A 60,948-nucleotide genomic window follows, 5' to 3' on the forward strand; every position below is an offset into this window, starting at 1 on the left:
TGGCTGGTCTCAGAGGTGGTTTGCAAGGTGGTGAGCAGATAAAACATGGAGGCCGGAAGAAGGGGTATCCCTGGTTCTGTTCAGTCCAAACACTGTTGAAGCAAGAGGCAGTTCTGACCAGTGAGGACCCTCAAGTCAGAGTATTTCTAATAGGTAAAAGGAAATAAAGAAAATGAATAGAGGAACAACAGGAAATAAAATCATACAAGAAGGAGAAAAAGCAAGGAGATAAATGAAAGTTTTGGAGAAAGAATCAGATTGGTGTTTTAATTTCTTGTAATTTGGGACACTATAACCCTATTCCCAGTAGGTGGTGCTGGAGTATATGTATTTTAATCCAAAAAAGGCTGACTGGGTTCCTTTTCTCCACATACAAGAAAAACAACCAGAACAAAACAAAAATAACCCACAGCCAATCAAATACTGTGTTGAGCATTAAATTAAATTATATCTTTAGCCATATTATTAAAAAAGAGACTGTTTGGAAAATGGTGCTGTTGTGAGGAAATGCTGGAATGCCAACATGCATTACGATCCTCTCAGTACTTTCCCCTGAGGTGTAGGTCCCTATTTGTAAGAGATGCTCTCCGTGGCCACTTCATAAGTGCAAAAACATTCTCAGTTTCACATAATAAATGCGACATGAAAGGAGCTGTATGGAGGCTCACTTCCCCAATCTATTTCTCAGACTGACATACAAAAATGAGAACAATAACATTTCAATGTAATATGCTTTTAGTTGAAAACACACAGACAGGCCCTGGCCCATGGTGGAGCATTGGCCTGTGCCTGGAGAGGTTTCAGGTTCCATTCTAGGTCAGGGCATATGCCTGGGTTGCCGGCTCGATCCCCAGTAGGGGGCGACATTTCTCTTCTCAATGACCTTTCTCTCCGGCTCCCTCTCTCTCTCTAAAATCAATAAAAACATATTAAAAAAATAAAAACAAAACGCCAACAGTTTAAAAACAAACTTCTACATATCTCAACTAATTAGTACAATTATACTTCCCCAAGAAACTAAAGTCCTGATAGAACTAACAGCCATTCCATTTCTGCCAGATTTAGTTTCCAAGAAACACTGACTCATTAAAGTGTCATCTGTGTGTAATCCATGATGCTACACAATAAACTTTCTATTATGTTGAGACATGATTGTAATTTTTCAGTACAATAACTTTAATTATAAATGAATATTTGACTGGCATTTATAAAAGGTAAACACAACTCTCCATTGGTTTCTTAGCGGAAGCAACATTCATCTCCCTATATTGTTCCTGTCAAGGTCTTTCCATTTGAGTCTCATCTGCCTATGGAAGTCAAGAGATGATTTCATTTCTTGAATGTCCTGAAGGCCACAACTGGGTAAAGGGTTTAGAAAGATTGTCAGGGAACATAAGCATCTGCATGTGTAGCAAAGCATAATTTTTAAATAAATGTGTGGGGACATTTGTAATTTGAATTTCCTTTCTTCTTCCGGTTTCAGATTTCAGGAATAAAACACTGTGGTTGTACACTAATAAGATTATGAAGGTTAGGCCACTGATGGGAGGATTAGGGCACTCCTCAGTCACCCACAGATTGCCTGGTATGTTAGTGCTGGGCCTTTTCCTCCTTTATCAGGTATTTCTTGTTAAGAGGGAAGGGTACTCCCGTAAAAGCTGTGAGACAGCATAATGGGTTGAGATATTAATTTGCCTTTTGTCCTCAGTGCACTTTTTCCCACTTACCTGTTGCACACTCATACCTCCTAGGAGGCTTTTGCTGTAGGACAGGAGAGATAATTGTTTTCCTGGTAATACTGGAGGGAATTATGCCTGGAAGGAGAAAAGGAGATAAGCACTTTGTGGAGAAGAGGAGGTGGGAGGGAAGGCATCCTCCAGGAAATTGGGAATGGGAAGGAAGATCTGGAAATTTCCCAGCAGAAACTCAAGGCTCTCAGATTTCAGTAACCCTTAGAAGCCAAGACAGGGTGTCTCAGAGGTAACCGAGGAGTGAAAGATCGAAAGGCTTCCCCAGAATGCCTTGTTTTTCATAAGACAGATGTGAGTGAGAGAGGACCCACGTCGATTCAGAATAAATTATCATGGAGTCGGACCTCAGAGAAACATTTACATTTCTTTTTAAAATAAATATTCTTTCTGAGATAATGGAGTAAGATTTTTAGTTCAAGTTTGGTTTCCCATTTTGAGATTTATTATTAATGTAACTAACTATCCCTCTCAACAAAGGAAAATAATCTTTCAAAGAAAATAAAAAATGTGAGGAGAGGAAATAAAAACAACTATTTTTCTTTTTTTAATGTTCTTGCCTGGGGAAACATACTGACTAGTGGATCGAATGAGAAAATAAAAATTTAGGTATCATCATTATGTAACAAACCAATTCTTGTGAGATGGGAATTGGAGAGGAGTAGAATCTGTGGATTTTCTTATTCTTGTTACCTGAATGTATGCACTGCAACAATGAGTCAGGTTTGGGCTCTTATAATGTGAATCAAGAAACACCCTCATAGCTGAGCGATGCCATGAAATAGAGAAGTTAGCATTTGCAACTTTCTGTGTCAGGGTAACAAGGAGGTGACAAATAAGAACAGAGACAAGAACCTACTCCTTTAGCTCATTAAATTCTCCCCAAACCTGCCTTATTTCAGTTCCTTAAACAAAGAAAGTGTGTGTAGCTTGTGGTCAAAATCCTCAGTGGTTAACTTTTGCTTCTTTCATTCTGCCTCAACTGGAGCTAAGGCCTAACGGGCAAGTACTTCCACCATCTCCTTTTTAAAGGAAAGGCAGGTGTTTTCCCTTGAGGTTTGCCCTTTGAAGAACCCTAGCATTATTCTATGGGGTCCTCCCTCCCACCCCGTTCTGGTCTCAGACTTTGTTTCATGTCCCAAGAGTGGGTGCAGCACTCACCTCTCTGGATTGCTTTCTCATCGTGTCAAGCCTCTCCTCGCCTCTCATGCTTGAAAAAGATGATTGTTAAATTGTATTGACATTTTTCAATGTGCTTCACCAAAAAAGATTTTTCTGAATACCAAATCGGCTATCTTGATCCTGCTTCCCATTAAATACACTTGAGTCAGCCTTTTGCCCACATCCCTACACCAAAACTAACATTAAAAGATAATGTTCAGAAAAAAGTAAAATCTTGACTCTTATATAATATGAAATGAATACGTGGTAAAGAATGCATTTTATTCATATGAGATGTTAGACAACAAGGCAATGTTTCAACCAAGGCAATTTAAAGATCTAATTTACAGTACTAAGGGATTCATGAATCAGGCAGCTTCAATCCAGCAACCAAAAGGGTGTTCCCGAGGGGTTAGTCCTTAAGGGCCATATGTAAGCTTTCTGCCACATGAGAACAAAAGACCAGGAAAACTTGCTAGATACCAGGAATCAGACCATATAAGGAATGGAAACTGTCCTGAAGACACCTGGTCGCACACCTGCATTCCATCCTCATCCATCCTCACTCCATCCATATTCCAAGCCCATGGACTCAGCCCCCAGACCCACTGAGGACAACAGCTTCCCACTAATGACTGCAAATAAGGATGAAATTCCAGCTCCTTCATCGACCCAATGTCCCCTTGCCTTGAGATTCTGTGCAAAGGATATCCCATCCCCCACCCCCTTTCCTTAAATAAATTTAATGTTTTATCCACTGTCTGAGATGGCTATTCAGCCTTCCCATGTACCACCATGTCAACCTTTCACAAGAGTTGTCCAAAATGTAAGGTTTTTATAGGAAGAAGGATGGGACAAAATAAAATATTATTTTCAGACCAAGACATATTTTGGGAAAAAGGGAACGTCAAGACCTTTTATCATGCAAATTGCATCTTCTTTCTATGGTGAGGTACCAGAATAGTTGATTAAAATTATATTTTGGGGATAGAAATAGCAATTAGCCTCAGGTATTAAATCTAGCTTTAGTATCATGGGCTTTAGCACCAGTGACACCATTTGGGCCTGTGGTTTTCTCTTAAACAGAGAGAACCAAAGATATATTATAACCGGTTCAGAGAAAAGCCAAAACACACATTTCTAAGGAATAATGGAATGTTGCAATAGAGAATTCTAATATCATAATTTTGTGACCAAACACATGGATCCTTCTTCCATCTGGTCTCTGACCCTGCTCTAGTGATTAAACCATTTTGCAGTTTAAACTCTTACCCTGTCTACCTGAAGAACTGCATTGTTTGCATTGTCCATTTCCCTACAAAACTTGTTTTACTAGTTTATTTTGCAGACTCCAAGGGAAACTGAGGTATTGGCCCCTGCCTGCCATCCCCCTTCCCTCCTAACCATGTCTTATGACTTCAACTGTTGGCCACATTCAGTTGATGCCAAAATTTCTGTTCAGGTCTGAGTTCCAACCTCTCAAAAAAAAAAAAAATGAGTTTGTGGACAAATATGGTTGGCAGATGTAAAGTTTAGTGAGAGAAGCCAGTCCTGGAAAAGGTGCAGCTGGGGTTTCAAAAGCAGGCCAGTGTCCAGAGCTCCCATTCCATATTGCAGTTGGATGTAGTTCAGCATCCAAGCTAATTAAAGTCCATTTGTCCATGTGTGCAGTCCCACATGGCCATAAGCCACGTGGGCACAGGGGAGCACATCCCCCACCACAGAAACCAGGAACCCAGTGCACCAGAGAGAGGGAGAAAGAGAAAACAGCCTGCTTTTTTTTGTCTAGGGGTAGATACATGCCTTGCTAGCTCCTGATTGGTCCTTTCAAAGAATTCTGCCTTAGTAACTTCCTTGGGATTGATTATATACCTCACTGCCTTGTGATTAGTTCTCTCTGCAAGCTGCCTGTCTTAGTAACATCCATACATTTTATTTTATTTTATTTTTTAAAATTTTTATTGTTGAAAGTATTACATATGTTCTCTTTTCCGCCCATTGACCCTCCTCCAGCCCACCTCCGCCCCAGGCCTTCATTTTAAAGCTCAAGGCTCCAGCACGTGCCCTTTCCCCGCCCAGCTGGGTCTAGTTCTAGGTCATTTTGTCTGTCTCTGTGGTTTTTCTCGGAACAGGGCACGGTCAGCAAGTTGTATTCTGCCTGCATCTGAATGCTCCAGTTCCCAGCCCCCATAATCCTGTCCCTCTCTACCTAGCTCTCTTCTATATCCTCACCGTGACTCTACCTGCTGACCAGGCATCAAACAAAACTACCCATTGTTCTCATCTCACTACCCCAGTTCCTGACCACTGAGTCAGCAGAACCCTCAAAATCCAGTTACTCCCATCAATGAATAATGAATAATGCAAGTTTATGGTCTTGTTTTCCCAGCAACTCCACCTCACAACTCTTGCCTTTAAACCCTTTCCATATCCTTCCTACCCTAGAGTGAGTCTTTGGTTCATGCCAAAAAGGCTTCTCATTCTCCAATTTGCAAATCATATTACAATAAAACTCTCTTTTATTCCTCAGAAGAGTCCTGTGGAACTTTCATTTACAAAATGAATTGCAATGAAGACAAAACTGTGGTTTTTTTCCATAATCCATTGTCACTACCAAACTATACAGAAAATGTCAATTAAATGCTGCCAGACAAGTCAGAATTTACTTATTAGGTACCTACATTTACGAAGAGTTGCAACATAGCTTAAACACAATGAACTGGACTAAAATCTGATAACCCAGAAGGTCAGGAAATGCAGTTGTCTACTGAAACACATTTTTTTTCTACACTAATATTTCAAGGTTATTTAATGACTTCTACACTGAAAAATTTAATGTTATTTCTCAGTAATCATCTTGCTACCACTATTAAAAGTTTTGACATAACTAATGACTCCTTTTAAAAAAATTTTTCGCTGTCTCCTTTGCTGATTCCTTTTTATTATTTGAATAAATTCTTCTCTATCTATGCTCATTGCCTAGGTAATTTCATCTAGTTCCAAGGGTATAAATAGCAACTACCTCCTTAAAATTCCTAATATTACATCTTCAGTCCATTTTCTCCTGTGTACTCCTGACATACATATTAAAAATTCACATCTACTGTCAATTTTCAATTTTATAACTTTGTTGTTGAAAACTGAATTTTGATTTCTTTCAATCTATCCCTTTTTACACAGACACACACACACACACACACACACACATCTTCTTGCAGTTCTATTTATTCAACCCAAGTCTGTAGAGCAGTGATTTTCAACCTTTTCATCTCATGGCACACACAAACTAATTACTAAAATTCTGCAGGACACCAAAGAATATTATATATATATATATATATATATATATATATATATATATACACACACACACACACATATGTATTTGCTGATCTGACAAAAAATATAGGTATAATTTTGATTCATTCACACTGGATGGCTATTGTTGTGTTGGCTGTTGTCACTTTTTTATTTGACAATCTAAAGGAAAAGAGGTCAGTGCCCCTGACTAAATAGTCAGGTATTGCATGTTTCACAAATTCTTTCCACACACCAGTTCAAAATCGCTGCTATAGAGTCATCCTGAATATCTCCCATTGTCCCCTAGGCCCATTCCTCACCCTTCTATACTTTGATTAATGACAATGAAAGCTGACCTGTGCCATAAGATGAAAACTAAATCAAGGTTCTCCCTGTCCTTTGTCTTGCACTTGGTTCCAGTTAATGGGGAGCCTTTGCTGAAGATTGGAGGGAGGGAGGAGAGTGAAGTCAAAGTATTGATCCCCTTGTCTATGTCCTTATGGGGTAGCTTTGAGCTGGATGCTTTCCTTAAGGCTGGTCTTAATTCCACTGAACACGGGTTTTTGTTTTGATATACTAAACTTTCAGCTTCTAAATTTGAATACCTACATTTTCTCTTCATTCTTCGGGGCATTGTACTATTCTGTGGGGTTCCTTATACCTTGCCCACATCTTTCTAAATAATTCTTTTATTAAAAACTAGAGGCCTGGTGCACAAAAATTTGTGCACTTAGGGGGGTCCCTCAGCCCGGCTGTGCCCTCTCGCAGTCTGGGACCCCTCGGGGGATGTCCACCTGCTGGTGTAGGCCCGCTCCCTGGGGGGATTGGGCCTAAGCTGGCAGTCAGACATCCTTCTGGCAGCCCGGGAGCCCTTGGGGGATGTCCACTTGCCAGCGGGGAGCAGGCCTAAGCTGAAGTCGGACATCCTTAGCACTGCTGAGGAGGCGGGAGAGGCTCCCACCACCACTGCTGTACTGGCAGCCATCAGCCTGGCTTGTGGCTGAGCAGAGCTCCCCCTGTGGGAGTGCACTGACCACCAGGTGGCAGCTCTTGCATTGAACATCTGCCCCCTGGTGGTCAGTGTGTGTCATAGTGACCAGTCATTCCCAGTTGTTCTGCTGTTAGGGTCAATTTGCATATTACCCTTTTATTATATAGGAATGCCTGGCCAGCCTGGGTGAGGGCCTGATGGCTGTTTGCAGGCTGGCCACAGCCCCTTCAGTGTAGGGGTCCCCACTGGGGTGCCTGGCCAGCCTGGGTGAGAGGCTGAGGGCCATTTTCAGGCTGGCTAAGCCCCCCAGCGAGGACCCTCACCCCATGAGGGTGTGGCCAGCCTGGGTGAGGGGCTGATGGCTGTCTGCAGGCTGACCAAGGCCCCCAGCCACCCAAGCTCCCAGTGGAGGCTGGCTGGAAGCAGGTATCTGCAATTTATTTGTTTTCTATAATTGAAACTTTGTTGCCATGAGTGGAGGCCACAGCCGGCTCAGGGCAGGTGGGAAGCTTGGCTTCCTCCGTCACCCAGGCAACCAAGTCACCTGCTTGCTCCAGCTCCGTGGCTGCTGGTTGCCATCTTGGTTGGGTTAATTTGCATATAGTCACTCTGATTGGCTGGTGGGCATGGCTTGGGTATAGCGAATGTATGGTCAATTAGCATCTTTGTCTTTTATTAGTGTAGATACCTCTAATTATCTTAATTTAATGTGCCATATCTTTTCTGATGGGACAATGACTGATACAAGCCATCTGTTTCACATCCAGCAAATTCTTTTCTTCTATTTTCAAAATATATCCAGAGTTTAACCACTTCTCACTGGAAGTTCCCTGGTCTACCACCATTATCTCTCTTCTGGTTTTGCCCTAGAATTTGAAAAATTAAAAAAGTGTGCAAGGGAAAATGTATAATTGTCTGTTGAAACACAATAGTTATTTTTTCCTACACTGATTTTGTCAAAGATTTTGGCTATTTTTTCTAATATGCTTCTGCTGTGTCTGAAAAAGTGCCTGGACCATAGTCACAATTAAACATTTATGAAGTGAAATGAAAGAACAAATAAGGGAATTAATCAATGATACAGAAATTATGTTTTGAAACCCAGAGTGATAAAAAGTCCTAATTCTATTTGAGTCTCAACCATTTTTCAACAGAAAGCAAAGGTATCCCCTAAATATAATTTCAAATATAGTGAATTATTTGTAAGCTGTGGATTGGCCTCAATGCCATTTTAAAAGTGAAACACAAACAAAATATGAGTTGTGCAATGATTTGCCAGGAAGCCAATAATGAAAAAAAAAAATAAGTCAGCTGAATAAACAAGATGGATAGAAAAAGAAACCTCAGAAACACCATAGTGGGTTCAGGCAATGTTTTCTTTAAGTGTAAGAGCATAATTATGCTATTGATATTATAATTAGTGTTGGTTTTTAATTAACAACATTTTCTTGAATAAAATTGTGATTGTCAAATGAATTTCTAAATTCTACAAATTTATATTGTACAGGCAATAAAACATAGGTATGCCTCATCATCATTTCACAAAACTGGATCACTTTATATTTATAATTTTGTACTTAGACTCCCCCTATTTTTTATTGTATTAGTATCTCTTAAAACTCAACTCTTAAATGAAGCAATCTCAGCTTCAGCCTACACATCTTTGATAACATTTAAGCACTCTTTTAGGTTCAATTCTACATTAATTTTTTTCTCATGATAGTAGCAGAGTGTAACCTGGCATTTTTCTGGAGATTCCCAGCAAGAGTATCAGCTGAGAGAATCAAATTCAAATTTCCATATCCACCTTATTTAATAAAAAAAAGAAAAATAAGATCTACCTAAACCAAATGGAAATAGGAGAAATGGTGAGTATCCCTTCCCAGTAGCTCCTGAAAAATCCTAAGATTAACTTTGACTGGACACCTTCTGAAAATCAATAGCTTTTCCTCTACCCTAATAGTAATAAATTTGAAACTAAAGTGTAAAGGACCTATCTGTCTATAATAGAGATAAAACAATACAATTCTGAGAACAAAATATAGTAAGATTAGTACAAGACATAAAAGCTAAGTTATGAAACCCAAATGAAGTGTATAAAGTGATTCTGGAATGTTATGAATCTCTAAGAATAGCCAAAAATTTATGAACATTGAATAAGAACAATGAAGAAGGCTGAGTAGGAGTCTTCCAAATAGATAACAAAAAAGTCACTGTAGTCAAAAGTTTATGATATTGGCACAGAACTAGATAAATAATTAGTCACATATGGTTGAGCACCCACAAAAAGATCATTACATGGGGGGGAGGGATAATCTAACTTAGTGAAAAAAAGTGGTTAGTTTAATAAAGTGTTGATATGATTGATTATCCATCCAGAAGAAACAGAATTGGATCTCTATCATTTTTTATAAGAAAAACTAGAGGCCCAGTGCATGAATTCATGCATTGGTTGGTCCAGCTGGCTGGCCCTGATCAGGGCTGATTAGGCCAGGCCAGCTGGGGGGAGGGGCCTAAGGTGGTTGGCCGGCCAGCTAGCCCTGCCCCTGGTCATACTCCAGGTCGAACTCTCAGTCAAACTAACTCCCAGTAGAGGGGACAATTTGCATATTACCCTTTTATTAGATAGGATATTGGAAGAAAATGTAAGGGGCTATTAATAGAAATCCAGGGTGGGACTTTCCTAAGTATGACAGGAATTTCAAAAACCATAAAGGAAAAAACTATATTTTGCAGCTTAAAAATTACATATATTTGCATGGCAAAAGATACTATAAACAAAATGAAGTTATAAATTCAACTGTGTCTATAAATTAAGTGTAGAAAAGGTTCTATTATTCTTAGAGACTACTTATTGAAGGATCATTGTATATAAAATCCACTTTTGGAGTTCATAACAGCTGAAAGAGGAATTTCAAACTTTCTCAATCAAAAATTGGAAGAATTTTACTATTAAAACTTAAGATTTTTTATTGCCAGTAATAACTTGCTAATATTACTCCAATTCTTTATTTTAAAATAAATAAATAAATAAATAAATAAATAATGTACAGAATGGTATTAGTTGAAAAATACATAGAGTGAAATAGAGCAAATTAAACACAAAAGCAATGGAAAATAATAAATAAGATTTCAAAGTGTTCTCCCCAGGATTTTCTTTTCTCCTCAGAAAGACAAAAGTTTGGAAGGGTCAAGAGACTTACACTTTTGACCAAGAAGGAATTCTAGAAATGTGATAATAGAGAGAACATCCTGTTTTTTAATCTCAGCTGTTGTAATGAAAAATTGAATTCTGAAAATAAAATAAAAAATAACAGACACACACCACACAAGACAGATATAAATAACCACTTCTAGATCACCCCTGAACTATGAACAAAACATAGACATTGTAATAACTGGGATATATTTTGAAGGCAAAAATTGTTTTTATTAATTCTACAGCATATCTTCCCAAGGAAATTAGAAAAAGATTGTCTTGGCAAAAACTGCTTTCTCAGGAGGCCATGGTAACTGTGAGGTAAGATCATTTGTAGTATTTGAGGGGCGGGAGCAGAGGGTTGGGAGATCATCCACTTTTGAAGGACTTCGGTGGACGAATACACTCGGTCTTGTCCTAGATTCATTTCATTAAGAGAGAATGAGCTAAGTAACATTGCCAAAACCAAGTTCACATAAGGTAATAGGCCAGGGATGTTTCTGACCATCTGTCTCTTTAATGAGGGCATGTTTGCCATCACAGCGGCTAAAACAAAAATGCAGAAAATAACACAGAAAATACCAGCTGTTGAAAAGGATGTGGAAAAAACAAGAGAACCCTTTTACCTTGCTTGTGAAACCACCAATTGGTACAGCCATGCTGAAAAACCAGTTGGAAGTTCTAAAGTTAAACCTTTGAATGTTTCATGACCCAGCAAATCCAGTCTGACATTTACATGGCGAACAGAAAGATGGACATACATTCACCAAAAAATGGGCACTGGAATGTTCATAGCAGTGCAATGAGAATGAGTGAAATATAATTATGCACAATGTGGATCGAGCTTGCAAATAGAATGTGGATAAATCTTACAAGCACAACGTGTTACAAAAGAAGTCAAGCACAAAAGTGCACATACTGTTTCATTCCCTTATTTAAAATTCAAAACAGATAGACCAAACTATGGCATCGGAGGTCAGGAAAACAGCCATCCCTGGTGCACAGAGATTGGAGACTGAAAGTGGTCATGAAAAGATGGGCGGAGGGTGGGTTATGGGATGTTGATGGTGTTCAGTTTGTAAAAATCCGTCATTTTAAACTTCTGTTTTGTGCACTTTTCTGTGTGTATATTTTAATAAAATTTCCCTGACAAACTTTTATTTGTAGGATAGAGCAGAAAGCAGTGGGAAGGAGAAGTGAGCAAGTTAACTTTCTTTAAATGGAGGGAAGATTTATACAATTTTTTAACTAAAAAACGAACAGCAGCTTTTCATATCTAAAATAATTGGGTTCATATTTATCTTGCCCAATAGCCTGGGAAAAACACCACCTTTGATTCTTATTTCAAAACCAAAAGCCATTATTGCTCTTGTTCCAAAGAGGAGTTTTCATGTACTTGACTGCCTTTCCCAATTTGCTGCAATAAGTAGAGTAAAAATATTAACTAAAAAGAGATCATCTTGTAAAACCACTTCACCGCCCAAAGCACCTTAAACTTTGGAAAAGCCTTTATACACAATACTGTTCCGTTGCCCACAGAAGCCCGATGAAGTGGATTGCCAATAAATATTTTCAGTGGGAATGAGTCATCTGAGTACATGTTGAATGACTTCACATTCCAGACACTGAAGAAGCTAAGCAGGCACTGCTGAAACCTTCTATCCTCCGAGGGTGTCAAACTCTCTTCCCAAGGTGCTGAATTTCTAAACTGCTCTGCTCTCACCTCCTCTGAGATGGCAAAACCCCTTGGGAATTCTAGACCACTGAAAGTCAAAAGGTCAGGCATAACAGTAAGAGACCTGAAACCCAGTGAAGCCCACTGAGTATGAAATGCTAGAAAATAGTACAAAACAGGCCAAGCTGGCTCAGAAGAGTCAAAGAATAAAAACTCCTTAGCAGAGGGACCAGCTGTGCAAAGAGGTATTGGCAGAACTACACAAATATATACTTGCTCCAAAAAAAGCACTCAACCTGTTAAAGACGTTTCACAAACAGAGAAAATTGCATATTGTGTGTACACACACACACACACACACACACACACACACACATCATTATTTGCCTCTACCTTTAAAGAGCTTCTAAAGTTAGAAGTCATATTTTAGTCATTTTTTTATGTTTGGCATCTAAAGTCCTGGCTTATAGTAGGCACCTAAAAACATTCATTAAAAATGAAATAAAGTGTTATGTAGGTATGTAGAGCTTCTTAACCAATCAATGAATAATCCCAGACTTTTAACATTTTATACAGTTTTTTTTCTCTTTCCTTGTTCTCAGTTGTCAGCTTTTGTTTTAATTTAAATAACTCAGAACTCGCATACCTCATGTTTTAATTCAGTTTGTCTAGTTGAAGATTCACTTCTCTCTAGACCAAACCCCTGAATTTTATGATTCTTGCCATCCTTAAACTTTTCTTCATCTTTTATATGAGTTCACAGAAATAGAAGGAATTTATAAGCTCAAATGAATGCAATACTATAATTTTTGGTCAGCATTCTATTTACATGTAATATACTTTTCATGTCAGCATATATGTAAATTCTTTATTGTTTAAAGTATTACATATAGTATTACATATGTCTCCTTTTTCCCCCATTGACCTCTCCCCAGCCACCCCCACCCGCCAGCACATGCCCTCACCCCGCTAGTGTCTGTGTCCATTGGTTATGCTTATATGCATGCATACAAGTCCTTTGGTTGATCTCTTACCCTTCCCTCCCTCCCACCCCCGCCTTCCCTGTGAAGTTTGATGGTCTGTTCCATTCTTCTCTGTCTCTGGATCTATTTTTGTTCATCAGTTTATGTTGTTCATTACATTCCACAAATGAGTGAGATCATGTGATATTTATCTTTCTCTGACTGGCTTATTTCACTTAGCATAATGCTCTCCAAGTCCATCCATGCTGTTTTGAATCATAAGAGTTCTTTCTTTTTACATTAGCGTAGTATTCCATCGTGTAGATGTACCACAGTTTTTTAATCCACTCATCTGCTGATGGGCACTTAGGCTGTTTCCAAATCTTAGCTATTGTAAATTGTACTGCTATGAACATAGGGGTGCATATATCCTTTCTGATTGGTGTTTCTATTTTCTTGGGATATATTCCTAGAAGTGGGATTATCGGGTCAAATGGGAGCTCAAAAATTTTTTAATTTTTTGAGGACACTCCATACTGTTTCCCACAGTGGCTGCACCAGTCTGCTTTCCCACCAGCAGTGCACAAGGGTTCCTTTTTCTCCACATCCTCGGCAGCACTTGTTTGTTGATTTGTTGATGATAGTCATTCTGACAAATGTGAGATGGCATCTCATAGTCATTTTGATTTGCATTTCTCGGATGATTAGTGACTTTTAGCATGTTTTCATATGTCTCTTGGCTTTCTGTATGTCTACTTTTGAAAAGTATCTATTTGAACAAAATCAATGAAAGCATACATGCATAATTCACAGAATAGCGAATTTTGTGTTTGTTATTCCCATGTATGTGTTTATGCTGTGACTATATATATATATATATGTATGTATATACATATATACTGGTATGTATATATATATATATATATATATCCACAGCAGTACTTTTCATTTATTAAAAATATTTATATAAATAATGTCTTCAGCACTCCTATGAGGTACTCTTATTTTGCTAAACATGATTTGGAGTTTTAGCCATGTAAATTCATGTTACACAAATATATTTGTTTTCACTAGTGTAGCACATTCCATTATATGACTACAACATAATTACATTTATCTAGTATGTTGTTTATGAACATTCAGTTGTCTCCAATTTTTTAGTATTCCAAAAATAACACCACAAAAGCTATAGTGGACAATGTGTGCTTTCTTATGAATGTGCACCTTCAAGTTTAATAAAAATTTCCAAATGTGTGAAATGGTATTTTAGTTTGATTTAATACGTACTTTATTACTAAGGTGGGTAACATTTCATGTTTGTTGGCTCTTCATGTTTCTGCCTGTTCATAAACTTTGCCTGTCTTGAAGAGAGGAACTGCTGATTATCTTTTTCATATTGATTTGAATAAATTCTTTTTAATTCTGGATACTACTTTGTTTTCTGTTACAGGTTTTGCCAATATTCTTTCCTACTCTATGACTTGTTTTTACTTTTGTTTATTGAGCCTTTTATTGAGCAGAAATTTTAAATTTCAATGCAGTAAAATGGATTAAGATTTTTCTTGTGAATTGTTATGTTCTGTATTTTGCTTAAAAATCTTTTCTTACTGTTCTAAACATTTTCTTCTAAACATTTCAACATTTAGTTTTTCTCATTTAGGTATTTAATATATCTGAAATTAATTTCCTGAAGGGAACATATTTCAATTACTTCTTATAAAGGCAGCTGATTTCATAGATCCATCCTGCTGATTGATATATATCGCCTTTAGATTTCTGGGGGTGGGGGGGGCAGACAAAGAGGCAAACTTCTAAACTCTTCATCCTTACTTCAACTAGGAGAACAATTTTACATGTTCAGATGCCATACAAATTTCCTTTGAATTAAGGAATATACTCTGAAGCCACTGCCATCATGAAAACTATACAAGCTCTGAATTGAGTTAGATAGAGATTTTCATCCTAGATTAAATTCTTTTCAGCGAAGTGATCTTGGCTATCTTATTTATCTTTCTGAGCCTCCTTTTCTGTAAAAAGATATTCATCCCTAGTCCATGGTTTGTGTCAAAATTAATCATTTCAAAATGCCTACTACATTGCCTGACACACAGAAGATATTCCAAGACTTTATGGCTTTTGTCTTTGGCAGTGAAACAGCAGTACCTTGAGAGAACTGCAACAAATCAAGATGACTGCTTGTTTCTCTTATTTTAGCATAACACAGGGAAGATAAAGAAGGATAAATAGCCCAGATTTTGGAAAACAACAATGAATATCTGATATATTATAAGATCAGGCTTTCCCCCCATTAGGTCCTAAGATTAGCCCTGAATGAAGTTAAAGGTTTTACTTTTGTCATCCTTGGTAAAGTTGAATCCTACTGTAGGAAGTGAAGATCCAGAGTTATATCTGGGGTAAGGGTCAGAAGCTAAACCACATCTCTCTGGGACTGTGAGAAGGTTTCTTTGTTTGACTAGCCTCAGAGTTTGCAAAAGCTGAAGTGAACAGTTCTAATGGGGACTGGAACAGTGCTGTGGGTACAGGATGGAGGAACCACACCTGTTCACAGAGAGTGGATGAGGTCCTGGGACAGTGTGGGCCAGGCAGGAAATGACAGGACATGATTTTCTGGGGTGTGTGTGTGTGTGTGTGTGGTCCTTTCCAATATGCCTAAACCTTCAAGCAAGCCTTCTTCAAAATTACTACTCTCAGTTACACAATTGAAAAATAGGTAAATCCCTGAAACCCATCCTTGGGTGTAAACATTACAGGGTGAAATCAGGGATCCCTTCTCTCCATCAGAGTGGCCAGAAGTGACAGCTGCCATTGGACAACAAATGTTCCTGGTGAGTCAATGACAAGGTCAGCTGCTGTGTGTGTTGGCAAGATGAAGAGGTCAAACTGGGCGAAGCAGTGACTTTTTGGGACACAATTGAGATGTTGCCCTTGGAAAGTTTACTAAGTGCCTAGGGCACACTTGAGCAGTGGTCCTGGGGAGAGAGTTAGGGGGCCAATTTCCAGCTGGAATCTGGTGCCATAAAAATGTTAGTTAAGGGAAAAAAAAAGAATGAAGGGCTGATTGGAGACCTGGAGTTACAGTTTAAAGAAGTATGAGAAGATGGGACAGATTTTCAGCCTGAGATGTAGGTAACAAGGTAAAAGTCAAAATATAAGCAGAGATGCCACACGTACTATCCATACTAGAAAATCTCAGTCACTTGCTTTTGCAAATATTTTCCTGCCCTCCCACTAGATCCATTCGTTTAATCATTAATTCATTTCCACATTTACTGGACAAACATTTACGGATTTTCTATGTGCCTGACACAGTACTGGGCACTGGAGATACTGGGGAAGCCGAACAGACTTGGCCCTGCATGTGTGGGGCTCGCAGGGAGTAGGGACGTTCACATTAACATAATGAGTGAGACCAGGCACTGGGGCAGGGATGGAGGGTGTGGTCAAGAGTCCATCAAGGAGGACAGCCCCGGTAGTACATTTAGAAATAAATGTCACAATAAAGCCTGAGAAAGATAAAATATGTTTAGCAAAGGCATTTGGAAACATCAGCAGCTCAGAAATACTTTTATTAAGATCCATTAATATGAGCGTGTTGGAACTCGATCATCTCACTTAGCTGGAAAATTCATTCATGTAACATGTTTCTGTCCATAAGGGTAGCAGATAAAGGCAACAGTGTTGTGTACATGTGTGGAGTTTACTGTTGGTGGGGCCTGATTGTCATACTGAATTCAAGTAAATGGTAAACTGTCCGTTGTAAACAACTTGATAAAGGGTGGAAGGAGACCTATCAACTTTTATGATTTTTACTTATTTAGGTTTTCTCAGTGTTAAAAATGTGTCATAGAGAATCAGTTGCCTGCATCCTGCATTTCATTCATATCTAAAGAGAAAGCCAATGTTGCATTCCTCGCAGGGAATTTGTTTCTATAGCTTGTTAAGCCATAAAACAGCGCTCGTTCAGCTATTCCTAATTCACAGAATACACAGGTTTTTTTTTTTATTTGTTTAAACTATGAATCTTAGATTTTCTGGGAAAGTGCATGTGAATCCAAAAAATCATATTGTGCATCCACCCCTGTGAAAGCCTGGAATATCTGTAGATTTTATAGTCTAATTAATAATTATGTAGATACTAAAATCCCCAAAGACCTCTCCTGCCTCTCAAAAATGGTTATGATTTCTTATTCTCTCATGTGGATTGATATCACACCTGCATCATAGGTTTAGCAGGAAAGCAGTTAGAGACTTGCAATGTGGGAATATATAAATGCCTTTATAAATTTTGGTGCAAGTTTTCTTTTTTGAAGAGCCCCTCATTTGCATCATTCATCCGGTAATGTCTCTAAGCTGGTCTCGTCTGTAGGATGTAACCAAGAGCCCCAGGGAACTGTAGCTACAAGGAGGACACTGAGCAATAAGTAGCCATATATACTTGTGTGTAGCAAGCTATCTAATTCCTATAACTCTGTTCAGTTTTTGGACTTCATATACAATGACTTTAAGGACTTAATTCATCTTGCTTTATCACTGATGCACATATCCACATATTATCAACAGCTCTATAGTCACAATGCATTTTTGTGTCATTTCCAGCTGATAATTTAAAGTGTTTATGTTAATAGAAATTTTTTTTAAAAATATATTTCTTTATTGATTTTAGAGAGGAAGAAAGAGGGAGAGAGAGACAGAAACATCAATGATGAGAGAGAATCATCGATCGGCTTCCTCCTGCACGGCCCCCACTGGGGATCTAGCCCGCAACCCAGGCACGTGCCCCCAGCTGGAATCGAACCCAGGACCACTCAGTCCGCAGGCCGACGCTCTATCCACTGAGCCAAACTGGCCAGGGCAATAGAAATTATTTTGATATAATATTTTGGTACACTGCATTACTCCTGATTATATTTCATAAATTATCACTTCAGGATAAGCAAATACATATAATTAAAAATAATTTATCTTTATATATTAAATGACAAAAAAAAGTCATTCCTACTTTGCTTTTACACTTTTCCTATTTTATTCTTGTCCATGTTTCTAAAAAGACATATAAAGCAAACTTATGAATTGTACAAAAAGCCCAATAGTACACCATTTAATTATGCCTCAGCAGCATAGTAAAGGTGAAAATTAGCATTTTACAATACAGTGTGTTAAAATAAAAGTACTCGATAATATATGCTTGCTGTTAAAAAAAGAAGAAGTTAGAAAAATACAATTCTTTAAAGAAAATAACCAGATAAACAGAAGATTCTTGTAGTGTTCTGGTCATCCCATTATTGTTGAGTAAACAGAAGATTTGACCGTTTCTTTCAGAAAAAAAGGCAAAATAGTTTCTATTTGACAAACTGTCATGAGGACAATATAAATAATTTCAAAAGCTTTCACAAAAAAAGAGACAAACAGCCCAATTTGTTTATTCCCAAGGATAATGCTGAGTTTATTTATATTTGAAAAGAAAGACGAAGTCCCGACTGTAATCCTCGATGGCTCTGAATTGTTTGACTTTGCTTCTATTGCAGCGATCGGGTCAGCAGGGTCATTATCTAGAGGCGATCCCGCCCTAACGGCCTCCCATTTAAATCAGACCCCAGACATGCTTTTCTCCACCAGCTGGATTTCTAAGGCCTTTAGCATGCAAATCCCCTTACAGCTTTGCTCTGGTTTTCACTGTTTCTGCTCCTTATATGCCTTAGCTCGTTAACATTTTCAATTAAAGAAGCACACACATAAGCTGGGTACTACACTGAAAGGTATTTGTAAATAATTGCTATCTTTTCTTTCATGTTATTGTGGGTTGCATTGTGCCCCTCTCCCCACCCAGAATTCATATGTTGAAATACCAACCCTCAGAATGAAATTGTATTTGAATGTAAGGTCTTTAAAGAGATAAGTTCAAATGAGGCCGTAGGAAGAGGCTCTAATATAGTATGACTGGTGTCCGTATAAGATAAAGGACAGACACAAGGGGTGTTTGCACACAGAGAAAGGCCATGTGAGGACATATGAGAAGGTGGCCATCTACAAAAGAAGAGAGGCCTTGAGAGAAAGCAACCCTGCCGACACCTCTAGGACTGTGAGAAAATAAGTTTCTGTGTTGAAGCCACTCACACTGTGGTATTTTGTTATAGCAGCTCTAGCACACTAATACACACATATATTTAGTAGGTAGCAAAAAAAACCCCCAAAATGGATAGCATTATAAAAACATCAGTTTTCTCTGATGTTAAATTCTTAATACAGAAAACATAAGAGCTGATATAAAAATGGATTTTGAATAAATGACTTCTTATGACCTTTTCTCCACCTCTCTAAAGCTAGCTCAGCTCGCCTAGCCAGCATGGCTCAGTGGTTGAGTATCAACCTGTGAACCAGGAGGTCATGGTTCCCAGTCAGGGCACATGCCTGGGTTGTGGGCTCAATCCCAAGTGTGGGGCATGCAGGAGGCAGCCAATCAATGATTCTCTCTCATCATTGATATTTCTCTCTCTCTCTCTCTCTCTCTCTCTCTCTCTCTCTCTCTCTGCCTCTCCCTCTCCCTTCCTTTCTGAAATCAATAAAAATATATTTAAAAAAATAAAATTAGCTCAGCTCATCTATCCCCACCACAAAATGTTCTCTGCCCTTCTAGGCCACTCTAGCTCCCTTCTCTGGACCCCTTCGGCACCTTTTCCCTAGACCACTGGGAAAATACATATGTAACATCAGAACCTTGTTCTTATTGTGAACCTTATATTTAAAACTAATGAAAACATACCCGTCTATTTGAAGCTGGTGTAAAGGAAGGAAGACAGGTCCTCCTAACCTCCTTGTCCAATCCACCACTCATTTTTTCCTTCCTTTCTTGTTCACAGTGGCCCCTGGGTCACCAACACATGAGACATGGGTTTAAAATTCCTGAATGACATCACACTTTACTATTATCTTAAAATAACCTTAGGAGACTTGATCTCTCATATTAGAACTGAGGCTACACCACACTTTGAAAAAGACTTCCTATATTATGATGATAGAAAAAAGAGCTGAACTAATAGCATAGCATAGGGTGCAACCTTTAAATCGCTTATTAAATGAATATGAATCACATAATATTTCTGACTTACATCAGAAAGCCGCCACCATCTGAGAATCTAAGATGCACTATCAGCGGAGCGGGGCTCTGCTTGGAGCTGGTATGGTTTGGGCTTCATGGCCAAGCCATACGTGGGCGTCAAGTCCAGCTCGGCCCTGGGGCATTTGTTCAGCTTGAGCTGTTGCAGAACCATGGTGATGAAAAGGAATACCTCATTCCGCGCAACGTCTTCCCCCAGACACTTCCGGATTCCCATTCCAAATATCAGGACCTTGTCCACAAGACTCTTATTCAGTTCCCTGTTTTCGTTTAGAAATCTCTCAGGACTGAATACATTGGGATTATCCCAGATAGTTCTGTATAAAATAGACAAAAGTTACATTTTATAAAGGAATCGTTTTATCATTTTGCCATTCTTGCCAACTTCCCCACAATAACTTTGTTTTGCATAAAATATTTTATTTGTGTTTGGAACAGTGTAAATATTCATATATATGTACATATAGGTACATATATATAATTATAGAGGTATATCATTATTATGAATTTATGTATATATACTCTTTAAATTTATTGACAAGTTTACTTACCTTAAAGAATTAATACAATTTTTCCTAGTTTATATTAGAATGACTTCTGCTTCATTAAACAGTGAATAAAATACTTGGAAATTTATTTCAATTTTTTAATGAAGAATTCTACAAAATTCTCATACGAATATTCCAAAATTTGAGTATAAATAACAAGGAATAAATATTCAATCTCCTTTGTTTTAAGTGGTACCTCTCACTCTGGTACCAATAGGTTTAGGAAAAGGCCTTTGCCCATCATCACAGAGCAGCCAGGTCACCTGCCAGCAGCTCTGACTGAGGGTTGCCCACAGTCCCCAACTGCTGTGCATCTGGTGCTCTCTTCTCCCCCACCTCTTGTCTCAGGCACCATATCTGCCTTGTCTATGACAACTCCTGCCAGTACGTTTTCTAACACACCCTCAGCCATACATCGGGGACCCACTTGACTTTACCAAGAACCGGGCCTTTTTGTGTATTGATGTCATTCTCTTTCTAGCAGAACATTTGTTTTCTTTCTGCACCAAAGGTCATAGCCCTGAAGACCTACAAGTCGTACTCAGTCCTCCAATAAATTTCGTTTGCTCTCATAATCTTTCAAAAATAATTCATTGCTGCGGACATTTAAACATCAGAAGACTCCACGTGAAAATTTCCATTTCCAAGTTCTGTCTTATCGAACGAGCTGACAATGCTGGGACCAGGTCCTGCTTGTCTTCCGTTTACTGAGCAGAATGAGGGATAGCAGGTGACTGCTCCTCACGGCTCCAACAAGGGCGATTCTCTCATTGGTGTTTTCCACTGCTCAGTAGGTGCCTAAGTTTGTGAGCTTTGTTTAAGCTAAATAGGAATAATTTCCCCATGATATCAGTCTTGAACCACATACTCATTTAGTTCAATAAGTGTCTCAATACAAACAGTATTTCTTTATAAGCACCTGTGTTAACACAGCTTGTTTGAACATTACTCAATATTCAATATAATCACAGGTTCCTAGGCTACTAGAACACTTCAGGCACTTGGGATAGTGCTAACTGAGAACAAATGCCATTAAATTTACATTGACTATATTTTTCTTGTAGTGGGTTTTTAAATGCTTAATTTTTATTTAGCATGATCACTGGATGTGAAGAGTAGAGGTGTCAACCTTTCTGACAATAAATTTTGCAGTGGGACAGCCTGTGCAATGAATGTGCTATTAGGTCTACATGATAATCACCTCTCTCCCAAATAGCCTGGAGCATGAGACATCAGTCAGAGGAAATCTTGGGTGAAGACAAAGAAGTTGTACCGAGTGCTCTATATACCACCCACTTAGTGCATGAGAATGCAATCTCTACCAGTTTACTGGAGACAGTAAGCCCCAACCACATGGAGCATCCAATTTCCATTCATCAGGATATACACACTGAATGTGGGCCCTGCTTCTGCTACTTGCTGCACATGTGACTTTAGGCAATTCACTTCACTGGATTGAGTTTCTTCAGTTGTCAAATTGGGATCATGGTAGCACCATGCAGAGGGTTATTGTTGAGGTTCAGAGGAGGTACTTAAAGGTTTTGTGCCCAACACACAGTAGGGTCTATAGATATTAGATGCCATCATCATCATTCCCATCACTGCTAACACCACTACCATCATCTTCTTTTAAAACAGGTGAGGTATCTTCATCCCTGTTCTCCCTTTTAAGGCTAATATGGATGAGACTCTAGCTATATTTTACTTGCAAATATTTATTGAGTGGCTACTATGTGCCAGGCATTGGTCTAGGTGCTGAGGTAGAGGAAAACCAAACAAAAGAAGGAAACATCCCTGCTTGGTCTTTCTAATTCTGTTGGGGGATTTCACGCTGCATTTCAAATATCAGCTAGACATAACCTTGCAGAGGGTGAGCCCTTGAAGTCCTTGGCCCACACCTCCCCAGGAAGCCCACTGTTGAAATTGAATTTGCCCTGAATGAATTTGTATTAAGATATCATCCTTCCTGCCCAGCTGGCGTGGCTCAGTGGTTGAGTGTCAACCTATGAACCAGGAGGTCATGGTTCAATTCCTAGTCAGTGCACATGCCTGGGTTGCAGGCTCGATCCCCAGTGGGTGGCATGCAGAAGGCAGCCGATCAATGATTCTCTCTCATCATTGATGTATATATCTCTCTCTCCTTCTTCCTTCCTCTGAAATCAATAAAAATCAATAAAAATATATTTTAAAAAACACATATCACCCTTCCTATATCAGTGAGAATAGAAAACTAAATTTCCTTGTAATTTATTTCAAGAGAAATAGAAGTAATGAACTTTGGCTAAGAATGTGTATCTTTTTCTGATTAATAAATAGCAAACAAACACCCAAACAAATTTAACACCCCCCCCAAAAAAAAATAATTTTGGTGACTTACTCATCATGATTTACTTGATACATGTTAATAAAGGTGCACGTATTCTTGGGAATGAAATAGCCATTCAAAGTAGTGTCTGCTGTGGTGCTGGGAAAGCAAAATACATCCTTATCATTACAGCACATCCTGTAGTTCAAATGACCCACCCCTAAACTGCTACCCACAATTAACAGACTATATTTATTATCTTTTTTAAAAACTATAATGATATGAAATCTTTATAAATCTTCATTCTTTCATCTTCCATCTTCCACCTATTGTCAAGTTAGTAATTTATTCTTTTTCTTGTATTTGTGAAACATATTGAGCATTTAACATATTTAAGGCATTGCTATGAGCTAAAATCTCAATGGAAAATTATCTCAGTATTTCTATGACAAAGTTGTTCATATGTAGACACATCAAATTATATCAGGAGCCCTGGTTAGTGTGGCTTAGTTGGTTGGGCATTGTCCTGTGCACCAGAAGGTTGCTGGTTCAATTCTCAGTCGGGGCACATGCCTGTATTGTGGGCTTAATCCCCCAGTATGGGACCTGTAGGAGGCAGCTGATGAATGATACACTCTTGCATGGATGTTTCTCTCTCTCCTTCTACCTTCCTCTCTCTCTAAAAAAATCAATTAAAAATTATAGCAGGGAATTGAAAGGAAATTACAAAACATTTTCTGCGTGTCCAATGTGATTTGACTTTTATTTATTTATTTTTTTAAAAATATATTTTATTGATTTTTTTTACAGAGAGGAAGGGAGAGAGATAGCGAGTTAGAAACATCGATGAGAGAGAAACATCGATCAGCTGCCTCCTGCACACCCCCCACTGGGGACGTGCCCGCAACCCAGGCACATGCCCTTGACCGGAATCGAACCCGGGACCCTTCAGTCTGCAGGCTGACGCTCCATCCACTGAGCCAAACCGGTTTCGGCGTGATTTGACTTTTATTAATAAATAAAGAAAAAATCCAAGGAGCAATGGAATTGGAACTAGGAAATCTGAACTCTAAACACTGCTTACAGGGAACTACTGGGCAAATCTCATATCGACTCTATGATTTCATTTCCTAGCTGTGAAATGGTATTATTTGTGTTAGATGATCTCTGAGTTGTCTCTAGACGAATAATCTATTTTCTAGTCCCATACTCAGTTATGCAAACTGTATCCTTTTGTCCTTTATACTTCTGTAATTACGCATGGATCATGGTATATTTCCATATGGCATTAAATCATGGTATGGTTCCATATGGCACTCACTAAGTGCCTAGATGGCCCCAACACTCACTTCTGCCCCAGAGGAGCAGCAGTGACATTTCAATTTGACGAGTTTGAGAGGAGATACTAAACACATTTGGCTTAGCTCTTCTGGGCTCTCTCTTCTGATGAACCAACCTGTAGAAATGTACATAACATCTATAATCAGTGATGGCCTGAGCTTGGAGAAGCAGACATGCAGTCTCCCCTGCAGTTGTCCACCCTTGCCAGAGACTGAGTGGCAAAGTATGTCTAATTCAGGTGAGAAGTATGAGCAAGCCTATTTGGTCCAGCTCTAGGCTGAAGGCACTACCTACTGCTGTGCCAAGAACCATAACTACATCAGCTTCCTGAGGTGAGAGACATCCCCACTCCCTCACTATTTAAGGATGGGAAAAGAAAAAACATTAAGAATTACATTTTTCTTTTTAATTGTGTAGAATGGTAATAGTTCAAACTACCAGAACTTTGGTTGTCCACATTCCTATTTAATAAAGCTTATCTACTTAATTTATACTGGCATGCATTTGTGCGCTAGAGAGTGAGGTATGAGATTTCAATAAACTTCCAAATATCTGTAAACGGAAACTCTGTTTAATTTATCTGTGGCAACACTGGCCTCCTGAGTCAATTGGCCAGCAAAATTCTAAGCTACTAAAAATGAAGCCACGTCAGCAGGTGGCTAAGACGGCTCAGAGAAGAAGTTAAGTGAGTGTGTATGACACTTCATGTCCAAACATATATTATGTTTGTATTATCCATTGTTTGGAACTTCCATAGCCTTTTCCCCCCTTAAATAGTACATATAAGATGAAAAATAGCGACATCATAGTTTGGTTATGAAAACATTTGCAACATATGCTGTTTATCTATGTAAAAATTTCATTAGAGAATTTAAAAATAAAAAGAATTAAGATTTAAAATAATAGCAAAATAGTATTGACATAATATGTATTTTAAAGGACCTAATATATTCCAATGCCTTAGATTCCTCATTCCCTCAACCTGCCATTGGTTGCTGCTTCAAAGGAGAATTGTTTGCTTACCAATGTGGAATAGTAAAAGGAATAAAGGAGGCATGTCTGAACACTTCATTTATGAAAGCTTCTGTGTAGGGTAACATTTTCCTGTCCTCAAATCTGGGTGGTTTTAGACCAATGTTTCCATCTGAAAAAAAGAGATGTTTGTTTGTTTTTAAAACGTAATAATAAAAATGACAATTGTAAGAATTATACTTTTCATCTGAAAATATGTTACCAATTTCTTCTTGAATTCTGGCTTGAATTTCTGGGTAGTGTATCAAATAAAGAAAGCTCCAGTACAGGCATGTTGATACAGTTTCAAACCCTGAAAAAGGAATGAGACAAAATGCCATGAAGAAAATCATTAGCAACATTTGTATCTTCAATTTGCTTCATATTTGAATATTATGAATCTAGGGAAAAGAGTCTAAATATAACTGAAAATCAATAAACTCACAATAAAGTAATTATTATGCATTAAAAGTTTTTTCGGAATATAGGCTTAACCTCTCATCGATTAGTATAGTCACTATCAGAACAGAAAACATTAAGTGCTGGTGAGAATGTAGAAAATTGGAATTCTTATGCACTGCTGGTTGGAAGGTGAAATGGTGTAGTCACTATGGAAAATAGTATGGAGGTTACTCAAAAAAATTAAAAGAAATTATCATATGATCCAGGGACCCCACTTCTAGGTATACAGAGTGAGATAACTATACAAAATGGCCTACATCAAAAGGAGGAAATACTCTAAACTGTAAGCAGTAGAACACACACAAGAATTGCAATTAGACCTTATTCGCCTTACATACTGACAAATACTTTCACATACCAGCTCCAAAGATGTCATTCACAGTGCTTATGATTTCATCGTCATTTAAGGTGGCTGTTTTGGTAGTGGCATATTTTTTATGGCATGTATTAATCAGAGCATCAGTAATGTCTCGCATATGGTCCTGAGGAGACAATTCTTGGTATGATTATTGATCCCTACCTACATTTCATATCACAGATAAATCTCATGTACCATGTCATGTAAAATGAACTCAATTCACTTAGGAATATAAAGACTATAGTAGACCATTTCAAAACTTGCAATTTTGCTTGTCAATGGTAATGCTCAATTTTAAAAGTATGTAGAATTTTAAAAAAAGTTATTAAACTCAATTTTCTTCTTAAAATTTCTTTCAATAAATAAAAAAGTCCTTATGCTAGAAGCACAGTTACAAAAATTAAAGATTAACTTACTATAGGGAAATTGCTAGGCAATGAATACAAGAAGAGGTTTCCAAGCCCATTCTAAGAATTTTACTGTAATCACCATGCAGGAAGAGATGAGGCTGAAGTAGGTTAGGGAATAGGAAGAAAATGTATGACTTTATAAATTCTTTTACTTACTGTATTTTTTTCTAAAATTCTGATGGGTACCTTGAAACAGATTGTTTACTGCCTTTTCTTTTTCATTGGAAGTGCCTTAATTCCTTACATCTCTTCATTTGTTCAACTATCCACCTTTTCTTTTTAATTTTTTTTCATGATGCCATCATCTCAGCAAATTGGCCTCCAAGAGCTAGGATTCTTTCTAGTACACACCTATTTCATGAGAGAAATTTACTCTTCTCTGGACCATCAAATTTAGCCAAAAAGATTGAGTGGCCTCACAAAGGTCCACTTCTGTCACCTCAAGAAATTGTCTATCTACATGTATTTGATCTCAAAGTTCATTTCCATATAGTAAAAGGACTCAAATAGGAAAAGAGGATAACTTGGAAGCTTCCAATACAATATTCTTTGTAATTATTCAAAACACTCTCTGAAAAAAAATATGCTGATACTTTTAAGACCTCATAATTTCAGATGTAAAATGAAAGAGACAAAATCATTAGTTCATTTCTTCAAGGAACTCACCTCCATGCTCATCATTCATCAGCCAACTATAGATTCATAATTCAAGTATGTACCTTATCCACACACTAGGGAAATTTCCAAGGTCTCAAAGAATTAAAAACTCTTCTTAAGGTCTCTACATGAGAACTAAATAATGCTGGCCTCTAATCTCACTGACTGGAACTCACATTTCCTAATAGTTTTGGTAAGGGTCATTATGGCAAAATTACAGTGAGAGAGCCAGGGAAGAATACATATAACTTTCTGGGTACTCAGCACATCTCATCATTATCTTTTGCTTCTCAACAAATCCCTCGTTCTGCCATGGATTTAAATTCTTACCTTATCATACGTAGTAAGATGATCTTGTACGTGTAGTGTAATAAACTCATTCAGGGCCCGATAAAACTCTCGAGGAGCATTTATAATCCGCAGTGGAAGGTAGCGAAAACATGGTATGAAATCGGCGGGATTAGCTACACTGGAGGCCTTGAGTAAGTCATCATTAGTTTTAACTATCCTAATAAACTCCTCATCACTATGGTCATACCTCTTGCCAAAGCAAAGGGCACAGACAACATTAGCCACTGCACATGTGATGGCATTTCTGGGATCAAAGCTACCCTTCTTCGAAGTCAACTCTGCAAAGACTTTCACCAGTTCAGAAACTTCCTCGATGACCTGTTCCTCAAGCAAGCAAGAGCAGGTGGAGGATTTTGCTTCTGCTTTAGAAAAAGTTCGTAAAGCACTGGACGCTATTTTCTTATGAAGCTTCCAACTCTCTCCATAATTGACTGAAAATGAAAAACTCTTCCCTTCTGCCAGAAAAGAAAACGTATGCATGTTAGGTCTGCCTGCAAAATGCTCTCCGTCCTTCAGGAGTACGTGCTTCACCATTTCCATCCCATTCACCACCACGACGGGCACCACGCCAAGTTTGATGAGAAAGACATCACCATATTTCTTCCTCATCTCTGTGAATGTCAGGAAAGGATGGTCTCCAAGCTGAAGAAGATTTCCTATGAGGGGGAAGGACCACGGGCCAGGAAGAGATACCTGCCTTCTCCCCTTACTCATGAGGGCTCTCACAAAAACAAAAACTATCACCAAAATGATGAGAGAAGTGGCTACCTCTTCAGGAGTGATTGCCTTGTCCAATATCATTTTCAAAAATAAATACCCTAAAATAGAAAAATATAAACCTTATTTTTGCCATGTGAAGCATAGACTAAGAGTTTTTCCCCCTTTGAACATTTAAATGAAAAATAAAGACTCTGTAGTTATTTGGAAACTATTCTTAAACAATGTACTAAGAGGGCAACATCAAATTCTTATAAAATGCATTGTACCTTTATTCCAGTTCTATTATTTTTACAATTCTAAACACCAGACCAAATCTTTTCCTGTCAGTCATTGACATGATAAACAGAAGAAGAGGACAATTTGATGTAGAAAGCACCCTAGTTTTGGGGAAAGGGATTGAGGCTATAGAAGTTGATCTCATGCTCATTATTAGCTGATGATCTTCCTCCTATCACTTAATCGAAGTTTGTCCCAGGCTTCTTATCAAAGTATCCTACCCATGCATTCTTTCAACCTACATTTATTGACCCTACTGCACGCCCCCCTCCTCCAATGTCAGGCACTAAAAATACAAAATTTCACCGACTAATGAGGAAACCAGGTAAACAAAGATAAAATTACAAAGTAGAAAATGCTATAGAGTTGAGTACAGAGTTGTCATTGTTTGAGGATCAAATTAAATAATTATTAAAAATAAGTGCTTAGTGAGTTGCAGCCATTTAGTAGATATCTACTTGGTTGTCTGCCGAGCCTGTCCTTGGACTTCCTAGCCCACTTGTAAGCATGGCCTGTTGGTGCTATCCTGCTCCAGAACTTGCCCATGTAGCCACTGGTGGTTGATCCAAGAATGGGCCACTGATCCAAAATGAACCTTCTTTGGGAAAATGGAATTGAAACTGTGAAAAATCATCCTCTTTTTGGCAGCTATATCTACAAAATCTAAGTCTGAAGATATGATTTGGGGACCTTTAACCCACTAGGACAGGGTTCAGCAAACTCATTAGTCAACAGAGCCAAATATCAACAGTACAACGGTTGAAATTTCTTTTGAGAGCCAAATTTTTTAAACTTAAACTATATAGGTAGGTACATTGTTATTAACTTAATTAGGGTACTCCTAAGGCTTAGGAAGAGCCACACTCAAGGGGCCAAAGAGCCGCCATGTGGCTCGCGAGCCGCAGTTTGCCGACCACTACACTAGGAGGACATGAGGAACTTTGGAAGCAGATCTTAAAAATAAATGGAGTAGAAAAGAAAAGAAATAATAGACTGAGGGAGTTCTCATGACCTTGCATGCATGACTTCTTGCACCTTCATGAGATCTTGTTCTTGGACTGAATTCTTTCCTGTTTAAACTAGCTACCATTTGTTTCTATTACTTCATCAAAGAGGGTCCTAACAAAAGAAAAAGTTTCATACACATGAGAATATATTTGTTAACCATTTTATAGTAACTATAGAATGAATAAAAAACTTTCCCTTAAAAGCATACATAACTGAACTGTTCACCTTTCTCAAATTATTTATGGGACAAATAGGCAATATACTCGTTGGACAATGTAAATGCCCAGTTCTCACTTGATTTTCTAGACAATTTAAATGAACATGCAAGCAAACTGTTTTTATCTGTCTTACCTGATTGCTTCACTTTTCCAAGTTCACAGATAAAATGTGGTTCCTTTTTTAGTAATCAGTGCCACTCAACTACATCACCTTGATTGGCCCTGATTACTAAAAAATGAACTTTGGAGTTAAAAGTGAGAGATCAACTTCTTTTATGGAAAAAAGAACCTGAATACACATTTAAACTAAAAATAAAAAGGCAACAGAAACAACCCTGAATCTATAATCAATGCAACAGCCACAGTTTGAAAAATTTCATTTTCTCTGTTCAGAAAAGAAAGAGTGGGGGCTTCATTGTGTTTCTGCTTTGCAGTGTGCTGATTTTGCAAAGCCTCTTCCATTAAAAATAACCGTGACCATGTGTCACACACTTACCATGTGCCAGACCCAGAACTCAGCATTAAATCTACATTGTCTTTCAAAACTCATATTTCTGTGAGAGTTATAAAGAAGCTTAGAGAGATAAAGTCATTTCCCCCATTTATTTCCCTTGTTTTTTGAGCTGTATAATGAATCATCAATTACCTCTAGCACTTGCTTTTTTACAAAATTTAATTTCTCTTGGGCATTCATCAAACTGCCAGTTTGCACATTGAGAACTATCAATAGCATTTCCAAAGCAGACTACTAAATAGGTGAGAAGTGGGTGTGTCTGGAAGAATTCTGGATCCTCATAAAGATGACTAGATTTTTTGCTTCAGTCCTCCCCTGTTTAGCTGTGGGACTTCTGTTAAATTACATCTTCCTTTTCCTCATTTTCCTCATCTATAAAATGACTACTTTAGACTGGAAGACTTTGAAGGCAAACTGTAGGGAACATGGGGCAGAAGCACTAGTGTGAGTACAGGGTTAATTGCGCACCAATATTATGTTGCCAGAGTTTCCAGGCAGTTTACCATTCATCAACAAATGTAAACAACTGTGATCACCCTGGGTTCTTTTTCAGCCTGGGCTCTTCTAGCTTCTTTCATTAAACTCTCTTTGGCAGCTTACCAGGCCCAGAAGCATCGCCAACTTTCCCAGCAACTTTCTTGGAAAACTCTGAAGGCACATTCTGTTCCTGTTGTTTTGGGAGTGAATTAGGGCTGAGGACGGAGAGTAAAGGGTTCCCGAAGGGTGGGCTGCTACATCATCAAAGATTCAAGGGGAACTCTAGAATGACCCAGGTAAGAAAAGCATACATAGGTTGGGGGAGTTCGTACTGATTCTCAAACTTGGACACACACATTAGACTTCCTCCCTTTCCCTCCCGCCACCGCAACCTGACCCCAAAAGCTATTAAACTATTGCAGTGGCCATATCCAACCAATTAAATTCAATCTCTAGAGGTAGATGCATTTTTAAAAAGCTCCTTAATATGACTAAGGGGCATTCTAAGCAGAGGACTTTTTTTTTTTTTTTTTGGAGGAAAAACAACCTGCTATGACATCAACAAATCCATTTAGCCAAATTATAATGATGCCGGAAGGCTCACCTGTGCCCAGAGATCTTGCAGGTCAGTGTGAGGAATCTAGTGGAAGGATCTAATGACGGAGAAAGTTTTGGGAAAAGCTGATGGTATCCTGAGATACAGAACAGTCTGGTTGCAGCAGCAGCAGCAGCAGCAACAGGCCTCGGGAAAGGCTGAGAGAGAACAGGAGGAGAGGACCTTGGACCCATGTGGGGAGGAGTTTGGAACTGGATTAGGGCATTTGAGAGCTAGAGGGAGGGATGGAGCAGCCTCTGTAGCCAGAACTGGATCCAGGAAGCTGTAGGATTCTAGTCTGAGTGGGAGAGGAACACAATGGAGCAAGGGGTTCTGAAAAAGAGGATGGGGTAGAAATTCATCTTGGAAAAAAGCAAGATCAATTGGAAAAGGGAGAATGGAAAAGCTGTCATTTTTCTTTTTTTCTTTTCTTTTTTTTTTTTTGCTTTATTTTTTTTCTTTTTTTTTAAATCTTTATTGTTCAGATTACATTTGTTCCTCTTTTTTTCCCCCCATAACTCCCCTCCTCCCAGTTCCCGCCCCACCCTCCGCCCTCATTCCCCACCCACTGTCCTCATCCATAGGTGCACACTTTTTGTCCAGTCTCTTCCCGCATCTCCCATTCCCCTTTCCCCCCCAAGAATAGTCTGTCCATTCCCTTTCTATGTCCCAGATTCATTATAATCACCAGTTCATTCTGTACATCAGATTATTTATTCACTTGATTCTTAGATTCACTTGTTGATAGATGCATGTTTGTTGTTCACAATTTGTATCTTTACCTTTTTCTTCTTCCTCTTATTAAAGGATACCTTTCAGCATTTCGTATAATACTGGTTTAGTGATGATGAACTCCTTTAGCTTTTCCTTATCTGTGAAGCTCTTTATCTGACCTTCAATTCTGAATGATAGCTTTGCTGGATAAAGTAATCTTGGTTGTAGGTTCTTGCTATTCATCACTTTGAATATTTCTTGCCACTCCCTTCTGGCCTGCAAAGTTTCTGTTGAGAAATCAGCTGACAGTCGTATGGGTATTCCCTTGTAGGTAACTGAGTTTCTTTCTCTTGCTGCTTTTAAGATTCTCTCTTTGTCTTTTGCTCTTGGCATTTTAATGATGATGTGTCTTGGTGTGGTCCTCTTTGGATTCCTTTTGTTTGGGGTTCTCTGCGCTTCCTGGACCTGTAAGTCTATTTCTTTCACGGGGGGGGGGGGGGGGGGGGGGGCGGGGGGAGTTTTCTGTCATTATTTCTTCAAATAGGTTTTCAATATCTTGCTCTCTCTCATCTTCTGGTACCCCTATAATTCTGATGTTGGTACGTTTGAAGCTGTCCCAGAGGCTCCTTACACTATCTTTGTATTTTTGGGTTCTTTTTTCATTTTGCTTATCTGGTTGGGTGGTTTTTGCTTCTTCGCATTTCAAATCTTTGACCTGATTCTTGTCCTCCTCTGGTCTGCTGTTGGGAGTCTGTATAATATTCTTTATTTCAGTCAGTGTATGCTTACTTTCTAGATGGTCCTTTATCACACCATCGAGGGTCTCATTAGATTTCCTGTACATCTCATCAAGTTTATCGACAGACTCTAGAAGCCTCTTGAGAGACCTCAAATGTGTGGTTCTGAACTCAATATCCTCCCTTGATAGTTTTGTTCTGTTTCTTTGTCTCCACATTTTTTATGCTTTCTTGGTACACCCCCTAGTGGTCTTTGTGCGCAGTCTTGTTGTAGTTAAGCCCTGATTGTTGTAGTTAATACTAGAGGGATTTGACCACCAGGCTGACCGGCTGTGAGAATCAGCTGTGCGGAAAACTTCTGTCCTCTGGGGAGGTGCTAATCTAGCCTTTGCCTGAGGCGATCCAGCAAATGGCTCTGCGCAGGGCTTGGGCGGGGCGGGATCAACAGGGCAGGTGGAGGGAGCAGTTATGGCTGTTCTCAGTCCCGGTCCTAGAGGCTCTGCTTCTCAGAACCCCGGCCGCCACTGCAAACCTCGGAGAGAAGGCTGCCCTCAGCTTCCAACTGATGCCAGACAATCCCGCTTCTCCCGTCTGAGTCTGAGTCTGAGTCCCTAGAGACTCGCCCAGATCTGGAGCCCAGAGTCTGAGACTCCCTCCTGATTGAAAACGACAACCGCGCCCTCAGCCACCAGCCCGCTTTGCGCGCGCACCTCGGTACCTTTATATTTTCCACACTGCGCCTCTTCTGAGCTTCGGTATGCTGTTCTCTTTCCTTCTCGTTGAAGAGTCTCTCCTCAGCCAGCTTTCCTGTGGTTCTGGGTGATGTCTGTTCCGTCTTTTAGTTGTATTTTTGAAGTGGTTGTTTGCGGCAGCAGTCTCCGGTGTTTACCTATGCCGCCATCTTGGTTATTCTTCAGCTGTCATTTTTAAATTGCTGGTGAGCAGCAGAGGTAAGGGCAAAAGATAGGCAGTAAGGAAGCAATGGGCAGGAAAGAAAGACAGTGGTACAGAGGCATTGCTTCGCTGTGAGTTTCAGGAAACCAGGAAAATGCACTGCACTCTAGGCAAGGAATGGGAGGAGGAGAGAGCTGAACTTAAAAATCTAGGAAACTTAGGTTCCCCTTCTCAGGTGGATTTGGTAGATTTATCAGGAGTCTTCACCACCCGGATTTGTATTTACACAACTAGAACGGTCAACTTCTGAGTTTGATATTCATAGCTTTGATTTAAGAATATAGTCTTACCTACCTCACGGCACTTTTTTCATCTAAAGGCTAGTTTTTCTACCTGTTACTAGGAAAATGATGTGTGTCCTCTCAAGATGTCTGTTATATAACAAACATTTTTTTAAGCTTTGGAATCTTTGGTACATAAATATTTGAGGTTTCAAGGTCATCTTTTTTTTAAAATATATATTTTATTGATTTTTTACAGAGAGGAAGGGAGAGAGACAGAGAGTTAGAAACATCACATCGATGAGAGAGAAACATCCATCAGCTGCCTCCTGCACTCTCCCTATTGGGGATGTGCCTGCAACCAAGATACATGCCTTGACTGGAATCAAACCTGGGACCCTTCAGTCCGCAGGTTGACGCTCTATCCACTGAGCCAAACCGGTTAGGGCAAAGGTCATCTTTTAATGGGAATATCCAAGAATGATCGTTGTTAGTCAGAATGTGCTCACATAGGGAAGAAAGCAAGCCCCAAAGTGCAAGCTAAACCTAATGTATTTCCTCAAGGATAAACCTTCAGGCCCTGAGCTATAGTGTCATATGCTTAAAATACCCTCATTTCTAGATATTTAAACTCTAAAAATTCAATGAGACTTGGGTTGCCCTAAAGCAGTGGTTCTCAACCTATGAGTCGCGACCCCTTTGACGGTCGAAAAACCCTTTCACAGGGGTCGCCTAAGACCATCCTGCATATCAGATATTTACATTATGATTCATAACAGTAGCAACATTACAGTTATGAAGTAGCAACGAAAATAATTTTATGGTTGGGTCACAACATGAGGAACTGTATTTAAAGGGCCAGAAGGTTGAGAACCACTGCTCTAAAGAGTCTTGAAACAATCAATGTATACCACATTAACAGAATGAAGAGATCAAAACCACACGATTATCTCAACTGACATAAGAAAGATTTGACAAAATCCAACACTTAAGATAAAAACACTCAAAAAACTAGGAATAGACAAGAACTACATCAACATAATGAAATCCATATGTGAAAAAACCATAACTAATATCACACTCAGTGATGGAAGACAAAACTTTTCCTCTAAGATCAGGAACAGGACAGTGATGCCCATTTGCATTCAACACAGCACTTTAAGTTTTAGCCAGAGCAACTAGACAAGAAAAAGAAATAAAAGGCACCCAAGTTAGAAAGGAAGAAAGTCATAGACGATATAATCTTATATTTAGAAAACTTAAACAATTATATCAAAAAAATTAGATCTAATCAATATATTCAGCAAAGGTGCAGAATACAAAATCAGTACACAAAAATTAGTTGGTTTCTATACATTAAAAATGAACAATCTGTAAAAGAAATTAAGAAAACAATTTAATCAAAACAACATCATCAAAAAGAATAAAATATTAAGGAATAAAATTAACCAAGAAAGTAAAAGGCTTATACACTGAAAACTAGAAAAAATTGCTAAAAGAAATTAAATAAAACACAAGTAAATGGAAAGACATTTATATTTTGATTCACGTTTATGAAACAAAATTCCAATGGCTCTTTTTGCAGAAAAAGAAAAAAAATCATCTAAAAATTCATATGGAATTTCAAGGGGCTCTAAATAATCAGAACAATCTTGAAGAAAAACAAAGCTGTAGGGATCACACTTTCTGATTTCAAAACTTACTACAAAACTATAGGAATCAAAAGTAAGACACATAGACCAATAGAATAGAATAGATGGTCAAATGATCAAACGTTATTGGCGGTAAAAAATCATTTGACCATATATGTGACCATCAAAATTAAAATCTTTTGTACAACAAAGGTCACTGTCAACAGATAGTGATAAGGCAACCACAAAATGGGAGAAAATATTTACACATCGTGTATCTGACAAGGGATTAATGTCCAGAAGAGATAAAAAAAATTTCTATAACTGACCAGCAATAACCTAAGAAAAAAACACAGGCAAAGAACTTGAATAGGTATTTTAAAAACTATACAAGTAGCCAAAAAACACATGAAAAATGCTTAATATCACTAATATGTACATGCAGTGACATATCATTTAATTTTAAAAAGGAAAGAAGTTATGACATATACAGCAACATGAATAAATTTTGAGGACATTATGCTAAGTGAAATAAGCCAGTCACAGAAGAAAAATATTGTATAATTCCATTTATATTAAGTACCAAGAGTAGTCAAATTCATAGAGACAAAAAGTAGAATAGTAGTTTTAAGGGGTTGGGGAGGGAAAGAATGGAAAGTTACTGTTTAGTGCTTAATATTACTAAACTCTACACTTAAAAATGATTAAAATGGATATATGTATATATATATATATGTATATATATTTGTCACAACAAAAAAGGTATGACCAAAATTCTCAGGTGAAATACTATAATTCTCAACATATAAGGCTTCTTTTTTCAGTTAGTAGTACCCAACTTATTTAGCATGCATTTCTCATTCTCATGCCAAGGTATATAAATTTTAAAAATGAACATGTGGTCAAAATTCTCTTTCAAGCATTGCCTTGTGTTGATTTTTAAAAATGCTTTTAGTTTAATTCTTTATTCATGTATCACTTCTAACCACTTCAGAGATAAGTGAGCTGGGATTATCTTTTTACCCTTTATTTTAACATTGCAGTGTTTGAATACTTGAACTTTTCTTAAATAAATATAAAAGCCACTCTTTCTTTATAAAAAATAATTTCAAAGAGTACTTGACCCCAGGAGTAATAGCGATGACTGTATTACTAGGTCTAGATTTGACTTGAGATTACAGTGAATCCATTTAGAGGACTGCAAACAAACTCAAGAATGTATCTAGCTCATCTGTTCTACGAAGGACCCATCCATTCCAGGTAGATGGCCCTTTGTTATTTATTCACTTTTCTAAGACACTCAGGAGAGCCTATTCTATTTCTCAATAATGCTATTCCTGGTTCAAATTGCCCATGCTTAACAACATGCTCTTTACAAAATTCATTCCCTCTTATTTTTCCTTCTTAGGAAATAATACAGTCTGTTCCTACAGTGCATGCTTCTGTAAAAGAAATGTACTCATATCTGTTAGGGGATTTGTGTTATTTTAAAGAGGAAGTCGGGTTTATTCAGTCTGTGATTTCCCCTAGTATATGAATGTTTTGCAGTCAGCAGGAGCAAACTTTCTCTCAAAGAGCATCATTATCAATGGATGAAGAACTAAGTGGGGATGGGGGAGGCTTAAATTCTGAGATATTCTTCTTCGATGGCTGGTTTAGTGGCTATGCTTCCATACATTAAGCTATCTGGTGAAACTGAAAATTTCAGTGGAAAATATCCAAAAATATTTACTGTTGTGGTTTAAAAACTAAAAAGTGGTTAATTAAGAATTCTATATCCCAGATTATTTTTTTTAATGAAACTGGTCTTTTTTTTTTTAAATATATTTTATTGATTTTTTACAGAGAGGAAGGGAAAGAGATAGAGAGTCAGAAACATCGACGAGAGAGAAACATCGATCAGCTGCCTCCTGCACATCCCCCACTGGGGATGCGCCCGCAACCCAGGCACATTCCCTCGACCGGAATCGAACCTGGGACCCCCCAGTCCGCAGGCCGACGCTCCATCCACCGAGCCAAACCGGTTTCGGCGAAACTGGTCTTTTATGAATATAAAAACCCTCCTTAAAGATCTCCCTGAGAAAAAATCGTGAGCTGAGAGTAAAAGAAGGCAAAGTGTGGATTGCTAATGGCGATGTAAGGTGTTGAGATTTTATTAGGGTTTTAATGATTTTTTTTAGTGCTCTGGTTGAAAATAAGAATGCCTTTGAGTGGTCTGCCGCTAACCCTATTTTTCCAATAAGCCCTATTGCTGTCCCTTTGGCAGAAATCTAAGTATTTCTGGAAAAGATATATTTTGTTGTTGTAAAAACATCTAGTTCCTAACATTTTTTAGCATTATTTGCAGCTTCATACAAATGATCTCATTTAATCCTGAATACAAGTTGTTGTTGTTTTCAGTTCAGTATAATTATGCCCATTTTTTAGAATACTTCACTGTGGTTCAATGGTGTTTTTTGCAAGAATAAAATGGTGACATTTATCACCTTGGCTTTATTATTCTCTCTGTTTTTACAAGTAAGTTGCAGACATGATTGATGCCCCTTTATCTCTGGATATTTTGGAGTGTGTTTCTTAAAAACAAAGACAGTTTCTTACATAACTACAGTAAAAGTAAAGCCAGGAAATCAACCATGATATAATAATATTACCTTATTCAAATTACCCAATAATAGCAGAAGAAAAACACATTGCATGTAGTTGTCATGTTTTTATAAGCTCCCTCAGTCTAGAATTGTTACACAGCTTTCTTTTGTCTTTTGTGCTTTTAACACAATACAGGCTTAAAGCAAAAAGAAAGAGAGAGATTTTTATCTCTCTACACTGGAGTTTCTTCTTCTTCATGAGAGAGTTGGACTAGAATATATCAAAAACCTTGGTCTTATAAAGTTGTGTTTGAGGTCCAACTCTCATGAATTTCTAAAATGGGATTTTGAGAAGATGGCGGCGATATAGGCAGACGCGTCCCAGGTCTTGTCCCGGAGCAAACGGAGTAAGCAGCTGAAACTAATAACACCCACCCCGAATTGGCAAATTTACTCAGCTGGTGAGACGGCTTGCAGCCTGGAAGGGCAGACCTCCCCTGGAAAGGTTAAAAACCAGGGATCTGGGCAGGAAAGTTTGCCAGACCTGAGCCCAGAGGGTCGGAGGGAGACCGCATGGCAGACAGCCGCGTCTCTTGGGACAGACACAGACCCTGACCAGGGTAAGGAGTTCCGCGGGTTTGCTGGCGCCAGGAGATTTGAGATTTGGATTTTGTGATTGCGGAGAACTGAGACTAAAGGGGGCATCCTGAGGAACTGATCAGACCGTGCAGTGCCCATAAGAGAGGAGCGTTTCCCAGACCATGCAGTGCTGGTAAGAGGAGCGTTTCCCAGACCGGTAAGAGGAGCGTTTCCGCGGCCGGCCGGCGTTTGTCTGTTTCTTTGTTTTCACTGAACCCTGCTCATAGGACAGTTCGGATACAGACACTCACCTGTGCTGAAGAGAGGGTGAAGGTGCAGACGAGGGGAATCTGGGGAGAGGCTGAGGAAAGAGGGGGAGCCGGAGGAGGTGGCAGCGAATTGAGTGCTGAGACCCCCCTGGGCCCAGGACTGGGGCAGCCATTCCTCCAGAGGGTGGAATTCCTCCCCCCAGCCCCCCAGGCAAGGAGCACAGCCACACCCAGATTCCACCCTGTATGAGATAAAGGACTAAAACAAGCTGATTAGTCCCTGGGAGTTACCAGGGTCTGGCCTATAGAGGGATTTTCAGTCCCACCAACAACACAGAGCAGGGTAAGGATTAAAAAAGGATAGAGAAGCTGTATAGCCTCAGAGGCCAACCCAAAAACACTGCCACCCAGAGGTTGAGCCACAAACTGACTCTTAGGGGAATACAAATTAAGGCAGACTGGATCACAAATACTGCCTGCTTTAAAATCAGGACTGTGATTTACAACACGGAGGAACAGTGTAATGCAGGCAACACTCTCCTAAATACCTGGCAGGACCAAGGCGAACCAGGCTGAAGAGTAGAAGAACCGAAAGACCATCACTACTGCAAATTTTTTCTTTTTCTTTTTCTTTTTAATTTTTTCACCTTTTTACTAAGAAACCAATTTTTTTTTCTCTTTTTCTTCTTTTTCCATCACCTGATTTTACCCTTTCAATTACCACATTTTTATTTTTAACCAGTATTATTACTCCTACCATTTTACCATTTTTTAAAGTGCCATTTTATTTTCTCTTTATTTTCTTTTGGGATTAGTGTTCTCCATTCTATTTTCATCGTTCCTTTAGCATTAATTTTCCCTATCTCAATTCCACCTCTTTGCTAAAACCCTCTTCCTTACTTTTCCCCTTTTGGTGTCCTGTTTCTCTTACCCTATTCCTGCTCCAGACCTTCCCAATTCCCTCTTTTTACCCCCTGTCTAATTCCACCCTACTTATATATCCTACTTCCAATCTACTGCTCTAAATCCTTATACACCTATTCTTTATCCTTCTTCACTTTCCAACCATTTTTTTTTTCTCTCTTATCTTTCTATTGTTTTCTTGATTGTTGAATATATTGGGCTTTTTTTTTTTTTTTTTTTTTTTTTTTTTTTTTTTTAAATTTGTTTGTTTGTTTTGTTTTGTGTTTTTTCTTCTTTTTTAGGACTGGTTGTGAGGTTGTTTTTCTTTTTCTTTTTCTTTTTCTTTTTTTTTTCTGCTGGTTTTTCCCTTCCCTCCCCCACCCCACCCCAGCTATTTTTGTGCTTCTGTTTTCCCTTACCCCTCTGGATATTATTGGTGGTTTGTAGTTTGCATTCATCTCCAGGGATCTGTTGCTGGAATTTGTTGAGATTAGTGGCAGTTCTATTGGAGTTTGCTCCTCATACGGGGAGTCTCTTCCCCACTTCTACTTCATTCTCTTTTTTCGCTCTCTTTTTTCCCCCCTCTTTTTTCCCAATTCTATTTTTGCACTCCTTTTTTGTTTGTTTTTTTCTTATTTTTCTTTTCTGTTCTCTCTTTTATCTTCTTCTCTTCTTTCTCCCTTATCCCCCAATTCTCTTAATTCGGTTGGTCACCTTTATTTGGAGTTATTAATATTGTGAATATACTTGTGTTCAGTGCCTGGTACGTTGTGCCTTGCTCTGTTGTATTTTGTGCCTTTAAATCAACGCAGCAGATCCAAGCAACAGCAGCCCCCTGATCACCGCAGCCTCCTGATCACCACAGCCTCCTGATCACCACACCCTCTGTCTGTGGAACAGCAACTGTACGTGAAGCCTCCCCCCACCAGCCAGAAGAGCCAACACAGCTGTGAACAACACCCACCAGAGGAGCTGCTGCCAACTGGAAAGCAGCTGCTACCGCAACCGTCTGAGCAGCAACCACAACCCAAGGAGCCCCTGCCACCCAGGGAGCAGCCACTGAACACCTCAACATCTACATATGTCAGCGAGATCAAACATGGGTAGGCAAAGAAACCCCCAAAGGAAAGAAAAGGAGGACTCGCCAGAAAAGCAGCTAAGTGAGACAGAGATATGCAACATGACGGAAAAAGAATTCAGAATAAGGTTCCTAGAGTACATGCACCACATGTTCAAGAAGCAAGAAGAAACAGATGAAAAACTCAACTACTTATGCAAGAAGCTAGAAGAAACAGATGAAAAAATCAACAACTTAAGTAAGTCCCAAGAAGAAATGAAGAGTGACATAGCTTCAATAAAAAACTCCATTGAAAGTATCAACAGTAGACTGGGAGAAGCGGAGGACCGAATTAGTGAATTAGAAGACAAGGAAGCAAAACACACTCAAACTGTACGGCAAATGGAGAAAAAAATTAAAAGACAGGAGGAGAGCCTAAGGGAGCTTTGGGACAACATGAAACGAAACAACATACGAATAATAGGGGTGCCAGAACACCAGAAAGATGAACATGGATTAGAAAACCTATTCGAAGAAATAATATCAGAAAACTTCCCTGAGGTGGGGAAGAAAAAAGTCACACAAGCCCAGAGAGTCCCAAACAAGGTGAACCCGAAAAGACCCACACCAAGACACATCATAATTACCATGGCAAATGTTCAGGATAAAGAGAGAATCTTACAGGCTGCAAGAGAGAGACGGAAAGTAACATACAAGGGATCTCCCATTAGATTATCAAATGATTTCTCAACAGAAACACATCAGGCCAGAAAAGAATGGACGGAAATCTACAAAGTGATGCAAAGCAAAGGACTGAATCCAAGAATACTCTATCCAGCAAGGCTATCATTCAAAATTGAAGGGGAAATAAGAAGCTTCACAGACAAAAAAGGGCTAAGGGAGTTTATCACCACCAAGCCAGCCATGCAAGAAATGCTAAAGGGACTGGTGTAAAAAGAAGAAATATCAAGCTCAGAAAGAAAACAGCCACACACACACACACAAAAAGAAATGGCTACAAACAAATACCTTTCAATAATAACTTTAAATGTAAATGGACTAAATGCTCCAACCAAAAGACATCGAGTGGCTGAATGGATAAAAAAACATGACCCATACATCTGCTGTCTACAAGAGACCCACCTCATTAGAAGGGACTCACACAGACTGAAAGTGAAGGGATGGAAAAATATCTTTCACGCAAATGGAAAGGAAAAGAAAGCTGGGGTAGCAATACTTATATCTGACAAAGTACATCTCAAAGTGAAGGCCATAACCAGAGATAAGGAAGGCCACTTCATAATACTAAAGGGATCAATACAACAAGAAGATATAACCCTGGTAAACATATATGCACCCAATGCAGGAGCACCCACATACATAAGAAAACTTCTGGAAGATATCAGGGGAGAGATCGACAACAATACAATCATAGTAGGGGACTTTAATACACCACTGACATCACTGGATAAATCCGCTAGACAAAAACTCAGCAAAGAAACAGCAATCCTAAATGACTCACTAGATCAGATGGACTTAATTGACATCTTCAGAACACTTCACCCCACAGCTGCGGAATATACATTCCTCTCAGGTGCTCATGGGACATATTCAAAAATAGACCACATATTGGGTCACAAGCAAAGTCTCCACAAATTCAAGAAGATTGAAATCATAAAAAGCTTCTTCGCAGACCACGATGGCATAATGTTAGAAATAAACTACAATAAAAACAACCCAAAATACTCAAACACTTGGAAGCTGAATAGCATGTTATTAAATATTGATTGGGTTACCGATGACATCAAAGAAGAAATTAAAAACATCCTGGACACTAATGACAATGAAAACACAACAATCCAAAACCTCTGGGACACAATGAAAGCAGTCCTGAGAGGGAAGTTTATAGCTCTACAGGCCTATCTCAAAAAACAAGAAAAAATGGTAGTCAATCATCTAACTCTACAACTCAAAGAATTAGAAAGAGAGCAACAAGAAAACCCCAGAGTGAGCAGAAGGAAGGAGATAATAAAGATTAGAGCAGAAATCAATGAAATAGAGACCAAAAAAACAATACAGAAAATCAATGAAACCAAGAGCTGGTTCTTTGAAAGGATAAACAAGATTGACAAACCCCTAGCCAGGCTCACCAAGAAGCAAAGAGAGAGGTCCCAAATAAACCAAATCAGAAATGATAGAGGCGAAATAACAACAGACCCCACAGAAATACAAATGATTGTTAAACAATACTACGAGCAACTCTACTCCAACAAACTGGACAACCTGGAGGAAATGGACAAATTCCTAGAAAAATACAACATTCCAAAACTCAATCAGGAAGAATCTAAAAACCTCAATAGGCCAATAACTATGGAAGAAATTGAAGCAGTCATCAGAAAGCTTCCAGCAAACAAAAGCCCAGGGCCAGACGGCTTCACAGGGGAGTTCTACCAAACATTCAAGGAAGAACTAAAACCTACCCTCCTCAGACTACTACAAAAAATTCAAGAGGAAGGAACGCTTCCAAGCTCATTCTATGAAGCCAGCATCACCCTAATACCAAAACCAGGTAAAGACATCACAATGAAAGAGAATTACAGGCCAATATCCCTCATGAACATAGATGCCAAAATCCTCAACAAAATCTTAGCAAATCGGATCCAGCAGTACATCAGAAGGATCATACACCATGACCAAGTAGGATTCATCCCAGAGATGCAAGGATGGTACAACATCCGTAAATCAATAAATGTGATACATCACATAAACAAATTGAAAGAAAAAAACCACATGGTCATATCAATTGATGCAGAAAAAGCATTCGACAAAATCCAACACCCATTTTTGATAAAAACTCTCAGAAAGGTGGGAATAGAAGGATCATACCTCAACATAATAAAAGCCATATATGACAGGCCCACTGCCAACATCATACTCAATGGACAAAAACTAACACCATTTCCCCTAAGAACAGGAACAAGACAGGGATGCCCACTCTCACCACTCCTGTTCAACATAGTACTGGAAGTATTAGCCATTGCAATTAGGCAAGAAGAAGGAATAAAAGGCATCCAAATTGGAAAAGAGGAAGTAAAACTGTCCTTATTTGCAGATGACATGATATTATACATACAAAACCCTAGAGACTCCATCAAAAAGCTACTAGACTTAATACATGAATTTGGCAATGTAGCAGGATACAAAATTAACCCCAAGAAATCTGAGGCATTTCTATACACCAACAGTGAACTTTCAGAAAGGGAGATCAGAAAAACAATCCCATTTACCATCGCACCAAAAAAATTAAGATACCTAGGAATAAACTTAACTAAAGAGGTTAAAGACCTCTACTCAGAAAACTACAGGACGTTGAAAAAAGAGATAGAGGAAGACATAAACAGATGGAAGAACATACCATGTTCTTGGATTGGTAGAATCAACATCATTAAAATGTCCATACTACCCAAAGCAATCTATACATTCAACGCACTTCCCATTAAAATACCAATGGCCTTCTTCAAAGATCTAGAACGAACTCTCCAAAAATTCATCTGGAATAAAAAAAGACCCCGAATAGCTGCAACGATCCTGAGAAAGAACAAAGTAGGTGGGATCTCAATGCCAGATATCAAGCTGTATTACAAAGCCACTGTTCTCAAAACTGCCTGGTACTGGCACAAGAACAGACATATAGATCAGTGGAATAGAATAGAGAGTCCAGAAATTAGCCCGAACCAATATGCTCAATTAATTTTTGACAAAGGAGGCATGAACATACAATGGAGCCAAGATAGTCTCTTCAATAAATGGTGTTGGGAAAATTGGACAGACATATGCAAGAAAATGAAACTAGACCACCAACTTACACCATACACAAGAATAAACTCAAAATGGATAAAGGACTTAAATGTACGACAGGAAACCATAAAAATTCTAGAAGAATACAAAGGCAACAAAATCTCAGACATATGCCAAAACAATTTCTTCACTGATACAGCTCCTAGGGCAGTTGAAACTAAAGAGAAACTGAACAAATGGGACTACATCAAAATAAAAAGCTTCTGCACAGCAAAAGAAACCACCAACAAAACAACAAGAAAACCCACCTCGTGGGAAAACATATTTGCCAACGTCATATCGGATAAGGGCTTAATCTCCAAAATTTATAGGGAACTCATACAACTTAACAAAAAGAAGATAAACAATCCAATCAAAAAATGGGCAAAGGATCTAAATAGACACCTTTCAAAAGAGGACATTCAGAAAGCCAAGAGACATATGAAAACATGCTCAAAGTCACTAATCATCCGAGAGATGCAAATCAAAACAACAATGAGGTACCATCTCACACCTGTCAGAATGGCCATCATCAACAAATCAACAAACGACAAGTGCTGGAGAGGATGTGGAGAAAAAGGAACACTTGTGCACTGCTGGTGGGAATGCAGACTGGTGCAGCCACTATGGAAGGCAGTATGGAGGTTCCTCAAAAAATTGGAAATGGAACTCCCATTTGACCCTGTGATCCCACTACTAGGAATATATCCCAAGAAACCAGAAACACCTATCAGAAAGGATATATGCACCCAGATGTTCATAGCAGCACAATTCACCATAGCTAAGATCTGGAAACAGCCTAAGTGCCCATCAGTAGATGAATGGATTAGAAAACTGTGGTACATCTACACGATGGAATACTATGCTGCTGTTAAAAAGAAGGAACTCCTACCATTTGCAACATCATGGATGGAACTGGAGAGCATTATGCTAAGTGAAACAAGCCAGTCAATGAAGGAAAAATACCACATGATCTCACTCATTCATGGATAATAAAGACCATTACAAACTTTTGAACAATAATAGATACAGAGGCAGAGCTGCCTCAAACTGATTGTCAAACTGCAGTGGGAAGGCCAGAGAGAGTTGGGGGGCAGGAGGGAGGGGAGTAAGAGATCAACCGAAGGACTTGTATGCATGCATATAAGCATAACTAATGGACATAAGACACTGGGGGGTAAGGGAGGGTAGTGGTTTGTCAAGGGCGGGGGGGGGGGAAAAAGGATACTTATGTAATACCCTTTGTAATACTTTAAGAGGAAAATAAAAAAAAAAAAAAAAAAAAAAAAGAAAGAGAGAGAGAGAGAGAGAGAGAAAAGAAAGGAAGAAAGAAAGAAAGAAAGAAAGAAAGAAAGAAAGAAAGAAAGAAAGAAAGAAAGAAAGAAAGAAAGAGAGAGAGAGAAAGAAAGAGAAAGAATAGAAAAGAAAAAGAAAAATAGTAGTACAGGCCGATTCTTTCTTCAGATGTCATTATAAACATAAATTCACCTGACTTTTCCTCATGATTATGTTCAGATTATGCATTTTTTCCAGGAAGTTCCAATAATAGTTTGTTTATCTAAGTACACAGCTTATTAACATTGGGGCCAGCATTTAAACCTGAGCAAAGACCCAAAAGCTACGTCCTCAACCTCCATTCATAACATCATGAATAATTATGGAATTTCTCATATAATAGCTTTAACAGAGGTCCATGACTTTTATAATTACCACTGAAGATTTACTCTAGCCTCTGCCCCATAACATGTAAGAGCAGGGAAATTAAATGGTATCATAACATAGGCCTATTTATAGGAAGCACATGTTCATTTTCTATTATGTGGGAAATGTGATCCAAACATCTGGATTAATAGAAAACTTTATCAAAGTGTATTTTGTGTGTCTTGGACTATCAGTTTTATGCTTCTTTACCTTACTTACTTTTTGGTGCCTGTCTTGTTTTCTTGCCCTAAAATTTTGTTACATAATATGAAAGTGTCAGTTTGAGTCTACAGTATTTCAATTTACATTGGTATATTTCTAAATAACATAATTTAAACACTATGATCAAACTCCATTGCATCCGAGAAATTCAATTCCTAAAAATTTAGTACAAAGATGGTGATTTCTATGTGATATCATACTCTTCTAATTATTTTAAAATTCAAACTAATTATCAAAATAGATTGAAAAAATAGTTGCATGAATCAACATTAATAAATAAACCTCCATATTTTCAAGACACTACACATCTTGGGTTAATTTTTCTAATGTCGCTATTATAATGTAAATTGAAACTTAAATTAATGATTAAATAATACTGTGATTTATCACTGATTTTTTTGGTCATTGGTATCTTTAAAATAAGCTTTACAAATTGAAACCTAAATTTATCCTGGATATCCTTTATTTAAGAATTTCAGTTTTCATACTCTTTCAAAATCACACTGGTAAAAGTAAAAAGTCCCTGAAATGAGCATGTAAAAGAATAAATACATAGTAAAATTATTTAAATCTACTCACTTAATAGTGTAGAATTGTACCATATCTCAGATATCACCATTTACTCTCAACACTGAAGTCCGGGAAAATCTATGGCTCATTGAGAAGAACTAAGGACTACTTGATTTAGCGTTTTCAAAGATGTGGGTTTAGCTTATTAGTAGGTCATAATCAGTGAAACTTGTGCTTAAATGTATGTGTGAAGACATCTAAGTGTGTGTCTCTTTTGTGGACTGTGTGGAAATGGAAAATAATTTATTTAACTATGGCACAGTCAAATAAAGCTTAAAAACCACTGGTTTAATCAGTATTCAATTTCAACTTACCCTAATTTCTACTAATGTGATGTATTTTGTTCTTCATTAATTTTCTTTTCTCCTGCCCATGCTAGATGTTCCTAGGGCCTTTTTCACAGTCTCTACCAGTAATGTACACAGATAAACTCTTTACCTAGGAGTAGTACCTCCCCTTTACTCTCAGCTTTCTCATAAAAATTAAAGCATTTACAGCAACATGCCAGGGTGTCCTTTATTTCAGCTATTAGCATTTTTCTTCCTTCCATTGGTAACTATTTTAAGTCCTTTCCCACCTGATGAAACAATATGTCAATTTGTCTAATTTGTTCATCATTATATACTGAGTGCCTAATCCATAATATAACTCTGTAAGTATTTGTTAAATAAGTAAACATATATTACAAACCTACTAAGAAGAGTGACTCTATCTTTCACTAGAAGCCCAGTGCATGAAATTCGTGCATGGGGAGGGTCCCTAGCGGCTGCTGGCCGGGGCCTCCCTTTGCACCCACCTTGGCCTGGCGCCGCCCACTCACTTGCTCCACCATCCCACCGTGGTCCCACTCATCGGGGCCTATTGGGGCCGGCAGCGCCTCCACTGCTGCCCACTGCCAGTGCCATGTTGCCAACGCCCGCCATGTTCTGCGCTGCCCCCTGGTGGTCAGTGCACATCTAACTCCTGGTTGGTCGAACTCCTGCTCGTAGGGACAATTTGCATATTAGCCTTTTATTATATAGGATTATAAAATGGACCTCCTGTAACATCTCTCAAGCAAATTATTTAATCTGATTCTCAAATGACTAAACCATCCTCCCCTGAGACTGTACAACAAGCATGTCAAACTCAAAGGCTAGCAGGGGCCAAATAAACAAGGTTTAAGTTCATGTGGCTGCAAAAAACAAAGGCTTCAATTTTCATAGAAATGTAGGTTTATTTCAATAGAGACATGCTGAATACCAAGGGCTGAAATAAATGACTAATTGTTAACATAAAATAATACATTTAAATAAAAATTAATATTTTTTCTTGAACATTAACTTACCAGACACTGAATAACTGCACAAATTAATAAGCGTAACACAATAAAAAAAAAAACCAACTATTTTTCTTGTTCTCCAAAAGCAAAATATTTCCTGTTGCACACACCAAACAAGTCAGTACAAGACTAATGATGTGTCAATTGGCTGCTAAAATATTTGCTGCTACTATTAGTGGAGAGAAATGGTGCGCCTGCGCGTAAGGTGCGTAAGGGAAATGAATGCAACATGATTATAGTAATCAGTCATTAGCGAACATTGCAGTTCATTATTAATAATTATGTATAACAGGATATTGTAAAAATTAAGTTACAAATTTTTAATTAAAGATTTTCTTACATACCATTACATTGGCTGGGCTGCAAAAATATTCATTGTGGCCCACATGCGGACCCTCAGGCCATAAGTTTGACATGCTTGCTGTACAATTAAGGGAGATAGAGGAATTTCTTCTTGAATGAGATTACAATAGAGCTGATACAAATTAAATTCAACCAGCAAAATGTTTTGGTTGGCTTCACATATTTTAATCAATGTCCTATATTTTTTGGCATTAGAAATTCTCACATAAAACCTCACTTGTCTTGAAAGATCAATAGATTTAGCAACACCAGAACCATAGTTGGCGGGACCTGGGATGAGTGATTCACTTGGATGTGTAAATCTTTTCTTTTTGTTTGTCTCCCTTACCAGATTGTGAGTTCCCCAGAATCCTCATATCATAGTGTTTTTGTTTGTTTGTTGGTCAGGACTCAATAGATATATGTGAGAAGAGTACATAAATTATATTTTTTCTTTTTTTTAAAATATATTTTTTATTGACTTTTTACAGAGAGAAAGGGAGAGAGATAGAGAGTTAGAAACATCAATGAGAGAGAAACATCGATCAGCTGCCTCCTGCACATCTCCTACTGGGGATGTGCCCGCAACCACGGTACATGCCCTTGACCGGAATCGAACCTGGGACCTTTCAGTCCGCAGGCCGACGCTCTATCCACTGAGCCAAACCGGTTTCGGCAGAGTACATAAATTATAAATGGGCCGTCCTAACTGGTTTGGCTCAGTGGCTTGAGCATCTGCCTTCGGAGTAAAGGGTCCCAGGTTTGATTCCGGTCAAGGACATGTACCTTGGTTGCAGACACATCTCCAGTAGGGGGTGTGCAGGAGGCAGCTGATCAATGTTTCTCTCTCATCGATGTTTCTAACTCTCTATTCCTCTCCCTTCCTCTCTGTAAAAAAATCAATAAAATATATATATTTTTAAAAAGAATAACATAATGTAAAAAAAATTATATATAGGCGACATCTCTTAAGGTTATTTGTGATGATGGTTTAAATAACTATAAGGGTCGGTCCTTTGTTCTCATCCCCACTGTAGCTAGAGTTTGCCCCACAGGAATCTTATCTGAGCTCATGTGTCAGCTATCATCTCCACAATAAAGCTAAACTTGCAAGCCTGGCCTGTCTCCTGGATTTTAATCAGAAATATCTAACTGTGCCTCAACAACTCAGTCTGTGTCAAGAGCTTGCTCTGTTATCTAGCCAAAACATACTTTTCAACTGACTACCCTGTATTTTTAATGCTACCATTATCCTTCCATGCATATAACCTTGAAGCCTCAGCAATTTTAGATACCTCGTTCTCCCTCACCAGCCACATCCAGTGAGTTATTAAGTCTAGTTTATTCATTCTTCAAAATATTAAATGTCTCCATTTTTTCTTCTCCTGCTTCTATTCAAGGTCAAGTTTTATCATCGGTATAAACACTTTAATTGCTCTCCTTGCCTCAAGCCTTTCAATATAAATTTATTTATAATGTCAACAAATACCTACCAAGGGCTCACCAGTCTTAGAAGTTAGGGAGTACAGCAGTGAACAAAAGTGGCAAAGTCCCTACTCGCATGAAATTTGCATCCAGTGAAGGAGACAGCAAATAAACACACACATACACACACAGTCCTATACTGTCAGATAGCAATCAATTACATGAAAAAAGAGTAAAAGAATATGAAATGATGAATTAGGTGAATATTTTAATATAATTTTTTGGTATTTATATTTACATACAATTAAAGAAAACTCATTGCTTATAGTTTCCCAGATTAAACTTCCTGAAACATTTCACATTATGGCTTTTCTCTATTCAAACACATTACATAATTATTCATCTACAAAACAAGTGGAGTATGGTCCAAAGTAGTTAGCCCAGAGTTGCTTAATCTGACCCCAAGTGTTCTTTTTTGCCTTTAGTTAATAAACACAAAACTCCAGAACTATGGTTAACTTTCTGGCCTCATGCTTTTCTACTTTATTGGCCTAATAGGTTCTACATCTCTCTGAAGCACCCAACCTTTCAGATCCCAGCACAAAAACCGTTCTCCTTTCTCCCTGCTCTAGAATCTACCACCTTGTAATTGTTTCCTTGTGGTCATATTTTATCTTCCCAGGTGGAGGGCACACTTCCGAAAGATGACTGTCCTATATTACTTTGCACTCTTTTTAGTACCTTACCAAGTGGTTGGCATAGAAACATACTTGTGAAATAAGGGTTGACCAACCAATTTCCTGGGTTGATTACAGTCAGCCTCTGGGGCTTTATCTGGGCACATGCCCACATCATTGGCTCTGTTATCTTGGAGACATTAAGCCTATACCTGAGACAGAATCATTACTTGAATGGTCCATTTGAATATGTCCTTCATTTTCCCTTGAAAGCAGTATGCCATTGTAATCCAAATAGATCTTCATTTCATTTTGAGTTTAGGATGAAATGGTTTTTGTTTTATCAGGTTAGGTTTCCTCACTTGACACAAGGGGGAGCAGCAGCTCTTTTCAAGGAACCAGAATGACCACATTTTCACTCTTACAGTTGCCACCCCAATATTTTGCTCTCCCCCATATTTGTTCCCATAAAGTTTTATTTTTTGTTTTGTTCTTTTGCATGTATTTTTACAACTAAAGGAAGATTCCTTCTACACCTTAAAAAAGAAAATTTTATTTTAGTTTCCTTCATTCTATTCCTCCAGTCACTAGACTTTAATTTCTACACAGATTTCTAATGCCCTATTTTTATTTATGTTTTAAATATATTTTTATTGATTTCAGAGAGGAAGGGAGAGGGAGAGAGAGATAGAAACAACAATGATGAGAGAGAATCATTGATTGACTGCCTCTGCATACCCCACACTGAGGATGGAGACCACAACCCAGGCATGTGCCCTGACAGGGAATTGAACCATGACCTACTGGTTTATAGGTCAACACTCAACCACTAAACCACGCTGGCTGGGTCCTAATTCCTTTTTAAAGAAGTGGATAGCTAATGTGGCCACAGACTCTTGGAAAATGCTTTTTGTTGGAAATAACAATTTAAGGGCAAGCCAGAAAATATCTTTCAATTGCTATCTGACATGGACAGCAGGTACCATACATTTTTGTCCATCAGGTTATCTAGAGTATTGAGTGAAGATAGATATTTAATAGCTTCCAAATATGAAAAGTTTTTAACTAAGACTGACTGTTCCAATCCTGTACACATATAGAAGTATATGTACATATGTATACATATAAAATAGAGCTAGCAGGAATATTGGAAATCATCTGGACCAAAATCTTTGTTTACAGATAAGGGCATCAAATCCCAGAGAGGTCAAATGATAAGATTGCTTCAAGGGCTCCTCAGGTCCAACTCTCTTTCCATGAAGTTCTGTCATCTCTCTTGTGGTCATAATGTAAAACCTGTAGCTAAAATAGTTTCTTTTTCACAAGTCTGACATTATTATGCTAAAGACCATTAAAACAATATTGCTTTAGGTTCTGAATACTATGAAACACCTTATGTCCACACATAGTACTGTTACCTTGCAGTTGTTAAAGTTATTCAAATAGATTTATCTGTGCTGAATTGGAGGCTCAGATTAAGCAAGGAAAGCAAGTTACATAACAGTCATAACAACAACAATACGTAATATAATTTATATAAAGAAAACCACATGTGTAAATTCATGGGTAAAGTTCTGTAAGTGTATATAGTTGAAATTGTTAACCATGATATTATGAGAAGAGAGGGAGAAAGGAGCAGGTAAAATGTTTTCCAACAAGGAAAACACTTTATTCTGCAATTTTTCTATAATATTTGAATTTTTGCAACAAACGTGCATAATTTTTGAATTGATGAACACTTAAAAGGCAAAACTTTAAATTATAAAAGGGAACATGGTATTAACTATGAGAAAAAATATTATCTTTATGAAAGGTCTTTGAACTTAATTATAAAAAAAAGAAACAAAGACATCCATTATTTTCCCACTGAAAATATAGTCTGTTAGTGATTAACCAGCATAATAATAAGAGCTCGAAATTCAGTCCTAATGCTAGTTCTGTATTAAATTATGGCTGACAAACAATGGACTTGTTTGATACGAATTATTAAAAAATTTTCATGAGCTACTTCCTACATCAATCAACTACTCACCACAGTGAGTGTCTTGAAGAGATAAAGACATCTAGGATTTAATGCTGCTCAAAGTTCAGGCTCAAGAGATTTTTTACCCTCCACTAATACTTGGCCCATGAGAATGGCCAGACTCTGGGAAGCTACTTCTAAGCAGCCTTCTATCAACTTCTTACTAGTGTCTCCTTATGTTCACTAATCCCTTGTCAGCTTTGCTTATTAAAATGTAATTATATTAGTTAATTTCTTTTATTTAAATTTAGCTTCCTAGTTCCTTCTTTCCTAAAATTAGAACATAAAGTTTGGGGTGGTGCAAACACAATACAATATACAGATGCTGTATTATGAAATTGCACCCCTGAAACCTATAAATTTTTTAAAATATATTTTATTGATTTTTTTTACAGAGAGGAAGGGAAAGGGATAGAGAGTTAGAAACATCGATGAGAGAGAAACATCGATCAGCTGCCTCCTGCACACCCCCTACTGGGGATGTGCCCGCAACCAAGGTACATGCCCTTGACCAGAATCGAACCTGGGACCCTTCAGTCCGCAGGCCGATGCTCTATCCACTAAGCCAAACCGGTTATGGCTCAGAATAATCTTGACACTGGACTTGGATCCTCAGTTATCTCCTTGGGTTATGTATAAACCATAGGGGAGGTTGTGCATGTAGTTAGCATTCTTCTTTGAGCTCCAGCATTGTATATCTAAATTGTCTAATGTGTATCTTCTCTTGGGCATCTCAAAGTGAACTTAAAATTGACACGCCCAAACTTAACTCTTAATCTTCTCCTTGGGTAAAAATCATCAAAACACTAGTTGGGCCTGGCCGGTATGGCTCAGTGGTTGAGTGTCCACCTATGAACGAGGAGGTCATGGTTCGATTCCTGGTCAGGGCACATGTGTGGCTTGTGGGCTCAATGCCCCCAGTGTGGGGCATGCAGGAGGCAGCCGTTCAATGATTCTCTCTCATCATTGATGTTTCCATCTCTCTCTCCCTCTCCCTTCCTCTCTGAAATCAATAAAAATATATTTAAAATAAACAAAACAAAAAAAAACACTAGTCCTCTTTTGAGCACCCTCTGCCTCAGCAAATGACCTGACCTTCTCTTTTATTTCACATATCCAGCCCATTACACTTCTCTCCATCTTTACCACCACCACCCTCATCTGCTATTGTCTCATAGTTCTACCCACATGTTCTTGAGACTCTGTTCAATGAGCTCACCATGTTCTAATCACAAGGCATGTTTCCCATGCCACCGATGGCATTCTATTCTCTTTCAACAAAGACAAAACTCCTAGCATTGCTTGTAAAAGGGCTCAGCCAACTTTTTTCTTCTAAGAGGATAGATAATAAATATTTAGGCTCTGTGGGCCAAACAGTCTCTGTTGCAGCTTTTCAACACTGTTGTTGTAATGAAAAAGCAGCCATAGACAACGTGTAAACAAATATGCGGCTGTTTTCCAATAAAACTTCATACTGATTATACTGATAATATTCTTTCCCACCATAGGGCATTCACACTATCTTTCTCTATGCCTGGCTATTTACCTGGCTAGCTCTTAATCTGTCTTCAGATCTTGGCTCAAAGCCACTTACTCAAGGAAGTCCTCTGTGGCCTTCCACCTTAGCATAGTCTCTCATAGCCTCGCACAGCCTTCCTCCAGAGCACCAGTAACTGTGACAATTCTTATCTTGCAATGATTTGAGTAAAACTGGTTTCCTCCACCTCTTAACCACTAAACTGTAGTAGGGCAAGAGCAGTATCTTTCTTTGTTTACAGTGCCCAGCATATAGCTGGCACTCAGTATATTGTTGTTGACTAACTGAATAAGTGAATGAGTGCCTAGGTGAATTATTCTCCTCCCACCACGCCCCCATGCCCCCACGCCCCCCCCCCCCACCACCACCCACTTCTGACATCACATTGTGACCCTGTGCCTGTTTTCTCAAGTCCTCTCTTCATAAATTGTTTCTAGCGCTGTTTCTCTCTGCCTTTTCCCATATCAATCTCCCTTTTTGGAGGAATTCCTATCGCTGCTAGCTTACCTCTCTGTCCTTTGCACATGTCTGTCTTTTCTAGTAAGCATTCCTCTAGCTTTCCTTTGGCTCCCAAATGCTCATGTCACAGATTGGTCAAATCTCTCCAGCTAAAAACCTCCTGGAACACACCAATGCTTTTATTGACATGTTGCGTTGAGGGAGACCCTGCATTCTGGGAAACGAGTAGAAGGTTGTGAAAGAGGACTTAAAAGATTTGAACATATGTTTGGCAAATCTGAAAGGGTTCAAAGAAGCAGGGCTTTTGCTCTGGATTGGTTGCTACTGTCAGGAAGTGAGGCTAATTCATTGATTGGGGACCTGAATAATTATTTTCTAGGAGGTGGCGAAGAATGGGGTACAGCTAAACTTGTAATTGGTAAAAAGGTAGTGGTTACTCCTGTGAGCCAGACTAAGGTGATATTTGTGTGTGTGTTTAATTGTTTGGACAACATTCTTGTTTTTATCTGTTAAGACATAATTACAGAATATTATTCTTTTGCCTTGATCCATAAAATGTCACAGGGCCTTGTCTGGTTTTGTCATTGTTTGAAATTGTTTGTATTTGGTAGGAGAATACAGTGGCACAGCTGAGAGTGGCAGGCCAGTTCCTAGCAGCACCAAGCCAGTTCTTGGCTTTCAGAAGCTGCTGTTCCTTTTCTCAGAGAGAGTCCTCCCAGGGAAGAGGGGGTGCACATGCAGGGTGTCCACACACACAAAGGCTCTCTGTGCCCAGTTCTGTGTCTGGTAGTCTGTGTCCAGGCAGGCCAACCTTGGCCAGCATGTAATAGAATTTCAAGAGTGAATACTTGTATTTATCTTTTTTTTTTTTCATTTTGTCCTAGTTGAAAAGTCACATTAACTTATGAAGTCAGATAAATAAAATTCCTCACTTATTGAAAAATGCATGGCATTCTTTGGCCTGTGCTCACCATTATAATCACAGATAAGAATTGGAAAGCACAACAGCCTTCAATAATGTCCCTCAAATACACCCTTTAAAAAAACATCTCTTGGGGGAATTTTGCCAAAATTCTCTATATGTTAACAACTGAGAAGACAAACAACTAAATTTTGGAAAAGGGCCAATCCACCAGCATTAATTATTGGCTGTAGCCATTGCCCCTGAGTATGACATGTGAAATGGATTTATGAGAAGAAGCCAATCGTAATGTGCAGCCTGGGGGCTTTGATAAGGAAGTGTCTGTATCCTGTAGGCAGAGTTTGAGGTTTCAGGTTAATTCAAGACCGTTTGGTGATACAGGGTTGCCTTTATGGAGCATAAAGATCTGATTCACCCCAATTGCTTTGGGATCAGTGAAGCACACGTTATGGAGGTTTTGGAAGTCTCTGTTCTGTACCTATTTCTGGAAGAAGAGTTTTTATTCTGAGGCTATGCAAAGGCAGCGATTGGTCACCAGGCCAAAGCTGACCAGAGTGAAGTGCTAAACCATTGATTGGACATACAACTTCTTGGTTGGGGCAAATGGTATTGAACTTGAAATAATTTGGTAAATTTCAAGTAGCACACATATATAATTAATACGTATTGATAGCATTATTATTTATAATTTGATCATATAAAGTAACCTACAGGTATGTAAGTATAGAATTTGTGTAATTATCTGGAAGAGAGAATATTGGAAAGGTCATATTGAGGGGGAAATGCTCAGAAATACAGAAATAAAAGAATTTAAAATGAGACCTAAGAAATATCCCACATTCTGAGCCTTCACACCACTTTTAATTATTTTACCAAGCAGGTTGCTTATCCCACTCCCCAAAATATTTACTACTTTTCTTTAGTCCTGTCACTGCCTTTTTCTTCACAAACATACTGACCTTGAATTTGGCAAAGGACATTAGAATCAGTGGGGAGGACTACTTGAGTCACCTACCACAAGCAAATCTGCAGCTAGTAACATTTGACCTCACTTGGTGAGGTCCCCTTGTATGTGTGTATGTGTGGTTAATGCTTCTACTATGCCATAGATTCTTCTACTTCTCTATCTTCCTGGGGGATCTTTTTCTTAATATCTCTCTCTCTCTCTCTCTCTCTCTCTCTCTCTCACACACACACACACACACACAAACACACACACACACACACACACACATCTTCAACATTCTCCTGTCTCTATTAGCTCTCTTATTTCAGCATACAACCTAATCAAGCCTTTCCTATGAAAAAGAAATGCTTTCCAAGATCTCGATTTCTTACTAGCTATTCTCTATTTAGGCAGTGAGAAGTAGGGGTATCTTGTTTCCCCAACAAATTGATTTCTTGAAAGAGTCACCTAAGCTCACTGTCTCTCCCACCTGAATGCTCGTTTACTCATCAGCCCACTGGAATTTTCCATCTCTTCCAATTCTACCAGTCCAAGTCTGATATACAAATTGCATAGCCAATTTCTCCAAAACACCAATGTGGCTTAACACAATGATAATTTTTATCTCTCTTGGTTTCTCTTTGTCAGAAAGCTGGTCAGGGCACACTGGGGACAGCTTGTCTCTGCTCCACAATGTCTGGAACACTCAAAGCCTGGGGACTGAAATCACCTGCAGGTGTGTGCATGCACATTTCCAGAGGGCGATGATGGCTGAAACTGAGATTTAGCTGGGTCTCGCAACTGAAACACTTTATGTGGCTTCTCCATATAACCTGGGCTTCTTCACTACATGGGGACTGTATTCCAAAGGGAAACATCCTGAGAGAGAGCGCCAACTGGAAGTTTTTTATGACCTGGACTTGGAAGTCCCAAAGCATCACTTCTGCCCTATTCCATTGGTTGGGCAGTCACAGGTCCCCTCTCAGACTCACTTGTATCACTCTGCTTCCTGTTGACTGTATAAAGTGTCTACCTCAAAGAAATAGTATTGACAAAAGCTTATTATTTTTTTAAAGATCACAATATTTCCTTAAACATCGAATGTCTCTTAAGAAACAGTTCGGATAGTAAAATATAAATTAATTAAACACCCTAATATTGGGTTTCCTTTTTGAAAATATGTACAAGACCAGAAAAATGAAGACCTGGATTTAATAATTCTTTTAAAGGAGCATGGCAGTTTGTATGCTCCATTCCATTCTAGCCCAGCCTGCCACCCTGAAGAACACTGCTGCTTATACTCAGTCAGAGAATTAGCTTGATTAGACTCAAACTGAGAACTCTGTCTTGCCTGGGTTGGGCAGCAGGTAGGCTCTCACTTCAGTTACCTTTTGGTTCATTCTATATAAGCATAGTTCAGAAATCAGCCAAAGACTCGGGCAGAGTTTATACACAGAATTGGGTGTTTCCTTCTCTGGCTGTGTTTTGTCATTTCCTTCTCACTCTCCAGCCACTCTGGCTGTCTCCCATTGTCCCTCTAGGAAACAGATGGATGTTTCATTCTCACATCGATGTATTTCTCTCTCTCTAAAAAAAAAAAATCACTTAAAAAAAAGCATGTCCTCAGGTGAGTATTAAAAAAAAATCAAATTAGTTTCTTTTGCAAATAATTAAAAATATATAGTATTTTATATACATTATATACACTGTTTATAAATATATTGCATAAAAGTATATGGTAATCATAGAGTATGAAAGAGAGGGGATATAAAAAAACTGCCATAAGGGACAAAGAATGACATTTTATTGTGATAAAAAACATTTAGTAAGAGTTAAAAAGGGGAAGGAAAGTAACCATTGAATGATAAGAATGCAGAGGATTTTTTCCCTCTTCTTAAATGTTTCTTGTGTTTCCATATTTTCTAAAATAATTTAATATTACTTTTAAATCATTTAAAAGTGTTATAAAATTCTATCAAAAAATAAAGGAAATAATTATTTATTGGAGAGCAGTAACAATTTAAAACAGTAAACATATGACCTGAAAACCATAATCCTTATGATTTTAAGATGAGTAGTTAGTTTAGCATTAAATAGCAGTATTCAGTTCAGCACCTCAATAAAATAAATAATAAGCCCATAGTTCCTCCATTGAAATGTTTCTATAAAATTCAAAAACATTCCAAATTATATCTCGAATTCTTACTAGCTATTCTCTATTTAGGTGACGGTATCTCCAGTGACAGTACTATTTCTATAATCTGCCATAACAATAACAACAGTAACAGGCTATCAAACCTATGTAGTTAATGAAGTCACCCACATTTATTATAACTAACCCAAATAACATAACTTATCAACATAAGAAGTTACAGATATTCAAATAAGAAAGAATAATTAAAATGAGAGGAAACTGCTTTCTCAAACCCTAAAACCCCAAAGTATTTCCCACTTTAACTAAACTTAACTAAAAATGTTTGTCAGGTAGCAGAGATTCCCTCCAGGGTCTAAATCCAACCACAGTTTTCCAGGCCAACAACTATCCCGTTCTGCATCTTCACTCAAGAACAACTAGAAAAGGTGCATGCATTTTGGAGAAAAAAATAAATCAATGCGTAGATATGAGTTTCATTACCTATGCTTGGCTTCTCACTCTTGCCAGTCTTATGTCAGAGAAGAAGATGTTCTTCCGGGTCATTTTTCTCCATCAGGAAATCAAGGCTTAACTTTCTTTAGCTCATAGTGGGGGGAAACCCCAGCTAACAGTTTTGAATCATTTCCTTAAAATTCCAGAGCTTCCAGTTGACCAGACTCATTACACAGAACATAGCAAGTCCTTATCTTCAACAAAACTCCATTCCAAAGCAGTAGTTTGGGGGGGGAAAGCAAACAAACAAACAAACAAAATGACAGGTGGAACTGATGTTGGGCAAACAAGAAAGAGATCATCTGAGTTTAAATGGTACATTTCCAGGAACAAGAACACAGGCAAGCTGTCTCATCCTCTTCCTGCTCTTCTGCCTGATACCACGTTGTGGATGAGACTCCTGCTTCCCAGTCAGTAGACTCCAACCATGGGCTTCTGTCCTCCGAGTAAGGGTATGGGCTCCTAGCCTCTGCATATCGTGGCAATTCTCTCATTTCATAGTGAGGACCTTCATAGGGGGAAACAGGGTACATGTTAGCTCTGTGACTATATCTGATCTGGGCATCAGTGAGGTGAGGTATAAGGGTTTGCATTTTGAAGGAAAGACAAAACAGCTCGAAGACAATTTTATCCTTATTGGAGACTTTTTTGGGCTCCCTACAATGTCCTCCTGAAATAGCTGGTGCTGACTCACTTGCTTGTGGGGGCACATTTATTGTAGCCAAAATTTTATGCCTCTTCATTGAGAGATCTTAGATTAGCAACGTTGCTTGGCAACACAACACCACCTCTCCCCAAGACTTTTTTCACTTTGACTTACCTACATTTAAAATTTAAACTTTCAGAAAGAGCACAGATGGTTTTAAGATTTAGCATTTAATATTTGCAAAGAAAAAAACCCCCACTCAATTCCAATTTATTCTCCTAGCACAAAACATTCTAAGTTTTTTTTGTGCTAAGCAGTTCCATTTATATCTATGTAAAATATCCTTGCCATTTCATTCTGTCTCCATCCCAGCTGTTCTCAACACTACCCACACTAAAAAAATCTCTCCCTAGATCAGTGGTTCTCAACCTTCCTAATGCCGCGACCTTTTAATACAGTTCCTCATGTTGTGGTGACCCCCAACCATAAAATTATTTTTGTTGCTACTTCATAACTGTAATTTTGCTACTGTTATGAATTGTAATGTAAATATCTGATATGCAGAATGTATTTAGGCAACCCCTGTGAAAAGGGTCATTTG

General features: G+C 38.4%; 1 protein-coding gene and 1 pseudogene across 3 annotated transcripts; both read right to left on the bottom strand.

Annotated features, from left to right (window-relative positions):
• Window positions 1-1,810, bottom strand: part of LOC139021185 (ferritin light chain pseudogene) — a 3,623-nt pseudogene extending 1,813 nt beyond the window's left edge.
• An 8,815-nt stretch (window positions 1,811-10,625) lies between these two features.
• On the bottom strand, window positions 10,626-60,252 carry LOC139021184 (cytochrome P450 1A1-like). Of its 3 annotated transcripts, XM_070431493.1 has the most exons (8): window positions 31,432-31,580; window positions 27,594-28,432; window positions 26,197-26,320; window positions 25,600-25,689; window positions 25,389-25,509; window positions 23,097-23,183; window positions 20,164-20,488; window positions 10,626-10,816 (listed from the first exon to the last, which is right to left on the bottom strand). In XM_070431493.1, the coding sequence occupies exons 2-7, from the start codon at window positions 28,413-28,415 to the stop codon at window positions 20,191-20,193; spliced, it is 1,542 nt and encodes a 513-aa protein (XP_070287594.1). In that variant the 5' UTR covers window positions 28,416-28,432; window positions 31,432-31,580; the 3' UTR covers window positions 10,626-10,816; window positions 20,164-20,190. The 3 variants fall into 3 exon arrangements, with proteins under 3 accessions (XP_070287594.1, XP_070287593.1, XP_070287592.1); XM_070431492.1 differs by lacking the exons at window positions 10,626-10,816; window positions 31,432-31,580 and adding an exon at window positions 59,690-60,252 and having other exon boundaries at window positions 19,563-20,488; XM_070431491.1 differs by lacking the exon at window positions 10,626-10,816 and having other exon boundaries at window positions 19,563-20,488.
• Between the last annotated feature and the right edge of the window lie 696 nt (window positions 60,253-60,948).

The sequence above is a fragment of the Myotis yumanensis genome, unplaced genomic scaffold, assembly GCF_028538775.1.
Source record: "Myotis yumanensis isolate MYYU_CA2020_CCGP unplaced genomic scaffold, mMyoYum1.0.hap1 SCAF_12, whole genome shotgun sequence".
In the NCBI taxonomy this organism is placed as follows: Eukaryota; Metazoa; Chordata; class Mammalia; order Chiroptera; family Vespertilionidae; genus Myotis; species Myotis yumanensis.

Excerpts from the sequence above, each read along its gene's own strand:
- LOC139021184 (XM_070431493.1), bottom strand. The coding sequence starts at position 28,415 with ATGATATTGGACAAGGCAATCACTCCTGAAGAGGTAGCCACTTCTCTC. Across the intron at positions 23,184-25,388 it reads CCTTTTACTATTCCACATTG|CACCACAGCAGACACTACTT; the intron begins GTAAGCAAACAA and ends TTGCTTTCCCAG. Across the intron at positions 20,489-23,096 it reads TATCAAGTAAATCATGATGA|AACTATCTGGGATAATCCCA; the intron begins GTAAGTCACCAA and ends TATTTTATACAG.